The 71,261-nt window shown below is 50.0% G+C and overlaps 2 protein-coding genes across 7 annotated transcripts in view; one reads left to right on the top strand and one right to left on the bottom strand.

Annotated features, from left to right (window-relative positions):
- ADRA1D (adrenoceptor alpha 1D) overlaps positions 1-15,166 on the top strand; it is a 17,786-nt gene extending 2,620 nt beyond the window's left edge. Inside the window, exon 2 of the mRNA XM_080686220.1 lies at positions 13,531-15,166. Within this exon, the coding sequence (XP_080542346.1) occupies positions 13,531-14,129 (599 nt within the window). The 3' untranslated portion in view covers positions 14,130-15,166. The remainder of the gene's footprint in view (positions 1-13,530) is intronic.
- A 16,322-nt stretch (positions 15,167-31,488) lies between these two features.
- Positions 31,489-69,420, bottom strand: SMOX (spermine oxidase). 6 transcript variants are annotated; one of them, XM_080683394.1, is made up of 9 exons: positions 69,199-69,378; positions 42,561-42,794; positions 40,055-40,281; positions 39,178-39,217; positions 36,080-36,253; positions 35,160-35,919; positions 34,305-34,465; positions 32,405-32,494; positions 31,489-31,964 (listed from the first exon to the last, which is right to left on the bottom strand). In XM_080683394.1, the coding sequence occupies exons 3-9, from the start codon at positions 40,201-40,203 to the stop codon at positions 31,827-31,829; spliced, it is 1,512 nt and encodes a 503-aa protein (XP_080539520.1). In that variant the 5' UTR covers positions 40,204-40,281; positions 42,561-42,794; positions 69,199-69,378; the 3' UTR covers positions 31,489-31,826. The 6 variants fall into 6 exon arrangements, with proteins under 6 accessions (XP_080539520.1, XP_080539521.1, XP_080539516.1 ...); XM_080683395.1 differs by lacking the exon at positions 32,405-32,494 and having other exon boundaries at positions 69,199-69,397; XM_080683390.1 differs by lacking the exon at positions 39,178-39,217 and having other exon boundaries at positions 69,199-69,380.
- Between the last annotated feature and the right edge of the window lie 1,841 nt (positions 69,421-71,261).

Below are 71,261 nucleotides of genomic sequence, written 5' to 3'. Positions count from 1 at the left end.
GAACCAGGACAGTAGGGACAAACCCGGACATGTGGTCCCCTTCCTGTAAGGAGAGCCCCACATGATGGGCTGCCTGCCCTCTGCCTCATGGCTTGGCTGCCCTGCCTTTTGCTCACTGCCCTTCTGGCCCCTCTGGCCCCTCTGACCCTCTTCTGGTTCCTTGCCCACATCCCTCATGCTCTTGCATTTGCTCTTCCCTCTGTCTGGCCTGCCCTGCCCAACCCCTCCTGGCTAACTCCCCATCCTTTAGGTCTCTGCGTAAATGTCCCCTCTTCAGAGAGGCCTTCCCAGATGCCTCAGTCTCAGTGTGTCTTTCTCTGCATTTTCTCCCTCGTGGCACAGGCTCTCCTCCTTTACTAGCTCCTTAGCTATAATCACGTCTGGGTATTGCTTGGTTTGGTGTCTGACTTCCTCAATTGGCCCACGAGCTCTGCAAGGGCAGGACTGTGCTGGTGGGGGAAGTCAGACACAGCACCCAGCACAGTGCCTGGCATATGAAGAGCAATAGAGCACAGCAGCAAGGACCATAGGATCTGGTACCAGAGATCCTGGGTTCGAATCCCAGCTCTGCTTCTTACTAGCTGGGTAACTTCCGGCAAATTCCAGAACCTCTCTTTCCTCATCTATAAAATAAGGATGATGGTGATGGTTATAATGACGACCTACATGGGTGTTAATAAGACTTCAGTGAGATATTATGTGTGACTGTAACATGGTGAGTGCCATGTGAGCTGTTGTTTTGGTAGTGGATGCTCAGTATAAGATAAGAAATGAATAAATCACCAACTTGAAAGTCACTCAGCCAGAGGCTGTGGTGGTGATAAGGAGAGGGATGGAGGGGGAAGGGAGAGGCAAATAGACAGAAAGAGAAAGTCTGTGTGCCCCCCTTTAGGAACCCACCCACCCAGTATTTAGAACCACCCCACAAGCCATCACCGAGGCTTCTTGCCCTACCAACCAACCCCTGCTCCAGCTGTGCCCTGTCATCCCAGGTGCCCTCATCCTCCCCTGCCCCTTGGTTCATACCAGTCCCCTGTAGGAAATAATCAACCTGTGTGTAGACTGCCATCTCCCCTAATGGTCTTTTAACTTCTTTTCAAATTTCTAGTTACAGAATAATGCACATAAGAAGAAAATAATATAGCAAGTGCCCATGTACCCATAATCACCCATATTGAATAGATGTTCACATTTTGCCATATTTGCCTCTGATCCCTTTTTCTCTCTTTTTTCAAAGAAATAGAACACAGCCACAGCTAAGTTCCCTTCTCCTGTCCTTTTTTGTTCCCTCCCTCCCCAAAGGCAAATCTGGAATTTATCACTCCCACACATTTGTACTCTTCCCACAAATATCTGTATCCATAATAATAGAGAATATTGTTTTGTGTGCCTTTAGGGTTTATGTAAATCGTACCGTGCCTTGCGCATCAATCTTCAGTTTGCCTTTTTCACCCAACATGGTGTCGTTGAGATTTATCCATGTCCATGCTGGCTCATTTCAGCAACAGCGTGGTGCCCTGCTTGAGAGTGTTCCGTGGTGTGTTGATGCAGTCTCCTGCTGAGTGCTCTATGCTTCCAGTTTCTCACTGATACAATCAACACGGAAAGCGGCTACTGTTTTCTGAGGTCTAGATCACGTGTCCCCCTCTTCCAGGAAATCATCCCCAAATTTCCATGGCCTTTGCCCCTGGCTAGTACACACTGCTCTTTCTTAATCCCTCCATCTCTGCTGCTCCTCACATCTGGCGTGGTGACCCTGGGTGGGGACTCTCCTTGCCTTCACCTTCCTACTGGCACATTCCCAGCCTCCCAGGGCACCTCACTGAGCCCCAGAGCAGAGCCCACGGCCGCTGGTGGAGCTGAATTGAGTGGAATGTGGCAATAGCAAACAAACAGGACAGAGGCCAAGCAGGGACACAGAATATTCCAATCGCCACGATGTGGCTCTGAGGGTAAATCAACAGAGAGAACAGGAGGATGGAGCGAGAGGTGGAGAAAGGGTGGCCTGAGGGTTATGCAGGAGGGCCAGGGGGTCAGGAGGTCCTGACACTCCCCAGCACTGGCCCAGGCCTGGAGCAGGAAGGCACCATTGGAGGAACAGGGAATATTCTGAGCAGCAACTTGTGTGTGTGTGTGGGGGGGGGGGGGGGGATAGAATGTAGCATCCAGGGGGTTGGTAGGAGGTGCCAGAATGTGGTGGGGTGTGTGAAAAACATTGGAAACTTAGATAAGAGGGTCAAGAATGGGGTGGTTGCAGAAGCAGAGAGAGGATGGAGAGACAAAGAAAAGAGAGGGGCTGGGGACAGAGCCTGGGGAGCGCCCACTGAAGAAATCAGGAGGAGGCCAAGAAGGGGGACTGACACTTTTCAGCTCCCTCAAGCCCTGGTCCCACACTAGATGTGAGGAGCAGCAGGGAAGGAGAGGTTGAAAAAGCAGTCGGTGCCAGAAAGGCCCATAGGCCATGGCAACAAAGGCACCCAGTAGAGCCACAGCCTGGGGGTGTCAAGTAGACCCAGGATGCTCTATACCCACAGCCTCCGGACACAAAGTCAAGTGGAAGCTGCAGCTACAGCACAGCAGTGACATAGCCAGGGAGTGGCCCTGACAGCCCAGAGGGCACTGAGAGCCTTAAGAAGGGAACCCAGGGTCCCAGAGGGACCTTGGCACAGGGAGCGAGTGACTGCCATTTATAAACTGAAATGCTTTGGGTCAGGCTGGAGCAGGAGTGGAGAGAGATACAGATTGGGTGTCCTGAACCATAGGGACTCTGGGGGCCCAGGTCAATGGCCAGGAGAGATTGGGACACAGACACCAGGCACCTAAAATCCTGAGTGGCCTGAAGAAGGGCTAGGGGTCACCCCCTACACCTCCAGCTGCCCCCTTTCCCAATGAGGAGCAACTGCAGAGCATGTGCCAGCAGGCAGAGTCAGCTCAATGAACTTGAGACATCACCTGTCGGACCCTGCGATTTAAGGCAGCAATTCCAGGGAAGGCAGCACCTGCCCTTCCAGGACACCTGGGGAGCTGTGTAAGGAATGAGAAATACCACTCACCCCCATGAGAGGGCACTCACCTGCCTGGTGGTTCATACTGATGCCCAGCTGTGCTGTCGGCCCCGTGAAGAATGACCACACATCCAGGTTTGGCCAAGGCAGCCCTGGTTATACCTATTGACCTACATGATTACTAATAGTGCCCCCTTTCACTCTCAGAGATGTTCCAGTCTGGACGATAGAGTATATGGTCCCCAGTCCTTGGAGGAGGGGCTCTTGGCAGCCCTGCCAATGAGAGATATGTGCCTCCTGCCCTCACCCCAGCAAGCTGGTGCAGGACTAGGTGCCTGAGAAAATCACAGGACATTATGTAAAGGTTCCTTCTTACAAGATTATTTAGCCAGATGTCTAGAGGAGCCCAGACTTGTAGCATGCTTATGGGAAAGGGCATCAGTTACAGGGGTGGGCAAACTTTTTGACTCGAGGGCCACAATGGGTTCTTAAACTGGACCGGAGGGCTGGAACAAAAGCATGGATGGAGTGTTTGTGTGAACTAATATAAATTCAAAGTAAAGGAGCGGAGGGGAGAGCAAGAGAACCGGATAGAACAGCCGGATCCGGCCCGCGGGCCGTAGTTTGCCCAAGGCTGAGTTAGGACCTGCTACCTGCAGACTTCCATGGAAGACCCCAAAAAAGGGGGCCATGACAAGGATGGGGCCAGCTAGAAATACACCTGAAAGCCTCTGCCCTGGACCCTTAGTGCAAGGGCTCCCTCAACCACAGCCTTTGGGCGTAGAAATGCCAGTCACCTTCCCTTCAGGCAACGGGGGGACAGAGGGACTGGAGGAGCACTGTCCCGGGCAGGCAAGCACCCATCTGCAGAGAATGCCCTTCCTCTCCCAGGCGGCTCCAGAGGTCCCATCTCTCCTGATGTTCTCATGGCAGTAGCATCCCACTGAGTCTGGCTTCAGCCTGCCAGCCATACCCGAGGTAGAGGTGGACCTGTCCACTGAGACCTAGACACACACACACACACACACACAGTCCGCCCCCTGTCATTCCTAATGGCCACAGGCAGATGCCCCGCTTGCACTCTTAGCTCTCTTTTGTTGGGCAGTCACCATGCCTCACTGGCCTCCTACTCAGCCTCTGAATGTGTAGAATATGTCAGTCACACAAAGCAGTCCCAGAGGCCCAGAGCCCACAGGCCCCTCCCAGATATACCTTCAGGTGAATAAGCTTCCAGGAGGCTCTGATATTGGCAGTCCCAGGACACACTGGGACTCCAGCCATGTGGGAGCCAGACTTGGAACTCCCTCATGTACTGTCAACCTAAGTCCCCTGACCACCTACGGATTTAATTAGGTGCTCCCTCATGCTCCAAGCATTCTGCACACCTTTATCACAGTGCACTGTCAATATTCTTACACATACCACCAGTGAGAGGGCAGAGGAAACTGTACATATGTAGGCACAGAGGAGCGGAGGTCTTTGTGGGTCATCCTGTGGTTTGGGAAAACCTGAAATATACAATCTATGAGAAAACAGGTCATGAGATGAGGCCAGATGTCATCAACTAAATAGATAAATAAATTGTGATGTATTCATTGACTGGACTACTATACAGCTAGGAAAATAATGAACCTGATTACAATAGCAACATAGATGAGCTTCATAGACACTATGCTGAGCAAAATAAGCCGGATCCTAAATGAAAAGCTAACATATTATATGATTCTGTGTATATGACATTCAAAAACAGGTGAAACTAATCAGGATGGTGGTTATGTGTGTGTGTGTGAGAGAGAGAGATGGGGGTGGGGGGGGGGGTGGCGGCGCGGGGGACGTAAGTAACTGAAAGAGAGTACAAAGAAACTTGCCCATTTCCATGGTGTAACTATTCCCACTGTGATCAATTTCAAGCTACCAAAGAGACATCAGCCAGCTTGCAAAGTTCTTTGGAAATTTAACCATCAGCTCTTGTGAGCCAGTGAATCCAGTGTCTAGCTGAGCACTTGCCAAAGAGAAATCACACTTTTCATAGGCAGGCTTCCTCCTCAGGGCAGCCTCAGAGTGTCTCCAGAAGTCCTGCATGTCCCCTGTTGGCTCTGAATTTCTCTCAACCCCTTTCTGCCTAAGGGGTCTCACTCTCTCTGTTGCTGCTCAGCCCTCCTGTCTTCCACCTCTCCTCTGCATACACACAGCATGTGGATGTGTCCTGAACTTCCCCCAAAAAATGATTTGCCCTCAATCCTGTGGCTCCTTCACCCTTACCCCCATCTTCTCACTATAATCTTTCTTGCTTTTTACCTACTTGCAAGAATATCCTGTGCTACTTACTTCTTTTAAAAATATTTTTATATTAATCTTAATCCTAAGTGTCAGAGCTGGGCCCTGGTCAGTGTGGCTCAGCTGGTTGGGCGTCATCCTGTGCACTGAAGGGTTGCTGGTTCCATTCCGGTCAGTTTACATGCTGGGGTTGTGAGCTCAATCCCTGGCAGGGGGCATGCAGGAGGCAGCCAATCAATATTTCACTCTCACACTGATGTTTCTATCTCTCTCTCCCTCTCCTTTCCTCTCTCTCTAAAAATCAATAAAATCTTAAAAAACAAAATAAGTGTCAGAGCTGGAACTGGAATTCAAGCACTCTGGCTCCAGAGTCCTTGTTACTTCCTGGCAGGGTCAGAGGTCAGGCTAGGGCCATGGTTCAGGTCAGTTGGCAACCATGATTTAAGCTTTAAATCTCACTGACCCCCTTGGCCCTGCACTCATCCCCCAGGCTCAGTTTCATGTTCCCTTATGCCCCAGATCCTGGCCACAATGGTGTCCTGAGCGTTGCCATGGGACGAGGCCACTTCCTGTGTGACTTAATCCTCTCATAGACCCCAGAAGACCCCAAGAATCCTTAAACCCACCCCTCAAGAGAAAGTTTCTGAGGCCCTGTCTGAGCCCTGCCTCACCCTGCTTCATGAGCTTTATGCCCACCAAAAGGTCTGCGAATGCTGGAGGATTTGTCTGCCCTTGTTGACCCACCTAACAGGGTTCTGGGCCCCTAAGAGCTGGTATTAGGGCCTCATGGGCAATGCCTAGCAGCTCAGTGCTGGGACTCCTGGACAGAGTGACCACTACCTGGGGATCTTATCTCCTCTGGCATAAGCACTGATCTGCTCAGATCCATGAGCTGAGAGGCTCACGCTCTGATCAGGGTCCACTTCAGCTGAGCACAAGAGCCATTTGGCAGGACTTCAACCTTGGGCACCCAGAGCTTGGGATTTGGCTACTCCAAGGCCACAGATCAGGAAATAATGAGTTAAGAAGAGACAACAAAGAGTAGAAAGAACGGGGAGAAATAGGGAAGGTGGAAAGGGAGAAAAGGAGAGGTAAGAATTGAAGGGAAATGGGTGGGGTCCAGTGTAGGTCTCAGGACAGGTCTGTGACTCATCTTCTTCCCTTGGACCCCACCAGGCGGCCACCGTGGCTCTAGGGGTTGCCCCCACCCCCACTAAGGTATAGGGGAAGGGAAGACTGGTGCAGCCTGATATTTCATAGTTGGCTGCAAGTTATGAGCAAGGCTGGCTGTGAATTCTGACATTGTGCCAAGAAAGAACGAGTTCCCCCTGGTGAGGCCAAAACAATGCTGTTAATCACACAGTCTGCCCCTTGGCTTCAGAGCTGTCATTCCTCAATGAGGCTTGGCCACATTGGTCACCACCAGCCTTAACTGGCATCTCAGCCTCAACTCCTGGGCCTGGCCATTCCTGTTCATCGGGAGAGGGAACTAGACTGTGATGATCCAGGCTGCAAACACACACCCCTAACCTCACAAGCTGCTCATTCTGGCCTACACTTTTTTTTCCCCCAAAAGAGTGTAGTCCAGAATGGCCCAGCCATCATGCCAGAGAGTGAGCTCACCTGCTGACACAGAAGAGGCCCTGCCACTTCTGACCAGCGATGTCTGCCTGCCTTGCTCCAGACTGTCTGTTGAGTAGGGAGAAGTGGACACAGATGTGCGTATTTGTGCCCTGCCTTTCCCAGCAGTCGGCAGAAGAATTGGTCCAGTGACAAAGACATATTCCCACCATTGTAGGTTAGGAAGCAAGCAAAATAGCTTGAAGACATGTCCTTGGGCATCTTAGGTCCGGTCCCTAGATGCAGAGCCTGAGAAGGGGGTTATTTTGCAAGTGATGGACTGAGGAAGGATCTCAGGGAGGGAAGTAGGCTAGGGCAGGAAAGAGCTAACCCAGGATATGGTCTCAAAGTCTGGCATCAGCCTGGTCCTACCTGAGCCCTGGAGCAAGATCGGCAGCACAGAACTGCACCACCTGGAGGCAAGGAGCTGGCTTTTCCTATCCCATATCAGTATGTCCCTGGCTGTGAGCTGCCCCTTGGTAGGGCGGTGTCATCTCCCAGTTGAAGCAGCTCCCATTAGCCGAGGACAGTTCTCCAGAGAAGGGACTAACTACTATGGGCTTTAGCAGCCACCACTCAGCATCTGAGGGCTGATGCACACGGGCGAGGCACCAACAGCATCTACTTCAAACCTTAGACTTTTGAGCAAAGACTTGAAGGAGGGGAAGAAGATGGCCAAGCAACTCTGTGGCTCCTGAGGGTGGGGTCTGTTTGGTACTCTTCTTGAGAAGTAGCTCCCACGAGCAGGCAACAGCCCAGCCCTTGTGAGTGTCCTACATGGCAGGCCCCACAGGGCACCCTAGATGCCACACAGAAGGCCAACAAATGCCACCTAGCGTACAGGAGGCAGAATTAAGAGGTGCTCAAGGAATACACAGTCCAGAAACTACTATCCCAGGGCAGTGGGGTTAATCACAGAAACAATCCTAGAGAAGGTGGTCCGAGGCCCAAGTCGAAGAAGGCGAGTACTCACTATGGAAACAGAAGGAGGGCCATCCTGGCCAGGCCAACATGCGAAAGCCCAGAGGTGGGGATGAGGCAGCTAGTGTTTGTGGCTCTTCCAGAATCCCTGGAAGAACAAGAGACGTTCTGTTTCTATCTTTACAAGATGCTACAGGAAGACCAAGTGCTTTAGGGCTAGATTGATTCAAGTTCAGAACTTGACCCTATTCCTTGCCCTCTGGAGATAACTAGAATCTTTCTGCAAGGTGGATGCCAGTGCCATGAGAGTTAAATGAGAAGTACAGCCTGGCCAGTGTGGCTCAGTGGTTGAACATCAGCCTATAAACCAAGAGGTCATAGTTCGGTTCCCGGTCAGGGCACATGGCTGAGTTGGGTGTCGATCCCCAGTGTGGGGTGTGCAGAGGCAGCCAATTAATAATTCTCTTTCATCATTGATGTTTCTCTCTCCCTCGCCCTTCCTCTCTGAACTGTGAACTGTGGGGACAAAGCTGATGGACACAGTGAAGAGTAACTCAAATAGTACAGGAGAAGGTGATGAGTGCTGTGAAAAACAACAGAGCCAGTTGAGGAGGTGGAGAGCACAGGGCTGCCGGGAGGACATTGTAATTTTAAATGGAAAGTCAGAGAGACCTCACTGCCTTTACAAGACTCTTCTAAGGGAACTCTTACATTTAGCAGTGGGGACATAAGGAAGAAGCAGCAAAGGAAATTGACACGGAGTCAAAAATCTAAGAGAGTGGCACCTGGAAGCCATGTGAGATGACAAGTGTCCAGGATGTACAAGAGATGTGTCTTCAGGGTGGAGACCTGTGTGGGTTGGGGCTGTGGGGCAAGGTGGTGGAGTAAAAAGCAGGTAGGGAAGAGGAGACAGGTGTGTATGGAAAGGGTGGAGAGAATGAGGGTGCAGCTGTGACAGAGACAAGCTCACAGATGACTGGTGGCTCAAGAGCAGCACAGCACAAGTAGGTGATGAGCCTTGAGTGAGAGGAGTGATTTCTTTCTTACCAAGGTGGGAGAGAGAGGAGGAAGGTTTGAGCGCTTCCCCAACTTCTTTAGCTTCTGTTTTCTCCATGAAACGGGAAGTGAGGTCAGTGCTCTGGAAATGGTGAAGGGGTGGCCACAAGGCTTGTAGGGAAGAGTCAGGGCTCAAAGGAGCTAGTGCAGGAATAGGGGAGAGCTACCTGAGGATGGTGGCGAGACTGCTGGAAACAAAGGACATTAAACTGAGGTCGAGACCTTAAGTGTGTTTAGAGTGAATCACTCCAGAGTTAGGATCTGGCTGGAGAAGTGCAACCTAAATCCAGAAAGACATGGATGTGGGAGCATTGCAAGAGAGTTGGAGTCTCAGCCACACCAAGAAGGAAGCAAACAGAGCTGATGGGAGAAACCAAGGGGCTGGCAGCTCAAAGTACAGATGAGAGCGGGGAGAGGGAGGCTGTAGTCAGCAGTGGAAGTGGGTTCTAAGTGAAGAAATAAAATGCTCAGACATGTTTTAAGAGCATCCCCCAGCTGCTGTGGAGAACAGGGTTCTGGGGCAGGAGCCCACTTGAAAGGGCACTGCACGTGGTAGCTGGGACTGATGGTGCTGGGACTAGGGTGATAACAGGATGGTGCATAGTGGGGGGACTCTGGGACTGATAGGAGTTGGCAATGATGGGATGTAGGGTGCAATAGGGAGAGGTCAGAATGTATTGAGCATCTATGATATGCCAAGCATGGTGTGGGGAGCTTACCATTTAAGGTTAAGATAGACAGGAAACTGCTAGTTACTTGCAGTGTTCTTGGCACTTAGAAGTGAGGAGATATGCTGGGGTGGGGGGAGTGGTGAGGAGGAGGGAGTACAGCTAAACTCTGCTGGCTTGGGAGGGGGGTGCAAGGGAAGGCTTCTAGGAGGAGGTGCCATTGGAACTGGCACTACCAGGTGGTGGAAAGAGGAAGGGCATCCAGAATGACCATGTGCAAAAGTCCAAAGGCAAGACTGAGGAGCCCACTATGGCCAGAGGGCAGTGAGAAGTCAGTGTGGCCACTTATCTAATGCACATAAAGACAGAAGTAAGATTGCAGGGAGGAGCAGGAACCACAAGAGAAAAGGGAGTGAGGGGGCAATGCTGGGCTCCTGGATGGAGAGGTGGGAAGGTGAGGGAGGGCATGCCATGTGAGCCTCTGGCTCCAATGACCGCTGCCAAGATAAGTTAGCACAGCTGGGCTTCATGCTTGCAAGAAAGGCTGTGGGCAAAGTGGGGAGTGGGAGAGAGAGCCAGAAAAGGGGGCTGCCAGGCACTGAGCGAGTGGCCTTGTCTCAGAGTCCCCAGCTGTCCATTGAGGCTTTCCTGTATCTGAGCTACAGGTGCTGGCAAAGGTGTGTGCTGGGCAGCTGGAGAGGAGTGAGGAGGCAAGACAGGGGAGTTAGCTGGTCAACCTGAGTAGCCATAACTCAAGAGTAGCTGGGGGAGGAGAAAGCTGGGAGTGGCTGAGAAGCACTTGTCCGCTGATGTCCCCACAGCAGGGCAGCAGTGCAGGGACAATGCTGACAATGCCTGTGGGCAGAGGTGGGTGTGAGACTCAGAACTGCCATCTATGAAGGAAACAGGAAATGTCTCTTGGGAGCTACTGCTTGTGGAAGCTGGAGCCCAGGGCACAGATGTCTATTTTCCAGGCAAGATGTCTGCACACAGTGGGCAGAGAGCAAATAAACAAACTTGTGGCAGATACTGTTGGTGCCTCACCCATCTCCCTAGACCTTCAGTGCACTAGTGGGCTAACTTCCACCCCAGCACCTGCCTTCGTCTCTCTGCCTGGGGGCTTTCTCTGCCCACCAGAATCCTCCTTGCCCACCCACACAGTAGGCAAGAAGTATGGAGTAACTATGGGAGTGGTTGTATAGATACCTCACCTCCCTCACCCCAGAAGGGGGTGGCGGGTAACTCTGAGGTTCCTATTCTCCACTGTCTCCCAAAGCTCCCAAGCTTTTATTGGCTTTCTTGTCTTTTCTATCTCTTATTTCCCACTCCACTACCCGGGATTCACTTACCTCCCAAATTAACAACTTGCCTCGGGGCCTGCTCCTGGGGGAGCCTAAAGTAAGATGTCAGCAGGACACAGTAGGAAAAATGGGGGCTGCAAGGCTGTTTGAATCCCAGCTTCTTTTGTGAAAGGAATCCCCAGCTGGCGGCAGGCTTCTGTACAGGTTGGTTGAGAATAAATTAGCATGTTAATGTTTACAACAAGGCCCAGGCTATACAGTATGCCATGTCGCCTACTAATCTGAATCAAAACCACACTGATAACAATGCCCTTTGGCCAGCTTCAGACTCGTTGCTGAAAGCATAGTCCACCGATTTGTCATCCTGGGCTAAATATAAAAAATTGTGGCCTGAGTCAGAACGTTATTTTCAGCACTCTTGTCTTACTTTCAGCCATTGAGGAATGCTGTTCTGAGGGCTGCTTTCGTGGAGGATGAGGGCAACCCTGGTGGACCCCATATTCCAAAGACAACTATCCAAATCCTCTCCCAGGGGATAGGGTCTCCTCAACACACCCTGACCCATATCCCAGCCTCCCCCAAATCTACCAGGTCGAGGCTTCTGTTTCTGGCCACTCTCCAGAGCTGGGAAGTGGGTCCCTTCCAGGTCTGAGGTCTCCTCTCTCAAAAGCCACAGAAATAGGGAAAGGGGGCGTGAGTAACAGAAGTATTTATTAAGAACTTGTTAATTTATGAATCTTCACAAAATCCCTGCCAGACAAATATTATTTTTAAAAAATATATTTTTATTTACTTCAGAGAGGAAGGAAGAGGGAGAAAGAGATAGAAACATCAATGATGAGAGAGAATCATTGATTGGCTCTCTCCTGCATGCCCCCCCACTGGGGATTGTGCCCACAACCCAAGCATGTGCCCTGACCAGGAATCAAACCATGACCTGCTGGTTCATAGGTCGACGCTCAACCACTGAGCCATGCCGGCCGAGCCAGAGAAATATTATTGACTGTATTTCACAGAAAGGGAAAGTGAGACTTAGCCAAATAACTGGCTCAGGGCTACTTGACCCAGGTTTGAATGGCTGACGCCACACAATGCTTCGTGCCCTTCCTCTTCCTCCACGGTGTCTCTTAGCACCAGCAATTCTCTAAATGGTGGGGTGTAGGTGATATGCAAGTGCTCCACATTCAAGAGGGGGACATGGTGCCCTGCCCCAGTAGGGGACGCTGCTCTTATTTCTTTTGGGGGAAGGGGAAGATCGAGCAGGTCTCCCAATTTGTCAAGGCCCCCTATTCTGGCTGCTCAGCCACTTAGGCACCTGCAGCTACTGCCCAGAATGGGACACTCCTGCCACCTACCCTCTGCCCCTGCTGCTACTGAGGATGAGTGAGGCTGAGAGAGTGGCCTTCGCTTCCTGGATCATGCCTTCACGTTTTGTTGGGTGCTTTTCAGAGACATGATGGAGATGCCAGGTGAGAGGTTTATGGGAAGGTCTTCCTGGCACAGCTCAGACCCCAGTGCCCCACCCCCTTTTGCCTGGCACTGCTCCCTGAAAGCCATCCCAGAAGCCTTCCCTGACCATGCCCACTGGGACAGCCCACTGTCCTGCATTCCGACAGCCATGGACATTGTTTATTGAGGTTTGATTCTAGGCCCTGTCTCTCACCTGCTTAAAAATATCCATGGCTCCTAACTGCCCACAGAATAAAAGCCGAACTTCCCAGAATTTAAGGCCCTTCTGTCCCAAGTTTTCTGAGTGCATCCTATACAACACTCCCAGGCCCCAGACTTGTTATCCTCTTGCCCATCTGGCCTCTCTACTCCCACATCCTCTGCCCTTCCTATCCTGGCTGGCTCCTGCCCATTCTCTGAGATCCCACCTGCGTTCCCATGATATTGGATCCACATTGCTAACAAGGGAGCAGGGCTGTGTTTGAAGGGAGCCCAGCACAGTGCCTGGCATGGGGCAAGCTTTGCTCAACGTTGGTCAGGAGTTCGTACCCTTTTTGTGCTAGGGACTATTTAAGAGCCCTTCTCAGAGATACGCTTTCAAATGCACTAAATAAAATACAAAGGTCTGCCAGTGAGATAGATTTCATTGAACTCTTTGTCAAAATATTTTTAAGTGAAATTATGCTACAGTAATAAATGTGCTTCTATGTTAAGGCATGAAATGAGATCTAGAGGTGTGTGCCAATGATCATCATCTCCAATAGTCAGGCGCATAGACAGTATTTCAAAACATCTGCAACAACTGAACATGATAGAAAAATATCTAGAGGACCTGGTAACATTAGGTTGAGCCTTAGGAAACTGCCAATGTTGGACCAGTTTCAAGCTACAAAAACTGTAATTTCATATGGTTTTGCCCCATTCTACTCCAGTTTGTTGCCTACCCTCATCATTAAGGAAAATGCTCAATTTCCGGTATTGTGAGTAAAACTAAGGATGACTCTTTTTCCCCATTTAAGTTCATGGACCTCCCCTGGAGTTATATCAGGGCCCCCCCCCCCCCCACGAAGTTGTATCAGGGACCCCTTGGGGAGAAGTAGTTTGAGAGCCCCTAGTTGATGACTCAGCAAGGGCCCCTGCAGGTCGGGGAGGGTCGCTCCTTATCGTCCAGGGGCTGCCTGGGCCTCCCTCCTCCTGGAGCATCTAACCCTCGTGGGTCTCTGCTCCCCGCAGGTTCCCTGTTCCCGGAGATGAAGCCCTCGGAGAGCGTCTTCAAGGTCATCTTCTGGCTCGGCTACTTCAACAGCTGCGTGAACCCGCTCATCTACCCCTGCTCCAGCCGCGAGTTCAAGCGCGCCTTCCTCCGCCTCCTGCGCTGCCAGTGCCGGCGTCGCCGGCGCCGCCGCCCCCTCTGGCGGGTCTACGGCCACCACTGGCAGGTCTCAACTGGCGGACCGCGCCCCGATTGCGCCCCCAGCCCGGGTGCTGCGCTCCCCGGGGCCCCCCTGACCCTCACCGAGCTCGCGGCCCCAGGCTCCCCAGGCACAGCCGAGGTGCAGGCTACCGTCGCCGGCCGCGCAAAGCCGTGCGCTTTCCGCGAGTGGAGGCTGCCCGGACCGTTCCGGAGACCCACCACCCAGCTGCGGGCCAAGGTCTCCAGCCTGTCGCACAAGATCCGCGCCGGGAGCGCACAGCGCACAGAGGCCGCCTGCGCCCTGCGCTCGGAGGTGGAGGCTGTGTCCCTTGGCGTCCCCCACAACGTCGTGGAGGGCGCCACCTGTCAGGCCTACGAACTGGCGGACTGCGGCGACCTCCGGGAGACTGATATTTAAGGACCCCCAGAGCTAGGCCTGGGTGGGGGCGGGGGTGCTAGGGGAGGTGGATAAGGTGGGGAGAGGGCGAGGACGTGAGGAGAGGCTAGCTTTGTTCAAGAGGCCCATGAGGATCAGGGATTCGAAACTGATCAGGGCAGCTGCTCTCCAGCATCCAGGAGGAAGGGAGGCGGAGCGCTGCCCTGGAGGGGTGGAAGGTCATGGGCCCCCACCAGACACAAATGCCCGAGCTCCTCCTTTCGGAGGGAGGGGGTGCGGACTCGGGCGGGGGGCATTTGCTCCCAATCCTTATTTGAGAAACACTGCCCCATCCATGCCTTGAACCCTGGGTAGACAGCCCCAAGTCTGGCCAGACAGGCCTGTCCCTCCTCTTGGGGAGAAAGGGGCAGGGAGGCCCTGCATGGCTGCCCCACTGCCTCCCTAGGAAAACATCACTGGGACCAGGGCTTCTCAGTGAACAGTTTCTCCTTACTGCCGACTGGAGGAACCTTGAGACCTGTCACCGCCACCCACAAGCTTTGGTGGCAGATGGGATGACTGATTTTACAAGCCTGTTGTATTTACCCGTGGACCCTGGGGTACTCCTCCTTGCACACCGCATAACCTGACCCTGGCCCCCAATACCCCCCCCCCAAGGGCCTTACTGTTTACACTCTGTACATAGCTCCTTGTGCCTGTGCCCATCACCTCCCACTGGGATCCAGAGCTGTCAAATGGGGAGAGCTTTATTTGTCATTTTGAGACATATTTATTGGCAAGAGTACTTCTATTTTGTCCAGACTGTGCAAACTGTCCCTCTTTAGCTTATAACCTATAAAGAACTTTTTTTTTTCTAAAATTCTTCAAGTACTAAAGGCCCACAACAGGACAGATTGGGTATTTGTGCACCTTTCTAGTTTCAACTTAACTGGCTCTTTAACTGTCCCTTTGGGACTTGTAGCATGACCAAAGGACTCTGGAAGAGGAGGTTTTAAATTCACATGACTAGTCTTGGGAAACAAACAGTAATCATAAACACAAATTTTCGCTTTGTCAGTCTCCCCAGATGTACCTGTGATGCAGTCATCAGTTAAATAGGTGGAACATTACAAGAAAAAATATACAAGCCCAAGTAGACAGGTGTGCATGGTGAGTGAGAGAACACCTACCCAGGAACCATGCTTGACACCCCAAGAGGGCCGCACTTTGCAGCACTTTGGCCACCCTAGAGCTGGGGACACTGGGGGACAGCCCTTATGGTCTCACAGGGGTGGGGGCTGTTGGTCAAATCAGGGGTCCAGTATCAGAGGATTGAACACTGGGCTCCTGGGCAGGGGTCGGTAGCAGGGGAGGGCCCCTGAGCAGGGTGAACATTGGTTCCCACATGTTAGGGCAGGTAAGCCACCAGAGGTCAATAGTGGGGACAAGGGAGAAGGTGGGAAGGGAGTCTTCATCAGGAGGATTTTTAGTGTGGGAGGGAGCCTCCTTGTCCCCATAACAGTGGACATGGAGGCAGGCACTGTGGGCAGCTTGGCCAGTACTTTCTGTCGGCACGATGATCAATCAGCAAAACATGTCCAATGTTCAAGCCTCAGCCATCTCCTGGGCACAGCAGTGCTCTGTATCAGCTGCCTCCTGTACCCCCCATACCAAGTACCCAGCCTTCAGGAGATGGGGGAGTGCTGCAGAGGCCCCAGAGAGGCTGTGCTTCAACAGGGGCATCCAGGGACCCAGTTCTTATCATCAATAAAGCACTGAGCCACTGACCTTGCTCTCAGGACATGCCAGAAAGTTGTAAAGTGGCCAAGAGGAATGGAGGGAGTAGCAACAGCCCTTCTGGAGGAGGGAGCTTCTTGCCAGTGATTTTGGAGCATTTGGAAGAAGTGCATTCACTGCACCATTTCCTGAGACCTCAGGTGCCCCAGCTCCCCCTTCCCCCAGCCTGGCCCACACAACTCTTTAAAGACTGTCCCTGAAGTGCATATAAAAAGGGGCCATTGTCCCTTTTGTTATCACCTTGAAATGCCAAGGTGATTGGGGAAATAGGGAAGACTCAGTACCCATCAAAATGGGAGTAAGAGTTCCTTTGCACAATCCTCAAGAAATGAGGGAGTTTATTAGTGAGAAGGGCATGGTCCTATGAGATGTGACAGGAAAAAAAGCAAGTCTCCAAAGACACTGGCATTTGTCCAGTGACCTACCCCCACCCCCTTAGAAAGCCTCACTCCTGTTCCCACCCAAAACCTCTAGCTCCAGTCCACCCTCCCTCTCAAACTGGGCTCTTGCCACCCATCTTGCCTTGCTTCCCACACTCTTCAGGGCCTCTGTCCCCAGCATTCCACAGGACCACTTTTGCAAGTCACCTGGGACCTTTCATTTCCCTAACCTCCTCCCATCATCTGTCTGTGCTGCAGTTCACACTAGTGGCCACTCCTGCTTCCTGAAATGTTCCTCCGCTGCTGAGCCACGCCCCTGGGATCTCTTCTGGTCCCCTGACCACACTCTCTCTCCTGCGCAGGCGCCTCTCTCTGTCCTTAAATGTCCCCCAGGATTTTCTTCTTCCTTTTCTCAACTCTCCACACAATCTCATCCATTCAAAATCACCTCAGTCACATACATAAATGTCTCCCAAGGGTCTATCTCTAGCTCCAGAGGTGTGTGTTTATTCTCCCCCGGATGGCCCCCAGACACTCCAGATTCAAGCCCACTCACCTTCTGCAAAGCATCTCATTTGCTCCGTGCAGGCATGACAAGGCCACTGGTGCTGAGGCTTCAGGCTCCCTAAGGCCCTGAGCCTGCCTGTCCTCTCCACACCTCATCATCTTCCCAAGACCTCCTTCCCAGATACCTTACCTGGAACTAATCTCTGAGCATTCCTCAGTCTTCCTGTTAGCTCACATCAAGATCACCCTGGCTTAGAGTCCACTGATAGAATCCATATCTGTGTCCATCAGGGAGAGAGCTGTCTGTTCCCAGGGCTGCTCAGGACTGGGTAAGAGTTTTTATTAAATACTAGAAGCCCAGTGCATGAAATTCGTGCACAGGTCGGGTCCCTAGGCCTGGCTGGCGATCAGGGCCGATCGGGGCCTTCCGGCTGCCAGCCAGGGCCTCCCTTCCCTGGCTGCTGGCTGCTGGCTGGGTCCTTCCTTCGTTCCACACTGCCCCCTGGTGGTCATCGCATGTCATAGTGAGCGATCAGTCTCCTGGTCAAACTCCCGCAGGGACAATTTGCATATTCGGCTTTTATATATATAGATTGGATTTATGGGTCCACTGACCCTTCCCTGGGACACTGCACCATTGTCCACCTGGTAGCTGGATCAACATCACCATTTTTGTAAGACTCTCACCCCATCTGGTCCCATCAATACTCAGGAGCTAAAGCTTAGTCCTCTCCCAGCTGGAGAGCCAGCTGCACCCTGAACCTCTGCAGGACCACCTGCCCCACGTGCCCTCCAGGCCACCCAACCCTCCCACCTGGAGCCCCACCTCTCCAAAAGGCCCCCTCCACCACCACTTCTCCAGGTGGTGGCAGGCACTGGCGAAAGGTTGGGACCTTGGTGGCCCTCCCCTCAGTGACCTGTCATAACTCCGACTCCTCAGTGCCCCCCTGACCCTGTTTCTATTCCCATCCTGTTACACCCCAGGGGGTTACATGTTCACCATCTACTTGGGAAAAAAAATTTTTTTTTTCCCTTCCCGTGGCTTCAGCAAAGCACAAAACCAGATGCTCGTAAAGGCTAAACCAGTCCCTCAGGCTTTCTGCTCAGAATAGCTCTCTAGGGAGCCTGGTGGGCCCAGGTACTGGAAGTGGGACTTCGGGGAAACGGGTGAGGCACTCACTCTCCTGCTAGGCTGGGCTGACATTTCTTCCCTTTCCCAACCCACCTCTTGGCAGAAAAAGGGAAACAAAGGGAATATTGAATAGGGCCCAGCCTACTAGTATATTCTTAAATTGCTCTGGTCTGGGTGAGAATGAAGTGGAAATTGCGGAAGAATTTGGAATCAAGAAGAAATCCAGAAACTGGGGCCACAAAAGTCTGAGCCTTCAGAGCCAGGAGCCAGAATGAGAGATGCATTGGAGGCAGCTCCAGGGACCTCAACACTGATATTTGTGGAAGTCCTGTTACTGGTGGAGTTAGATGTTAGACCTCAGTCCTTGCATTCAGCTAAGAAAGAACTCAGAGCCAAAAACTCAAATACAAGTGAAAGTTTATTTAGAAAGTCACAGAAGTAGAAGAAGTGAGAGGTAGAAGAAACTGGCTCAGCAAACAAGTTACAGAGGCAAAAGAGGGGCCTTAATGCTTAGGAGAAGGAATGCAAAGATAACACTCCTGAGAGAAGAGGGGAAAGGCTAGGGCCTATGAGAGAGAGAGAGAGAGAGAGAGAGAGAGAGAGAGAGAGAGAGAGAGAGAGAGAGAGGGAGAACACACTGGGTCCCTTGCCTTAAGATCGATCTCAATAGAATATTCATCAGCTTTCCAGTTGCATCCTTTCAGGGTCATGGTCTCTACTGATGGATTGGTCAGCACTAAGGTAGGGGGTCATTAATCCTTGCCTCTGGTCCTGATGTCAGCCATGGCATTGCTTCATCTGCTTTTGCTTCTGGGCCTGAAGCTGAAACACAACTGAGGCCTAACTGTCATCTCTAGTTTGACTAAAACTCTGTCTCTGCGGTCAACAGACCTGAGGCTTTGGTCCTAAGATTTTTTAACGGGGGTCAGAACCTCATTGTCCTGAGGGCTTACTCCTTAAGGGACTGGTCGTGCAATGGCTTGCACAGGAGTCTATTCTCTGGCCCCTTTGTTCCTCCTCTAAGGGGATCGAAACCTCATGACTAGCGATATAAAAGGACAGGGGTCTAAACAGCATGAATTCACATGCCAGGGAGGAAAGGTCACCCTGAGGGTAAGGTCCTACCCTACAATACTATTTTCCAAGTTTTGCCCATTACTAGGCACGCAGGACTTTCTGCCCTGGTGACATTCCGTATGTGGCCTATCATTCCTGCTCTTCTCATGCCTGTCTTAACACCTCAGGAAAGTTTTTTTTTTTTTCCTGCCCCTCTTTCATCTCCCCCTAAATTTAAGCATTTCCTAAAGTTCTACTTTTTTCTTTCTCTTTTTCTTTTCTTTCCTCCATTGCCATCCATAGGAGCATCCATGTCCCAAATCCACATTTCCAGCTCCAACGCTGTCTTCACTACCTAATACTTACTTTGGTAAAACATATAGGGTTGACTCTGATTGTCCATACACAAATTTCCTCCTGACTGCAATACTGAAGGTCATACACACTGTTGGTATAGTCAAGGTTTGTTTTAAGTCACTATCTTAAGGTGGCATCCTACCAAGCCATTTATAAGACCCCTCCCCTTAAAACACCAACAAAGAATTAAAAAGAAGATAGAAATTCAAAACAGTCAGAAAAGTAAGGATACCAGTCAACCATTTGCAAAGAGTGGGGAGTCCAGTGCTGAGGAAGCTGCATTAAAGGACAGATTCAGGGGCCCGGCCAGAATTTTGCCTCTACATTAAAGGCTCTACCCTTTCCACTGCATATCTCCCACCTCCCACCCCACCCCTAACTCCAAGAAGGGCCTGCCCAGTCATCTAATCTCCAGCCACGTCCTACTGCCCAAAAATTGCTTTCTGAGTAGCTGAGGACACAATTCCCTGCAGGAACTTTCTACCTGCTCACTGGACTGTCCCGTCTTGTAGGTCTGAGGTCAGAAGGGACCTTGAGAGCAGAGTAGAACAGTATCATTTCTCGGGTGCTCTATTTGACAGAAAAGGAATAGTCAGCATCTCTGAATTTTTATGTAAAGTTTTTCCTCATTTGCTGAAAACTGGGCAGTGGGGAGTAGAAGATTTCCCTCAGTCTGGTAGAGCAGAACTAAAAGAATGCCCACTGGCTTCTGTCTCCTCCAGCTCCTTGAGCCAGAGTCAATCCATGAAGTGCATCTTCCAGGGACCTGAATCCCTTGGCCCATTCTTACAAGGCCTCATTACTGTGACTGAGCCACCTCTGTATTCTGGGTGGCTTCCTTGTCTGTGGGTCCATTGATCTAGTGCTTAGAAATATCCCTTTTGGGCTGGATAACTCCCCTAAGCAGAGGTGTATCCATCAGCTATTGCTGTGATAATGCTGCAAAACAAGCCACCCCAAAATTTACAGGTTACAAGAACAACCATTTGTTCTCTTGCTTATGTTTCTGTCTGAAAGTCCTAGGTTTGGTTTCAGGCTTCTGTGGGCTCAGTCAGATATATTCCCCTTTTCTCTATATTCTCCTTGAAACATCAGCTATCAGGGGCATATTATTCTCATGACAAATGATGAGTACACGAGATGCCAAACCCAACTATGCAACATGCTTTTGCTCATATTGCATCATGGCTGTTTACATTCTTTGGCCAAAACTAGTGAGATGGCCAAGCCCAAAGTCAATGGAGCAGGAAAATATACTCTGTTCCACAGGGATAGGAAAGTGACTGAATATTTGCTAAATAATCTTCCAGTCTAGCTCAAAAGGCTTGGTTAGGACTTCCACATACGAATTGGGGGAGCGGGGAAATAACAGCCTCTTTAGTGGGAGGAGATGCAAGGTCACATGGCAAAATATGCAGTCACAGGGAGGAGGGGAGAACTGAGGTCACTTCTGCCATCACCTACCATATGTAGCAACACCAATCTAGCTCTTGCCCTGAGCTAGCACTGGTCTAGACTGGACTACCCACTCCGGTAGCATGGAACAAGGACCTCACCCTGCCCAGCCCCAGGTTTCCTCCTCTATCATTAGGGCCCGGCTCACACTTACTTTGTAAGAATCAAATGAGATCCTGTTGGTGATGTTTTTTTAAAGAGTAAAGGGAGCTCTGAGAAGAAACTGTAGTTTCCTAAGCTAAGTAGGGTGTCATTTATACATAAAGTGGCAAAAGACAGATGTTCCCAAACATGCATGAACTCTTCTTTGAGAAAAGGACCCTCCAACAAAGCCAAGTCAATGCAAATACAATGAAAACAACAAATCTGAAACAAACAGGGATATAACTAGTCACAAGAGAGAATACATACTTGAACAACTTTAGACCACTAAATGTTAAAACAACATTAAAAGGCCAACTTTCTAGTAAAATTTCAATTGCCAAAATTGCATCTCACCCCCAAAGTAGGAAATCATAAGAGAACATTAACCATGAAAGAAATTAAAACATAGTCAAAGATCTACTTCCAAAAAAAAAAAAAAAAATGCACCAAGTACAGCCAGTTTGGCAAGTAAGTTCTTTAAGTCTCCAGGAAATGGATAATTAACATTTTATACATACTTTCTCAATGTACATAGTAAAAAGATGTAAAACTACCCAAATTGTTTTAAAAGCCCAAGAGGGAGGGGAGAAAGCCCTAGAAAGGCCAAGAAAAAAAAAATCTTAGGTCACTTGTGAACATAGGTACAAAAGCCCAAATAAATATAAGCACATGAAATCCAGCAAGGCCAGTGTATCAGACTGTATTATTGACAAAACATTTGCTGCCCCAAACTTGCTGGATACTTTTCTGGAAAAGAATTATATGCCTATTCACAGACATCAAACTCAAGCACTGACTTCATTTGACCAATGAAATGTGGGTAGAAGTAACACATGCTACTTCTGATCAGAAACATTAAGATGTTCCATTATCTTCTCTTTTCTATCAACCATACCAGTAAGATGCTCCATCGCGGTGGATCCTAGAATTAAGAGGATGTAAAATCAACCCTCTGGGCTCATGGTGAACAAGAAATGATCTTATATTGTAATTCACTAAGATTTGGGGGGTGTTTGTTACCAGAACCGAACTTAGCCTAAACTGACTGATACAACAAGGCAAAGACTGTCCCCAAAATACAAGAAAAACATTAGAAATTTTATCAATGTAAATAGCACATTAACAGGTAATAGGAGAAAAACCCTATGATCATCTCAGTAGATGTATAAGACATTTGATAATATTCAATATTCATTCATAATAAAACATTCATAAACTAATATAGAAAGGAATTTCTTTAACCTGATAAAAAAAAAAGTATCCAGAAACAGAGCAAACAGCATACTTATTAGAAACATTATCCACATTCCCATTAAATCAGGAATAAGTCTACAACCTCCATATCACTCTTTTACTCAACATTGTACCAATAGTTATACTTTATGCAATAACAACAACAACAACAGGCATATTGACAGTAAAGAAACTTGACTATCAAACTTTGCAGGTAATGTGATCTTTCTAGAAAACCCAAGAAAAGTAACTGATAAAAAAAATCCAAACTAATAAAAGAGTTTATAATTTAGCCAAGTCTAACTCAATATTCAAAAACTAAATTCTTCCTATTCCCCAGCAATTATCACTAGGTGCCATTTTAAATCAGTGGGGAAAGGGTGGATTATCCAACAAGGAGCACTGGGATGACCAGCCAACAATGAGGAATAAAAATAAACCTGGATCCCTACCACAAGTCCACTAAAGTTTAAGAATTCTTTTTAAACATAAAATACCATCTTTATTACTTGGAATAAAAAACAAGGAGAGCCTGAGAAAATGTCACGACCAAGAGAGAACAACCCGAAGGAAACATGATAACTAAATGCAACGTGGAATCCTGGATGGAATTCTGGAACAGAACAACGACATTAAGTAAAAGCTAAGGAAATATGAATAAACTATGGACTTTAGTTAATAATAATGTTCCAGTATTGGTTCATTAGTTGTAACAAACGTACCAGATTAATATAAGATGTTAATAATAGGGAAAAGGTATATACTTACATTTTCCATAAGTCTAAAGTTATAAAAAAAATTATTGATACCAAAATAATTGATAGAACTGATAAAACTAAATAAACAAATACACAAGTATAGTTGGACACTTCAACACTATTCTTTCAGCAGTTGATACAACTAGACAGAAAATCAGCCTGGATATAGAAGAGGACAACAACACCATCAACCAACAGGATCTAATTAACAGCTATAGCACACTCCACCCAACAATAGCAGAATACCCTTTGCAAGTACCATAGATCAGATACCAAAATCAACCACATCCTCGGCCATAAAACAAACATCAACAAATGTAAAAATTAAAATCATACAATCCAGCTTCACTTGGGGAACAAAATAAGTTCACATTTGTTATTTACTTAGTAAACTTATTCATTGAAGCATAATTAAACTTTTTTAGCACAGAGGATTGCATACAAAAGGAAATCACTAAAAGTCTGGTGAATGAACAAATGAATAAATGAATGAATGAATGAACGAGCTGTCTCGTCTTGGGGACCAAGACCTGTTTCTACTGTTAAGAATAAAAAATAATACTCTAAAATAAGTTAAAATCTTATTTAATTCCTTTATTCAATATTAATTAAAAGTACTTTCTGTGATTTATATATTTTTTAATTCAGAAAATCTCACATAAAATCCAAAAATAGTTCTCCCTGCAGCAAGAGGGCTGTAGTCCAATATGGCCAGAAGATGGCGCCAAAGGACATAGTTCAACCGATGAGGCTGTTCTTGCTTCCAGAGACCCTGGAGTCAAGGGCAGCTCTTCCCCACCTCTCCCAGCCATGGTGAGAAGGGGAGCCAGCCCAGCCCTTCCTGTGTCTCCCGCAGCAACCTGAGACTCCCCACCAACAACACCGAGGATGAGGAAAGTGAGGATGCAGAGAGAGCATGTGTAGAAAATGCCAGTGTGAATTTTGACTATGAAGGAGAGGCAAGGGAAGGTGGTAGCAAGAGGAGGGGGGTGATGGGAAAGACATGAACATGTTGAAATGTGGATGGAAGGATGTCCTAGAGAGAAGGGGGAGAGGAACGGATAAGACAAGTTCCTGAGACATGGGATGCGGGGGGAGGGGGAGGATGAGGGAAGTCTAAAAGGACTGGGGTAAAGGCTGGCTATTCGTAGATTTGATGAGCAAGTTGCCTCCAGTTGGCTTCTACTTTGCCTATGACACAGGAGACCATGTTGCCTGCTGACACTGAAGAGGCAGGAGAGTCAGAGGTCGGCATGGAAAACCCAGGCAGGTTGCCAGCCAACACCAAGAGTGGGTCCAGAAGTTGGCACCATTCAGTTTGACTTCTTTCTCCACTTGTTCATTCATTCTGCAAATATTTGATAACCTACTATTACACCCGGTACTATTTTGGACACTGTAACTTACATTTGGGGGCGGGGGGGAAGAAGGGGGGTGGGGAGAGGATGGGGGAATACAGACAAATAAATAAACAAATACAAAATGACAGAGGGAAAGAGAAGGGCTAAGAAATGGATAAGGGAATGAAACAGTGTACCGGAAGTGCTGTGAAAATGGGGTGCTTAAAGAAGTCTTCCCAGAGAAGTGATAGCTGAGTAGATATCTGAACACAGTGAGGAAAAAAGACTTGCCAATACCTGGGACAAGCATTCCAGATAAAGGGGACAACCAGGGCCAAGCGGGGGGGGGGGGGGGGGGGGGCAGGAAATGAGAGCCAGGGTACAGATCACATACGGCGTTGGAAATCACCTTCTAGGCTTAGTGTGGTAGGATGCCGGAAGCCAATTCCAGCATGTCAGCAGGGCTGAATCATCTGGAATGGCTGAGGGCATTTCCCCAAACCTGAAAAGGATGCATAAATGATTGCTTGCTGCCAGACAGCTGAGGGCATTTCAATCTACATGTTATTGCCTCGGGCCAAACACCTGAACAGCCAGAGATAGTTCCTCAAATCTGACAATGGATTCTATATACCAAACCCTGGCCCTTGATGTGTGTATCTACCTTGCCTTAGGACAATTTGGGTTAATAAAAAGTAAGGGGTCCTGAGACAAGGAAGAACTTAGTTCCTTTAGCTAAGTCTTCTCTGGCTCCCCATAATGCCTTCCAAAATTATGTTTCATCTCTAGACTCTTGCTTAATTTACACACAGCGCCTTCTCCAGATTCCTGAACCCCTTCTAGATGCTGGATAAAGACCATCCAGCAGTAGGAGTCATTGGAAACCAGGGAAGCACTGGATTCCTATTATAAAAGGGTCACACTGGCTGCTGTGTGGAGAGCAGGCTAAGGGCGAGTGTGGAAGAAGGAACACCACACAGGAGGCTACAGCAGGCATCGATGGCAGAGATGAGAGGGACAGGGCAGAAAGTTTCAAGTGATCAGATTCAGGATGTGTTGTAGGTAAAGCCAACATTTGGTGATGGCAAATCTGATGATCAGGTGTGGAATGGAAACGAAAAAAAGTCAATGACTAAGGTGTTTGCCTTACTCAAATCAAGTACAGCAGATTTGGGAAGGAGCAGATCAAGAGGTCTGCTTTGGGCATGTTGAGTCTGTGGAAAGCTCCTGTAGGCAGTGTTGTGTTGCGTGCTTTGCTTTGCTGTGTTTGGGGCCAGCAGGTGTGGCTTCATGTTTTTCTCCAGCTGTACCTACTGGCGACACAGTCACAACTGTGGAGAAAGCAGACAGTGGACCCACAACCGGGCTCTAACAGAACAAATGGCGAGAGAGTTGAGGATATCGGAAAGAGATCTAGTGAAATGATAGATAATTGAAAACCCCACTCCTGGAACCAATTTTAATTAATCAGGACTAATTAAATTAGTTTAACACTAGTTACAAAAGCCTAACCCTAGCTAATTAAGCAAAAGGGGAACCAATAGCTGGTGTTGTGGGGAAGGGCACTGAAGTGGCTCAGAAATGGGAAGGAAAAGCTATGAAACATCCGGTCTTGATAATGGCCTTGAACTAAGCATGGACAGATGACTGTGTGACCCCATATGCCCCAGATGAGAGGAGGAAGATCACAGATCCAAGACAAAAAGTAGTAATGGGCTCTGCAGTAAAATGGAGTGGGAAAACCCAATCCAACAGATCAAAACCACTCACATACACAGCTCATACTGAAATAAAATATGCCTGGCATTATCCCCTAACAGAGATCCAAATCTTGAACACGCTTGCAAAATCGGTGTTCAACAATCACCACTAGAAATGGGAGGCGAGAACAGCTTTTGTATCCATCATCTCCAGTTATATAATACTAGAGGCCCAGTGCATGAAAATTCATGCACTCAAGGGGGCGTCCCTCAGCCTGGCCTGCCCCCTCTCACAGTCAGGGAGCCCTCAGGGGCAGGAGGCGACCCGGTGATCAGGGGAAGGCAATGCCCTCATCACACCTCTGCTGCAGCCACTGCCAGCAGCGCAAGCCTCGGCCGGCCCTGGTTACCTGAGCCTTGGGAGGCCCTGGACAGCTGGACAGCCGCCATCCGAGGCTTGCCTGTGCCTCCGGCCAGCCCTGTGAGGCTGGGGGACTGAGAGGACGGGGGAACTTCGGAGGCAGGCGCGCGAAGTGGCAGGGCTGAGGGGACTGAGCACCGCCATCATGTGGCTGTGGGCGCCACCATCTTTGAGGGCGTGGCAGTCAATTAGCATATTCCCTCCTTATTAGCTGTGGGTGCCGCCCTCTTTGTGAGGGTGTGATGGTCAATTAGCATATTCACTCTTTATTAGATAGGATGAAGCAGGGCTGTGACCAACCCTTTCCTTTTTTAAAATGTTTTTATTTATTTTAGAAAGAGAGAGGAAGGGAGGGAGAGAGATAGAAACATCAATGAGAGAGAAACATAGATTGGCTGCCTCCTGCACACCCCCTACTGGGGATGGATCCCACAACCCAGGCATGTGTGCTGACTGGGAATGGAACCAGCAACCTCTCGGTGCATGGAATGACCCTCAACCAACTAAGCCACACTGGCCAAGGCTAACCCTTTCTCTGTTATATGAAATACCTAACATGAGCTTAGATGTCCTCGATGCCACCTTGGTAGGGCCACAAATCCTTCTGTTTGATTTTCCTGCACAAATCACGAGTAGCCTCCACAAGCAGCCCAGCCAGTCATTATGATAAAGCACTGCCTCTTACAAACACCACCATTATGTTCGGCAGACCATTCATCAGACAGGCAGCTCTGGAGAACGGCACAAGCAGCCCACCTCACTCTGCGCCTTAGGGTTACCCTTGGGCTCATCCTCACAGGCCCCCGTGAATGCAGGGTGACTCAAACCAGAGACGCTTCACTCCTACATTTGTGGGCAGGGCAGACATTCCAAATGGTTCTCATGAAGTGGGAGCTAACATACTGCTCACCTGTCTGTCCAGTAGCAGCAAAGATAGTATCTGCCAAGTGCCCCAGGCCCCTTGAAGGAACATTTCTGAGGCTTCCACAAAACCACAACTGAACACCTTGCCCATGGATTTACTGATGCTGATAGCACAAGAAACAATGCAAACAATTCTACATAGAATCCAGTGCCAGGAAAGAACTTTCCTTTCAACTGACCTTCCACAGGTGATAGGAATTGGAGAGCAGGTGTTGGCATTGGTGTTGGCCTGAGCATGCCACATTTTCCACCCCTGATCGAAGCCTTTGGGTTTCAATCAAGGTCTAAGCGACTTCAGAAATAGTCCCAGCGAGGAACTCATGCTGTGTTGCTCCTGGTGCATCTAATCTCGCCTCCCTTTTCAAAGACTCTTGCTTTTCTTTATCTGCTTTGAATCTGCTTTTTTTAAAAAATTGATTTCAGAGAGGAAGGGAGAGGGAGAGAGATAGAAACATCAATTATGAGAGAGAATCATTGATTGGCTGCCTCCTGCACACCCCACACTGGGGATCGAGCCTGCAACCCGGGCATGTACCCTGACCGGGAATCAAACCGTGACTTCCTGGTTCAGAGGTCGATGCTCAACCACTGAGTCATGTTGGCCGGGATGAATCTGCTTTTAAAGTTGCAACTCATAAGTGCTACCCACATTACACAAGTATTTTCTATGGAGGCTGCTTTGGCAAACTCTCCAGGGCCACCCCTCCCGCACCGGTACCTACCTGTGTCCCCAAGGCACCCCCACTTTCCTCCCAGGGTCACTTCCTTCCCCTTGAGATGACACAACCCCACACAAGTCCTTCTGGGAACCTGGATGTCCTCTGCTGGTAAACAATCCCCGCCTCCCTCATGAGGCCTCAGATGCCCAGAGGAGGGGATGCAGGCAAGGGGTCTGGTAAACGTTTCATCCTATGTAAATGCAAGGCCAGTCCCTATCAGCAGACAGCAGGGCATCAGTAGGTCCTTCCTCCCTTATCTGCTCTCACAATGCATCATCTCTGTTGCAAGGAAGAAATTCTCTGGGCCAACACAACACTATGTTTTGGGACGGGAGGAGCCAGAGAAGAGTATCCTCAGATTCTTTTTTAAACTTTTTAAATTGAGTTATATCATGCACACAGAAAAGTACATAAATCTTCAGTATATAACCATCTAGATCAAGATATGGAACATTTCTCTAACCCATAAAGCACCCCCACACTCCCTCCCAGGCATTACCCATCCCCTCATTTCTAACATCACAGGTTAGTTTTGCACATTCTTAAACTTCATATAAAAGAAAATATATGGCCCTAACCGGTTTGGCTCAGTGGATAGAGCGTTGGCCTGCGGACTCAAGGGTCCCAGGTTTGATTCTGGTCAGGGGCATATACCTTGCTTGCGGGCACATCCCCAGTAGGGGGTGTGCAGGAGGCAGCTGATGGATGTTTCTCTCGCATCGCGATGTTTCTAACTCTCTATCCCTCTCCCTTCCTCTCTGTGAAAAATCAATAAAATATATATTTTTAAAAAGAAAATATATGGTATATACAAGCATACCTTCTAAGAGATACTGTGGTTTGGTCCCAGAGCACCACAATAAAGTGAGTGTCTCAATAAAGCAAGTCATAATCTTTTTGCTGGTGGAGGGCTTGCCTTCAATTGGTAAAAACTTACCATCTACAAAGCACAATAAAGTGAAGTGCAATAAAACAAGGTATGCCTGTAGCCTTGTGTCTGGCTTCTTTCACACAACCTATTTTTGAGATCAATACATGTCACAAATAGCAACTCATTTTATTCTATTGGTATGCTAGCATTCCACTGGATGAATGTACTGCAGTTGATCCGTTCTGCTATTGATGGACATCTGAGCTGTTTCCAGTTTTTAGCTATTACAAACTGCTTTGTTATTAACATTTAGTGCGTGTTTTGGGTAGACGCATGCATGCACTCATCATTTCTCAGGAGTGGGAAGGCTGGTGGGTATGTACCAGCTTTAGTAGAATCTGCCACACGGTCTCTGTGTGGCTGTACCCATTTCCACTCTCTGCAGCAATGACCTAGGAGGGGGGTTGGCGTTTCTGTTTTGTTCCATTTTCTTTTGGATGGCACAAGCCTGTTCTTTTCATTGTGCAATAGAATGAGCCTGCACTATGGAACCAGGCAGACTGCGGTTCAAGTCTCAGCATCACCACCGCCCTGAGTGACACCTCCCTGAGTGACATTACTAACTCTGGGAGGTTTTGCTTCCCCATGGGGATGTATCACCCTCCCCAGCCTGAGATGTCCAGCATTTACAACTGACATCTTGCCTGGCAGGTGGTTAGCACTGAGCAAATATTCTCTCCCTCCCTCTTGCCCACACCAATGCCCCACGTGCAGTCACCAAATACAATGTTTCAGGCCTCTTCATCCTCAAGGAGTCCTTTAAAATCCCTACCCCTGTGATCCTGAGAATCTACTTGTGACTTTCTTCCCCATTACTTATGTGATGGGCCACTTCTGTCCATCCCATCACAGCCAGCAGGGGAAACCCAGGACGGGGGGAGGGTCCACGCGGGGGTCAGTGTCTCCCGAGGTGAAATTAATAGAAGGTGCTTCCCACAAAGTAACCTGAGACCAGGTAAGGTCCAAATTTATATCATCTGTTTAAATCCTAATTATAGAAAGAGCACCAAGATACATTATCTTAACTAAAAGGAGCAAAATTTAGACACGATGACTACTTTGTCACTTTTTTTTTTTAATATATTTTATTGATTTTTTACAGAGAGGAAGGAAGAGGGATAGAGAGTTAGAAACATCGATGAGAGAGAAACATCGATCAGCTGCCTCCTGCACACCTCCTACTGGGGATGTGCCCACAACCAAGTTACGTGCCCTTGACCGGAATTGAACCTGGGACCTTTCAGTCCGCAGGCCGACGCTCTATCCACTGAGCCAAACCGGTTTTGGCTACTTTGTCACTTTTGTATAAAAAGGACAGAGAAGGTTATATATCTCTACTGACATACCTAGAAATGGATACACAAGACTACTGGCAATCGTACTGCGGGCAGGTCTGTGGGGAGATGTTTCAGTGTAGCCTTTTATAACTTTTGAGCTTTGAGAACCACATCAATAGCCCCTCTATTCAAAATACTTTTCATGTCTATACTTAGATATTTTTAAGTCGGTGCATCCAGTGAATATAAATCCCTGACATAAATCCATGAAGATCAACCCTGGCAGAGCAAGATACCTGTTAGACATGTGCGTGCAGGTGAGTGTGCATGTAGGTGGGTGCAGGCGGGCATGTGCACAGGTGTGTCTGCACATTGTAGTCCCATCATAACCTGCGGTGATGGGGGAGAGGATGTAGAGTCATGTCAAGGGCAGTGCCCTAAACGTCCAAGAATGAGACCCAATCTAAGCTCATACAGAGTTAAACCAGGGGACCCACTTCACTTTTCACAACTTCCCCCACCACCCAACCCCTCAATTCTATAACATTCAAACTCTATCAATAGAAATCTGGAGTAAAAATATGACTAAATGTTCTTTCGGATTCAATGCATATGTGTGTAGAGGCAGCTGTGTGTAGGTGGAAGGGTGTGAGATAGTGTATTTGTGTGGGGTGGGGGAGTAAGTATGTAAGGGGTGTGTTTGTCTATGTGTGTGTTTTTACTCAGCAAAAAGAGCAGAAAAGACTACCCCCCCAATAAGGGGTAGGCCCTTTGAACACAATAGGTGGGAAACACTTAGGGATACCCTCTTGCCCCCAAAAATGGCCAGACTATCACCTTCCCAGAAGTCAACAGAGGCCACCCGAGGGCCTGACCCAGGGCCCCAGAGCCAGGTGATACTGATTAATAATTCACATAGCTGAGCTTGGCATGGGGCCACAACAGGTGTCCTCTCCCACGCAACGCACCTTCATCCATGTGGCCATGTCATCCAATTAAGCCCTGAGAAGCCTAGTAAAGGGCCAGAGGCAGTTCCAGGCCTATCCTGAAGGAGCTGGGGCTGGGCAGTGAGGGGCCCTTATCCCCGAGGGGTCTCTCCAGTACGAAGGCAAACCACCACAAAGGAGTGAGAGGATATCCCTTCCAGTCAAGGCAGGCACAGCCAGGCCACAGCTCCCCGCACCATCCTCTCACTCAAAGGAAGTGTAATAAACCACACACACACACACACACACACACACACACACGTCTGAGAAAAAACAGGAGGAGCTGAGGAGCACAGGAAGGACAAGCCTCTTTTATTATCCCAAAATGCAAAGTATTGAAGGCACTTACAATAATAAGGTAGGAGGGGAGGGGTGGCATGGTAGGTCGGAGGTCAGAGCACAGAGGTAAATCAACAGGCCCCGCCCTAGTCACCACCCGGCATGGAGAAAAGGAAAAGCTACAGGACCAGGTCTGAAGCCAGTCAGGGTGCCTAGCTCTACAAAAGATACAAATCATTCTACAGAGGATTAGGAAATTAGGGGCACATGGCATCAAGAGGCAGGACTGGCAGTCACGAGTTAGTGGTTCTTTAAGGAACACACTCAGCAGTAACAAGGGACCTCAGGTCCCCTGCTGGAAGAGGTCTCTGTACATCTCGATGAGACGAGCAGCTTCACGCTGTCCAGAGAGCAGAGCACCATGGGTGGTAGAGTAGTACTTGCGGTGGGTGGCCTCACCTGAGAACAGCACCTGCATGGGCTGGGAGGGGGATAGGGAAATGAGGGTGGAGGAGCAAGAGAGGCCAAGAGTCTACCTATCTGGCCCAGAAATCCCCATCCATACTCTAAGTCAGAGGTATGAGTAAGCAGGTATTGCTGCTTCCACAGGATGAGGAGTTGCCCACCCCACCTGGCCACCTTCCCCTGCTTCTGCCCCAAATAGCAGGCCTCAGTTCTGTCTGCTCTGAGGCTTTTAGAAATTCTGGCTCTGCAGTCTCAGAGGTTCACTGTACCTCTTTACCAGTGAACTCAGGGAAAGCAGTTTAACCTCCCTAAGTCTTGGTGTTCTCATTTGTAAAATGGGTTCATACCACTGCTTCTGAGGGTGGTTGGAAGGATTAAGTGAAATAATGTATCTAAAGCACTTAGAACCTGGAAGAACATTAGCACTCGATAAAGTTAGGTGGTAATTTAACAAACCTTTATGGAGCCCCTGTTAGGATCCAGGGACTGTTCTGGGCACTTGGAAGATAAAAGGTGACCAGGCTGCTGCTTTGAGGAGCTTCCTTGCTGGTGGGGAAGCCAGACACGAAACCCAATTATTAACGGTGTCATATGTGACGTGATGGGTGTTTGAGTGAGGCGCTGAGAGCCTAGAAAAGAGGCTCATGGTTGGGGGGGACACACAAAGCTTCCCAGATGACAGGACCTTTGGACTGCTTCTTGGAAACGCTGGGTAAATAAACAGGCAAAGGATGGCAGGAAGAAGGCAAGGGGGACAAAAATGCACCAAAGCAGACCTTGTTCAGGGGACAGGGACAATTTTGGTACAGCCAGGCCTCAACCTCGAGAAACCAGGCTGTTTAGCTGGGCTCCAGGCAAAGCACAAGTGCTCACATCTTACGCTTGAATTTGGACTTTCCCAGGGCTTCTCAAACTGAATGTGCAAAAGCACCAACTGGGGACCCTGGCGGAGTAAAGTTTTTAATCAGCAGGTCTGGAGTGGACTGAGAGTCTGCATTTCTAACACATTCCCACGTGATGCTGGGGCTGCTGGTCCACAGACCACCCACTTCGAGTAGCGAAGCTTTAGCCCACCAACAAGGAGCACACAGAGTGGGTGAAACTGAAAGGGGCGGACTCATATTATGGCAGAGGACAAGCTGCCTACTCCCACATCCATTCTCCTTTCTCTTCAGTAACAAAGCCCTGATTTTTAATGGGGTCCACTGCCATCCAGAATAAAAATGATGTATCCTAGCCTCTCTTGCAGCTGGTATAGTCATGTGGCTAAGTTCTGGCCAATCAGCTTCAGTGTACTGTTGCTTAAGACACTGATTCAGCCCCAAGTGTTCCCCCAGCCCCCCCGCCCCACCTTGCAACCTGAAATGCAGATGAGAGAAGCAGCCTCTTGGACCACTAAGAGGCCTTGAAGATGAAGCAGGTTGCTAATGGTTTGAGGTCCTGACACCTACTTTGGATTTCCTTTTGTGTGATGGAAGTAAACTTCTGTCTTGTTTAAGCCACAGCTATTTTTGTTTTGTTTTGCTTCTTAGGAGGATGGTTGCAGCAGCAGTGAGGGCCTTGTCCTTTCTCCCCCGGAGCACAGCCAGGGCAGGCATAACGCACGTTGCTGGCTGGTTGACTCCACATTGGCGGATGGAGAGAGGCCAGTGGAAGCACCAATTCCACCAAAAAAAATTGTTTTACATGTAATTCTGTCGGGGTTTTAGCATTTATTGTGTGTGCAGAGAGGGACTCAAAAATACTTTATGGGAACAGAAATAGATATAATTATTTCTCTCCTACTTATTATCTTTCTCTATGTATTATTTATTATATAGTTGATATAATTTGGGGGAGGAGAAGTATTCTCAGTTTTGTATCCTAAAACCTCTTGGCAGGTGGAGTGAAAACATACTGGGGAAACTTACTTTCATTGAATCAGTGCTCTCCAACAGAGATTCCCATGATGATAGAAATATTCTATAGCTACATAACCTAACATGGTAGCCACCAGCCACAAGTGGCTACTGAACCTGAAATGTAGATAGTGCAACTGGAGACCTAAAATTTTAGTTTATTAATTTAAATTTTAATTAATCAAATGAAGTGTGACTAATGCCTACCATATTGGACAGCGCAGCATTAAACAGCTATTTTTATAATCTCAAGAAAGCGTTTGATTCCATCTTTTCTTCCAGATGTTAAGTGCACAATTTCTTGTTTTCTCTTCCATTATAAGAGGTATTCCACCCCTGTCTCACCTGGCACTCCTTTGTGAATACACTTCCCCCCTCCTCTGCCTGGACAAACACACAAGCAGAATATGTACAACCAGCCCTCCCAGACCCCTCCTCAGCCTGCCCCCCACACTCACCGCGGTCTTGGAGCTCTCCGTGTATGGCAGGGGCTTGGCCAGCTTCTCCACGTCGGTCCCAGTTGAGCCCACCTGCGTGTACGAATAGGAGCCTCGGAAGTAAGGGTTGCTGCCCCAGGCTGAGCGCAGGATTCGCCGAGGCTTGGGAATGTTGGGGTTCCCTGTTGGAGAGTCAGAAGAGCAGAGAGGAAGGAGGATAAGAAATGGCCACACAAAGACACCCTGAGTAGAGCACTCCCGTCCACCTCCGGGGTTCCAGGAGGGCCAGGCTGCTGTGGAGAGGCTTGGGGGATGGAGGAGGGAGGCTGAGTTCAAGCTGTGTACCCTTTGCCTCCTTGTGACCCCGGCAAAACACCTCATCTCCCCGGGCCTTAATTTTCCTACCCGAGAAACAATTCCTTCCAACTTCAGGGGTTCTTGTGGGGCTTTCCCAGGATAGTGGCTGAAAGATGTTCTACTAAAAGAATCCGACAGTAAAACACAAATCCACCTCTTAGCAAGGCAATGGATAGGATGCGGGCAATCTGAGGTTTTGCGGTGGCATCCCAGTTTTTACCATCAGCCCTTAGAAGAACACAGAGCCTATGGTTTTGAGTGTCTCAGGCTCCAGACTGGGGGAGAGAGCCCACAATTTAGGAGCCCAAGGCTGAGACGTGGCAGCTGGTGGCAGCTCTCCCAGTGGCCGTGCCACCTCAGTTTCGCAATCTGTGGAGAGGAGAGCGGCCACACGGTTCATGGGATTCAGAGGGTCTGGCAGGGGATGGCGGGTGGGTGGCTGGGGAGAGGCAGATGGCTGGGGCGGGGCGGGTGGCTGGAGGGGCGGGCACAAGCAGGCAGCGGGGCGCAGGGCCGCACCTGTGAACTGCCGCAGCATCTCTGTGCAGATCTCGGCCACCGCCTCGTCGTCGAACTTCTCCATGACGAGGGCCTCCTCCCCACAGATCCAGCCGCTCAGCACGTGGCCGTAGCGCTCGGGCGGGTAGAGGACGTCGAAGCCGCAGATCTTGCGGTACCAGAGCTCGGGCGGGTAGGTGAGGGTGCGGCTCTCCGCCTCGTCCTCCCACACAAACTGTAAGCTGTTGCACTCGGGGCCCCAGAAGGGCTCCTCGAACTCCAGGAAGATCTTGTCGGTGGTGCCGATGCCCAGGCGGTGGATGGCAGCCACCTTCTCGGCGGGCAGGCCTGGGCAGAAGAAGCTGGCGTGCTGCTTCTTGAGCACGCCCAGCGACACGGTCACGATCACGTGGTCCGCCGGGATCACCTCGCAGTCCTCGCACTCTACCAACACCGGCCACAGCTCGTCCTCGTCCGGCCCGTGCCCGTGCGGCTCCCCCTCTCCCTGGCCGCCCTCGCCGGTGTCATGATTGTGGTCACCCTCACCACGGGGCTCAATCTCGGGACCCCGGGGGCGGCCAGACGCCTGGTCCCAGTGCACACAGCGGACGGCTTTCCCCAGCTGGATGACGTGGGCCGGGATGCCCTCGGCCAGCAGCTCCACAACCCGCATGAAACCCGAGGGTATGATGTGGTGGGCGCCGGGGATCTCCGTCCACTCCCCGAAGGCGCTCAGGGACACCTCGTCCATGCTGTGCGAGCTACTCTCGCAGCTCTCCACCTGCGGGAAGAGCCAGAGAGAAGCCAGGTGACTCACAGGGCTGGGCAGGGGTCGGCGCTGGACCTCCGGGCAGCGTGCCCTCCTCGGACCCAGATTCCCCAGAATGGTCTTCCTCGCTCTGGCACCTACACTCAACTGAGCTCCCACCGGGCAAAGATACCTTCAGGTACTGCTGGATCATGGCGAGCTTCAGGCGCTTGGTGGCCTCCGTGTCCTCAGGGTCATTCCTGATGCGGTTGCGCACCTCCTCCCGGGTGAACACCCCCACGCTGTTCTGACTCTCAGCATTGACTGGTTTACCATGCCGGAAGAACTCCTGGGTCAAGTTATAGACCTGCCGGAGAGACCCCAGGGGGCTGAAAATACACTCCCTCATCTCCCCTCCATCTCAGACCGAAGGGCCCCAACACTTCCCAGATGTCCCCAGATAGGCCACACCCACAACCCCTCTTCCCTTGGTGCCTCAAGGTGGTGCTTAATACTGCACTGAGACTCAACAGGGTCCTGGTTCAGGGATGGCAAGCTCCCGTGGGCAGCCAGCCTCCTCCAGACGCTGCCCTCTAAGGCCACCTGGGCTTGTGAGGGAGCTGGGGTGGGCCCTGGAGGCTCTGTTGCTGGGCCCCTGCTTAGAAAGTGATATGTTTGGTGCCTGTACAGTTTGTGGGAAAGGACCCATCCCTCATGGGTTCTACGTGGCCAAGCCGACAACCCACTTTAGAACCTAGATCTGCACACTTAATCCCTTTTCAAGAACCAAATGCACAAAGCACTTCCCTTCCACCTCTGCCCTAGCGTGTCTGCTTCACTCTCTCCGAAGAGGCAGTCTGGGTGGTGGCCTGGCTAGTGTTTTGAGGAAGACAGAGAAGAAGGGGCCCTGAAGTCTGATCTCCCAGGAGACGCTGCCTGGCTCTGCTCAGATCCACACAAGGTGCTCCCTTTACTGTGGGACTCAGACTCAGGTAAGGAAGATGCCATGTTGGGGCAGGGTATGTGGAGGGCAGGGAGGTCCCAGTGTGCCAAGGAATGGAAATGCATTTCACGGGCATATTTTGTCAAGAACTTCAACCCACATCTCATCAACAGAAAGAAATGAACAACCCCTGGCCTACTGCCTTCCTGCCTGTGTGGTATATCACCCCCATCAAACACTGGGCAGGTCTCCCTGAGGAAAGGAAGCCAGTCCTGGATCAGGCATGGGACTCCCCAAAGGGCAAGGCTTCAGCCCCAACATTCATCAGCAAACGTTCACTGGGCTCTTTGCCAGACACAGGTTGTAAAAGTGAACTAGACAGCCATAGTCCTAAACCCCTGCCCTAAAGTTGGGGAGACATCATAAAATGTGCTGTGACAGCAAAGAGCCCGGGATTTGTGAGATCAACCCAGATAACCATGGACAGTCCGGATAGAGTCAAGTTGGCAGTGGGAGGGAAAGGAAAGGTATTTCGGACAAAAGGAACAGCATATTCAAAGATGAAAGAGAGGAAGAAGGGAGAGAGAACGTAAGATGCATGGTGCTAAAAGTGGTTCAATGTTGCTGAAGTGAACAGCACGGAAAGAGATAACTTTGGAAAGGCAGGCAGGAGCTCAGCATGAGGGACTAAGGGGCTTGTCAAGGACTCTGGACTTTATCCAAGGCCTTGGCATCACTGACGGGTTGTGAGCATAACCACACACCCACTCTCCCTCCCGGAACACTGGAAATGCAGGATCCCTGGCCAAACATCTGGGGCTGGTGCCTATTAATGGTGTGCTTCCCTTCCTAAAGTGAGTCTCAATGTGGTCAAACACACATTCATGGGAATGAGTCTGCCCTTTAACCCAGCCCTGGCACAGACTTTCGGGCAGCAGGGTGGAGGAAGGAAAGTGGCAATGCCCACTCCCAACCATATATCTCCACATGAGATATAAACATGAATTAAACGTCTCTGAAGTATAAAATATAAAGAATGAGTTGAATTGTTTATTTTTCCTCCCTTCAGTCACAAGATGCTGGGTGTTTGGCCTTAACTAGAGTTCTCAGCAAATTCCTCACCCAGTACTACTGCCAAGGAGTCAGGCTTTCAACTTGCCTCCTCCTCCATGTGTTTTTCCTTTGGGTGATAACCAACATGGTACCCACCCAGTCCTTACCTTATGTTGACTAGAGGCCAAAATGCCAGCTGAGTAACAAATTCAGTCTCTCTACGTGACTCTTCACCAGCAAGGACAGCCTTAACTGAATATGGGTTTTTCATATGGGTACAGTCTCCTGACCTGGGTCAAATGACACCTTTCTAATGTCACCCAAGGGAAATGAGACAAGCCTATAACAGCTAATACTCACCCCGATTCTCATTAAGCACTTTTCATCAGGATCTCATTTAGTCCTCATGACACTATAAAGTAAGTATAACTATGTCCATTTTACAGATGAGGAAAGTAAGGCTCAGAGAGCCTCAATAACTTGCCCGAGATTATACAACTAATAAAGGGTTGAACTGGTATTTGAACCAAGGTAGTCTCGCTCCAGAGAGTGAGCTCTATACTACTGCAACTCATTTATTTGTTAACAAATATAATGCATTCAAATGAGAAGCCCTTCAAAGTCATCACCTTTGGAGGGAGGCTGCCTATCTGCTAGGGACCCACCCTCAGGCAGGGCTTCACGTGCTTAGAGCACACCACTTTAGAACAGCCTCCAGCACTGGTTAACAGCCACACAGGGAAATCTATCTCTGGACCTCATGGTTAACACCCTTTCCTTCTCACATAAAGCAGCACCACTCAGACTAATAACCCACCTTATCCATCTTACTTTCTACAACATACACTCTTGATTTTCAAAAATCAAGCCCACAGCAGAAATTGATGGTGATCTATTTTTAAGGGTTTAAAAGAACAAGTCAGTCATGGACCCTGAAGGTCATTTTCAAAAGGCATCCATGTTTAAAATACTCACAATCAGAGCATGACTGATTCCCAGTAGACCAGGAAGTTCCATTTTGAAGAATACTAGTTCTTATCTACTCATTAATAATTCAGTCCTTCGCACGAGTGAAAACACATAATACCATGGGATTGCACATAACATTCCTTGTGGGTGCACACACACTGAGCCAGCCTCCCTGAGCAGGAACTACCCCAAAACAAAGGTCATATCTCCTTTCCCATGCCCACAGAAAATGTACAATAGGTGTTTGTTGGCCAATTTATGGACCTAGAGTGAAGGGTTGTTATACTATAAACACAAGGTATCAGAAAACAGGGCCTACATGTTACCTTGCTTGTCCAGTGCAGTTCACAGCACCACTGAAAGATACTAAAAATATTGACATATTTTTAAAAACCTGATAAGACAAGGATGTGTGCCACTTCTATCCAACACTATACTGGAGATACTGGCCAGTGCAATAAGCAAGAAAAATAAATAGTCTTAGGCTGTGCTGTTCAATACAGTAGCCACTAGACACTTGTAGCAATTTAAAATTAAATAATTAAATATTTACTTACTCAGTTTTACTACTACATTGCAAGAGCTCAAGAGCCACATATGGCTAGTGACTACAATACTGGATAGTACAGGTATAAAACATCTCCATTATTGTAGAAAGTTCTATTAGACAATGCGGGTCTGAGGATTAGAAAGGAAAAAATAAAATTCTCATCTATTTTTGTATAGAATTATATACATAAAATTCCAAAAACATTATTAGAATATAAATTAATATAACATATTAACAGATATAGCATTAGAATTAAAATAATAATTTACCAAGGTAGTTGAAATCAATATGTAAAATCAGTTATATGCCAGAAACAACTAGAAAATAAAATTGTTTTTAAATTACCATTTACAAGAGTATCCAAAAGCAATAACAATAATCACTGCCTAAGTACCTAGTAATAAATCTAATAAAAGATGTTTAAGGCCTTTCTGGGGAAATATTTAATCATGTGTACCAATAATCTCTTAACTAGTAGTTCTCCACTCATCATCTTCATTCTATCCACAAATTGTCCTGATATTCCAAATGCAGGGCTGACAGAGTGGCAGCTGTTGCAAAGACATGACCAGGATCTTAAAAGACTTCCTGCACACTGCCAAGGGATTCCCTGCCCCCATACTCTATGCCTAGCTGGCCTGTTAACACCTCACCTCGTTGTATAAATCGCTGAATTCCTCAACCACGTCCTTGGGGATCCTGCGGCCACGGTTGGTAAGGTAGCAGGCCACGCCATTCTTGGAGTAGAGGCTGATGCGGCCCACGCTGCGCTCCCCATCAGTTGTCTCTTCCAGAAGGCCATTGGCTTCTGCTAGATGATAGATGGGATTCCCCTGGGAGCCATGGATCCAGGTGGCTCCCAGCTCAAAGGTCGCGTGTCCTGATGGTGACAACAATAAGACCTTAGAGGGGTAGGGATTTCTTCAGAGAGGGCTAGAACACTGCCTCACCCTCCTTCCTCCAGAAGAATCATTCCACCCCCACAAAAGGCAAGATGGGGATTAGGGTCCCCCTCTGGCAACCAACCAAAGTTTTCAGTGAAAATATCCCAGTGAAACTGTATGTGGCACAAAATGGATTCCACTTTATAGCTGAGATAACTGCTACCTGAATGACTCAGTGATTTGCCCCAGAGTCACCACACTGGACTAATTAGAAGTGGGTAGACCAGAGGGCACCAAAAGCTGAAAACCCAGTGCCCTGCTTCTAGTGGGTTCCTGGTGGGCACTGAGGGCATTTTTTACTAATCAATCTTTAGAGCCTCAGGCTTGAGGCTCCCTAAGAATCTTGCCTGGTATTAGCTCCCAATAGGGACAGAATGGGGCCAACATCCTGGATACCCTACTAAGTCTGGGGACCCTCCTCAGGGCAGAGCAGGGAGCTCCAAGTCACACAGCCACTGGGAGGTGATGTCCAGGAATATGGTACCCTTCCTGGCTCCAGACACTCAGCAAAAACAGGAACAAGGGGAGTAGCTTGAGGTCAGCTGCAAGGTCAGTGCCACAGCCCTATCCACCAGGCTCTGCCAGGAGATGGGGCAGCCCAAAGCAGGTCCCAGTCTGAGGATATTTCCTATCCTCTCCCACATGCTTCTCTGCCTGTGTCATCCTTGCTACACCACTGCATCCAAAGAGTTCCAGTTACTATCTCCAGGTCTACACACAGTGTCCCTGGAGCCTCTCGTCCTTGACCCCTGCTCTTATCACTGAGATTCACAGCTACAATCTCACACTGCAGCTAGCCCAACTGCAGCCTGGGCTTTCAGCCCTGAGTGTCAGCACACACAACACATGCACATATGCCCTTGCCTGGACACGCTCTCCCCTCTCCTGGCAGGTCTGCCTTGGTGTTCCTCACATATATCATTCCATAAGTATCACCTCATCCTTCTCACTACTATCCAACTTCCCCCAACACTTGAGACCCACCCAAACTCCCTCTCCCAGGGAAGCTTCCTGCCCAATTGTGCACCCCCTCAGGCTCCTGAAGCCCCATCTCTCCCTCCTCACTACTTGTACCATCATTTCACTGCACAGCATGTCTTAGCTGTCAGCTACCACTGAGACTGGGCTGTTTGTCTTCCCTTCTTCTGCTTCCATCTCAGACTCTGCATGTCTTATCAAGACTCAAGAACCACAAATGCAGCAGCCCCTTCTCTAAGACTCCAGGCCAGCCAATCAGGTGTTAAGCAAAGAGTCCCGCCCTTCCCTGCTGGCTGTCCCCGCATTTACAAGTGCCTTGGATGCACTTTCATCCTTACGGCTAACATACTCTCCTGTGTGTGCCAGGGGACAACAGATGCAACTTCATGTATGCTATCCAGTAAATGCTATAGGGGAAGACTCCTAATGTGGTCAAAGTCTCCGAAAGAAGAAAGTACCCAGGTGTCTTCAACCTCTGCTTATTCTAAGCCTGACCACCTACATTTCTCGCCCATCCATCAAAAGTGGACACACAGAATCTTCTTGGCCTTGCTGCCCGTGAGGGAACAAAAATCCTATGGTCAATACAGCCCACAGTGCATGGTCCCTACCTGCTCAATCTCTCCATGGCCAGACCCCCTGGCTGGGAAGCCCTGGCCTCCAGTGGCATTTCAGGCAAGTCCCCATCTTCTAGAATCCATGGTGTAATCTGCCCACCGCTGTGGTAAGTCTCTTACCTGGCTGCTTTCTCCAGAGTCTTCATTACTCTGCAACCTGGACAGACCCTTTTCCCAGAGACCTGCCATAACCCACAAGGAGGCCCAAAACCCCCTTGCACCTCCACTGCCCTGAGTTCCTATTGTGCCAGCTAACTCTTGGTCATGATACACTAATTCACACTCAAAAGTTAATGACTAATAGAAGCTCACAGAATTCCCCTTTTAGTGAAATAGAAACTGGTCCATCCACTGCTAAGAGAACTTGGTTCTGGGCATCCCCTCTCTCCTAAACACTGAATCCTAGGTCATGTTCCAAAAACGGAGGCCAGAACCCTATCCTGTCTACCTCAGAGGGCTACGGAGAGGACAAAGGAAGCTTTTGGAAAACATCCAGGAAGCATGCGTGATGGAATAACTACCCCCAGAGAAGCTGCTAAAGTAATGAGATTTCAGGCAAGGCCAAGGCATTGGGGAAAAGAAGTGACTTTGGGAGGTAGCTGGGCCGAGGTGGCACTCACCGAGTTTCACACTCTCCACACGGCCTCCAATGCGACTAGAAGCCTCAAGCACAGTGACATCCGTGAAGCCCTGCTCCAGAAGTGCTTTGGTTGCAGCCAGGCCAGCCAAACCAGCACCGATCACTACCACACGAGGCTGTCCCCTTCTCCGTAGGCCACGACTGAGAGGGTCATCCGCACTGTCGCCACTGGATTCACAACTTTGCATACCGTCCGCACTCGCCTCCTAGGAACCTGCAGGAAACAGGAAGGTCATAGCTCATCTACTATACCTTCACTTCCCACCTGCCCCAAGGGGCATTCACGGGCTCTGCTCTCAAAGGGAGCCCTCGAGCCCTCCCTGTCCTCCTCAAGGACCTGGAAATAAAAGCCATCTCCAAAGGATGTGGGGTGGGAAGAAGAGACACAGAAAGGGAGAGAAGAAGGAAGGGGTGGATTGTGGGCCCTCACCAGCAAGCAGGAGAGCTGGGGGCCCACCTGTAGCCCCTGAAAGCCATCAATCCACCCAAAACCTGTTAGGCACTACCTCTTGCCCAAGACTGAGAAACAAGAGCCAGTCAGGGAGAGAATGACCAAGAAGGTCAAAGTCAAGAGAAACTGCCTGGCACTGGACCAGCTGGGCCAGCACTGCCACTGTGGTTCAGCCCCCACCAAACTGAGGATGCTCACACTGACCCCAGGATGCTTGCATGGACTTCAGGATGCTCACACCAACCCCAGATACTCTCCCTCTACTCTCCCTCCCTTCCTAGTTCTTCCCTCACACTCTCTCTTTCTTGCCCCTTCTCTTCTCCTCTGGATTTCTGTTGCTCTTTCACAGCCTCAGTGAGGTGGCAATTTGGTGGGCAGGACCTAGTCCCGCCCTCCCCCCAAAAATGCCACGAGGCCGGTATTGGATGAGCCCCTGCTATTCCGGGTAGACCTCTGGTTGTTTTCCCCAGCCATCCAGCCCCTCAGTCACCACAAAGCAGCAAGGAGCCCAGGAAACAGTGAACCGTGAGGACCCGTGGCACCAGAGGCCAGACATCAAATTGACAGTTACACTAAGCCAGCTTGCTCAGAGACGCCAGGCGAGGGAGCTGATGGCTAGGAGGCGAAGGGGTCCCTGAATCTGGCCCAAGGGCTGGGAGAGGCTACCTCTCTATTCCCAGAGTGACCACAAAGGTCTGAAGGTGTTCATGGGTTGCTTCCCTGGCCCAAGCAACTTAGATTCCAGTTGCCTTTGCTGAGGTTTCAGTGGCAGGAGTTACAGACTCCAATAGCATCCAGGACCGAACAACAGGGAGCAAATATGGGTGGAAGGTGGTTGCTGGACAGCAGACAGGGGGCATCTAAAAAGCTGTCACCTGTACCTGATACGGCATATTCCACCAAATAGATATGCTAAAGAATGTTCATAGCAGCTTTATTTAAAATAGTCAGAAGCAACCCAAAGGTCCAGCCACAGGAGAAAGAATAAATCTATCATGCTATATACAGCATAGCCACGCAAGGAAATAGTTCTCAGCAATCATCTCAACAACACTGCATTGAGCAAAAGATGCCAGAGATACAAGAGTTCATACTGTATGACTCCATTCATGTAAAGTTCACAAAGAGGTCAAATCAATCTGTGATGACAGAGACAAGATGGGAACTGAACAGGGCCAGGAGGGAACTCTCTGGGGTGGAAGAATATGTACCTTGGTGTGGATGGTAGTTACAATGTACATATAAGAATCCACAGCGTTGGATATTTAGGATTTGTGCCATTCAGTGTATGTGTGTGCATACCTCAGTAACCATTCAGATATCCATTCCTGGCTCCCTATAAAAAAAAAAAAATAACACCAGCACACTGACTTCCTTCTCCACACATGTCAAGGTGTAGCAAAGTGGTCTTTTTCTCAATATACTCAGGCTAAGAAACTGCTCCTCACCCCTCCTCCACCCACTCCACCTGCCCACACCACACCTGGGCATGGACTGCCTCCAAATGCCATCCAAACTCCCCAGGCCCAGCCAGCTCAGTGCAGAAATGATTCCTCAGGGGGCCGGAAGGTGGTGCCATGGCCCAGAGCTCCTGGGAGGGGACTCCCCAGCTCAGAATGTATCCGGGTTTTCCCATTCCTCCTCCCTCCTCCTTCTTCTGTCCCTCTACACTCCCTCCCCCACCCCCTCCTGATGTTCTATCCAGCCACATGGGGGGTCAGGGCTGCCTGGAGTCCTTTCCTCCCCTTCTCCTTCCCCGCTACAGGTTCTAACAGGGAAGTAAATGTAGATAGAAGTGAGGGTATGGCTGCCTGCACCCCCTGCCAGGGCAGCCAGCAGGGAGAAAGGGTCAGAGATTCAGTGCAGACAAGGAACCTGCTCTGCAGCAGGTTTGTAAACATACCGGGTGCTCCTAGCTGCCAGCTGCCACTGACGTCACCACTGCTGGGCACCCAATGACGCCATGCGAAGTGGCTCTGCTGCCCTCCCTGCTCCCACGCCTGTTCCCCAGGGCTGGGGGCACTCTGCCTACATGCTTTTTTCTTGGCCTCCATCCCCACCCCCAGCCCTAGGCCACCCCCCAAAAAAACACAAAAAACAAACAAAAAAAACACTTTTATACAATAAAGGGATGGGATCAATGCAGTGATTCTCAAATCTAACTGGTGGAACCCCTTCTCAAAAAGCTCCTGTGGAGTTCAGAGTGTGGCTGGGATGAAACTGGTCTCATCACAGAACCCCCCACTACACTGTTGTGACAGTCAAATAAGGCCCTATGTGGATGTCACAAGATTCTCAAGAGCCTCATGTGTGAAAATTATTTGTAAAGTTCCGTAGCTAAATTATGAGCAGACTGTCTTTGTGACTGGGTTCAGTAATGGATTGTGGGAAGTACAGGCCAGCAGCTTGCCTTCAAGATGAACACAGAAAGAATCCTGAGTTCCCAAGTATCAGAGACCTTGAACTCAGACATCACACCTGGGGTGCCACAGTAGAAACAGGTAAGTGGGCCATATAGGTCACCTGCACCCCTGACCTTCACAGCTAATCCCGTCAACCCCTAGCACCCTCAAGAAGCCAGAGAGGCCACTCACACAGCCCACTGACGGCAGATAGATAAGGAGTCAGTGGCCCATGGCCCCGTATCGGCCTTTGGAGCCAACACACCTCGGGGTCCAAACTGAAAGGGAGAGAGAAAATTATGTCCAGGGACACCTACTGTGTGCTGGGCCCCAGTTAAACGCTGAACTGGACTTTTAGGTGCTCTGTTATCTGACTGGGGGTGGGGAAAGCAATTTATTTTCCATTGGTTTATGTCATCTTTCCCTTTCAAATTTTTTTTTAATTTTAAGAGAAAATGCCTTATTGAGGAAGAATACTTAATGCTCCTCAGTGCCCACCTGCCTTTCTCTAGATTTGGGGAAATAAATAAATAAATAACATCCGCTCCTTCATCTGTATGCACAGGAGAAACAGAACACCCTGTACTTTTCAAGCAGATAAAGGAGAGAAGAAAAAAAGTGCTGGCTCAGCCAGGCAGGGAAGAGGAGGGGGAGGAGTAGGAGGAGGGAGGGGGGAGGAGGAGGAGAGGGTTGGAAGGAGGAGGAGGGATGGGGAGGAGATGGGCAGGGGCACAGGACAATAGCACTTGCCTTCTTGTTCCTATTCACATGCCAAAATGGGGGTGGGAGCCTGCGTCCCCAAGTCCTCAAGCAGGCCAAGACTGGCAGCTTCAAGGAATCAGGCCAGACACTGCATGAGTGTCTCACCACCATTCAAGATGCCCTGCTGCCCACCCCCATCCTCCATCCCATTCCAGCCTGCAGGCCACCACCTCCCCCTGCTGCCCAGAGCCCATACTGCCCTGAATGACCTGCCCAAGAAACCAAACTGGAAAGAAGAGGGCAGCAGGGGGAGGAGAGAGGACACAGGGAACAAAAACCCTGTCCCCTGGCAGGGTCACCAAACAAGGATGAATGAACACCAGGAGGCCACCCAACGGGAACGGGCACTAGCAGACAAGCATGTGTCAACTTCCCCACCCACCTTTTCTCAATATCCTCACCAGTTTCATGTCACCCTGAGATTTACCCTCCAAGAACTGCCTCCCAATCACCAAATACCAGAGACATCTTTTAGTCCTGGCCTCCCACATATGACCCTGCCCAGCCCCTCTTGGAAATGCCCAGAACTGAGCTGGGGTCACCACACATCGCCTTACACTTTCCCCATGGCAGTTAAAGTTTCTGGAGTGCCAAGCACTCCCGGGCTCAAAACTGAAGGCATCCTTCATGGAAGACCCGCCCTTATCCATCAGGTCAAACCATGCCAACTCCGCAGTCCAAATAACTTTGCCTCTACACTCAACTCCCCCAGACAGGGCCTGCCTCCTCCACCTGAACCAGGCATAAGGAAGGCCTTACTTAGTACTTGACCCTCTGGACCTAGCTGACCTTTGTGGCTTCAGTTTGCACTCCACCCCCTCAAACATACACACATACCCCAACTTCACTAAAGTTGAACATCCACAGTGCAGCCCAGCTGAAGGCCTGTGGGAAACGTCCCTCCTGCACACATCAGAGAATCTGGCTCTCGGTTCTCTTATATGCACACCCTTGTGGGGAGCGCTGTGGTTGTGCAGCTGTGTAGCTGCACAGTTGTCTATTGCTTGAACCACCAGCAAGGCCTGCTCCACTGATGTTTCCTAAAGCAACAGAAACCCTGGAAATGGGAGTTTCTTATATGGGTTCTGCTCTGCAATCACCACTACCCTCCCCCTGCCTATTCTCAAAGCATGGGTGTCTCACCCCCAGGAAATGCTGTTGCCTGTTATTCTAGAGTGAGGCTAAGCCCCATGATCACTGAGCAGGGCCACGACCACTGAGCAGGGCCACAGTCCTAGAAGTGAACTGCAAGGAGGTTCCACGGTCCAGCTCAGCACAAGGTGCCCCTTCTCCTTAGTGTTGGAGTCCACTTCCCTCCCCAACAGTGGCTACTACAACACGGGCTATTCCTAAATGTGTCTGCCTCCTGTCCTTTTCTCAAGGTCACCCAAGTGCAAGACTCATTTCCCAGAGGAGAAGAGCATGGCCACGGCAGTTAGCCCACCTGGCTCCTCACCCCTCAGGGTCCAGCTTCCACCAGCTGAAGCACTCCAAACAGGCCCACCCCTTCCAACCAGCAGGCTCCTCCCCTCTTTTGAGCCCCATAGCTCCTGTGAGCCCTCCCAGGGCTCTGGGGGCCACCTGCACCCTCCCCAACCAACCTTGGGGAATTCCAAGTCTCTCCTCTCAATGGATACTCCTAGTGCTCAGTGCTCGAGGGCAGCAGCCCTACCTCAGTTTCCCTGGAGGGAACCCTTTGCCTCAGCTTCCAACAAGAGGGGAGGGGGGCTTTTAAGGGAATCTCTTTGGACTGCCTGGCAGGTCTGGGAGGGATTTGGATTCTCGAGGGGCCCCCAGACAATGCAATTATTCTTCAGATGTAAAAACACCCAGAAATCCCAGACCAGCTGCTTTGCACAGAGGCCCAGACAAAGGGGCTCTGTGTCTGCCTGCAAGGCTCCTCCTACCCCTCAACCCCAGGAAGGGGCTGGGCCTGAGCTCCTCCTAGCCAGACCCTCCCCAGTCCTCCTCACCCTGCCCAGCCAGCCAGGAAGTGAAAGAGGCAGGATAGCTGAGCCAGGTTTGGCCAGTGACTGATGGGGGGTGGGAGGGGCAGACACAGGACAAGGACAGCCTATGAGCGCAGGAGACACAAGGAGAGGGAGAGAACACGGGCCTGGGAGCCCAGAGACCCAGGCCCCAGCTCAGTCTCTCCCTTGCCAGGTGACACCTTCTCTGGGAAATACCTGGCCAACACATCTGAACTCACCCCAGAGACACAGCATCTGTACCCCGCCTCCTGGACATGTCTAAGTCCCATCAGATGTTTACCTACCTCCTTTAGTCTTCAAGCTTTCTCATCTATAAAATGGGACTCAGAGAGAGAACGAAAGGAAAAAGCTCCCAAAGAGACTAGTACAGAGGTGGGAGCCACCTCTCCTAGGACCCAGAGCTCCATTTCAGTTAAGGAACCCCAGCCTTCACCTGAACTCAGACCCCTGCCTCAACCTTGGCCCCAACTCTTGATCTGACATCAATCAGACTACCCTCAACACTGTCTCAACCTACCCAGTTCTGGGGGTAGGGACAGGTATCAGAGATGGGATCATAAAAGGAACAAGGCATGGGTGCCTCATTCCGTAGAGCCCTCTCACCAGCTAAGCCCCCTCAAGACCAAGATGAGGAAGAGGCTCTGGGGAGGGCCCATCATCCTTCTTGGCACTCACACTTCTCTCCAAGCACAGCGTCTTTGTTAGCCACATCTCTTCCCCACAGCCAGATGTGTAAAGTCCCTAAAAGAACAACTTTGAAAGTCTTTGTAAGCCTTTTCTGAAGTGGGAAGCCTGTACTACATGGAGAGAGGCAGCCTTTGACTATATATTTGGGGGGGCGGCCGGGGGGACAAAGCCAACAGCATGGCCCTCATAAGCACTAGTGTCATTCTTGAAGAGGTGAGCACTCTGGGCCAGTCTCTATTTCCCATGATGCTCTGCAAGGCCAGAGAGACCCAGGTGGATTGTTCCAAGACCTCAGCTTATCGCTGCCTTTCAGGGACAGACCCTGAAGATCACCAGCCTCTGGCTAGAAGCCTACTTGGGGACAGAGGAGGGGAAGCAAACATGGAAAAAAGCCAGAGAAAGGGTAAGGTCTCTGACGGGCATAAAGTTCAGCTGGCAGTCTTGATGGCTGGAAAGAGAAACAGAGGTGGGGATGGGCCAGGACAGAGCCTAAGACTGAATTCCTGCTCCCATACCAACCCCAAACAACTTTACCCCAAACTCCACCCTAGAGATCCTGCCTTCAGCGAAAGCATGTGAATGGATCACGCTCTGACAATAGAGCAGATCAAGTGCTGGTCTTGATGGCTCCTAAACATCTCCTATGAACTTTCAAAATCTGGAAATGTGAGCTCAGCTTCCATCTCCAACCCCAACTCCTCACACTTCATGCCCTAGTTTCCCATCTTTGTGTGTATCTACCCATAGATGTCCTATCTGGCAGGGTTGGCAGTCACCTGTCTGCCAGCAGGGACCACATTCTTCCACTAAGATCCCAGATCTCACAGAGGCAGGCAAATCCCATTCCCCCTCAGCCCAGAGACAGGTCAGGGTTTTATATGATGACTAAGCCACCTCTGGACACGCCTGGAGGAGACAAAATTGTCCAGACAGTAACTTCTGCCCCTAACCAGTGTGGCCTTTGGAGAGTCCATTGGCTTAAGCCTTGGTTTCCCCATCTGTAAAATGGGAATAATCACTCCTACCCTTAACAAGGCTGGCCCTGACCCCAGACTCTATTAGCCAGCCTCATGTGTCTCTGAGAAAAGTCATAAAGGCACAGGTTTCACTGTGGTCCCCTTAAGCAAACTTTAGGATGAGACACCCATGGCCTAGGTTCCCTCCTTCTAAGCCAGGGGTGGGCAAACTTTTTGACTCGAGGGCCACAGTGGGTTCTTAAACTGGACCGGAGGGCCGGAACAAAAGCATGGATGGAGTGTTTGTGTGAACTAATATAAATTCAAAGTAAAGGAACGGAGGGGAGAGCAAGAGAACCGGATAGAACAGCCGGATCCGGCCCGCGGGCCGTAGTTTGCCCACGGCTGTTCTAAGCAGTACCTGACACCCCAACTTGGGATCCCCCCTCCAGGAAGTCAGCACCCACAGGATTGTAAGGAACCACAAAGTTGGTCACTATCCTGGCTAACTACATTGGTGCCAGACTGCCCTTGGGGACAGCACACCAGGCTGTGGGCACAAGAGGACGGATATGAAATGGTACTCACAGTCACTCACTTCCCTGGGAGGAAGTTCTCCTAGAAGGGTTGATCCTGGAGAGAAAACCAGCCTCAAAACCATGGCACCACCCAAATAGCCCCAGCAATCTTGAGAAAGAAGAACAAAGTTGAAGGGATCATAATATCAAACTATACTACAAAGCCACTATAATCAAAACAGCCTGATTATTGGCACAAGAACAGGCATATAGACCAATGGAACAGAACAGAGACCCCAGAAATCAATCCACACCATTAGCCTATTCATATTTGATAAAGGAGGCAAGTATATGCAATGGAGCAAAGGCAGTCTCTTCAACAAATGTTGCTGGGAAAATTGGACAGGAAGATGCAAAAAGATGAAACTAGACCACCAACTCACACCATACACAAGAATAAACTCAAAATGGATGAAAGACTTAAATGTAAGTAAAGAAACTATAAAAATCCTAAAAGAAAACATAGGCAACAAAATCTCAGACAGCTCATGTAGTAGAATCTTCACCAATACATCTCCTAGGGCAAGAGAAACAAAGGAAAAAAGAAATACCAGTAACTGGGACTATATCAAACTAAAAGGCTTCTGCACAACAAAAGAAACCAACATCAAAATGAAAAGGGAACCCACTTATGGAAGAACATAATTGCCAGTGATATATCTGATAATGGGTTAATTTCCAAAATACATAAAGAACTCATACAACTCAACAAAAGGAAGAGAGAAACCCAATTAAAAAATGGGCCAAGGAACTGAATAGACATTTCTTCAAAAAGAACATACAGATGGCCAATAGACTTATGAAAAAATGCTCAAGGTCATTATCATTAGAGAGATGCAAATAAAAACGATAATGAGGTTATCACCTCACACCTGTCAGAATAGCTACTATCAATAAATCAACAAACAGCAAGGGCTGATGAGGATGTGGAGAAAAGGGAACCCTCATGTACTGTTAGTGGGAATGCAGACTGGTGTAGTCACTGTGAAAAATAGTATGGAGTTTCCTCAAAAAATTAAATATGGAACTGCCATTTGACCCAGTGATCCCACTTCTAGGAATATATCCTAAGAAACAATCAGAAAGAATATATGCACCCCTATGTTCATAGCAGCACAATTTATAATAACTAAGATCTGGAAACAGCCCAAATGCCCATCAACAGATGAGTGGATAAAAAAATTGTGGTACATTTACACAATGGAATACTGTGGGACTATAAAAAGGAAGGATCTCTTACCCTTTGAGATAGCATGGATGAATCTGGAGATTATTGTGCTAAGTGAAATAAGCCAATCAGAAAAGGACAAAGATCACAGTATCTCACTTATTTGTGGAATCTAATGCACAAAATAAATTGACCAACAAAATAAGTCCCAAGGCATGGAACAACATATCTCAGAGGGGATGGGGAGAGATAATCCAAAAAACTTATATACTTACTAGAGGCCCAGTGCACGAAATTCATGCACGGGGGGCCCGCAGCCCACCCTGCACCCTCTCTAATCCAGGACCCCTCGGGGGACGCCCAACTGCCGGTTTAGGCCCAATCCCCAGGCCTAAACCAGCAGTCGGACATCCCTCTCACAATCCGGGGTTGCTGGCTCCTAAATGCTCACCTACCTGCCTGCCTGATCACCCCTAACCGCCTCTGCTTGTTGGCCTGGTTGCCCCCAACTGCCCCCCCTCCACTGCCAGCCTGGTCATCCTCAACTGCCCCCCCCCCACCGGCCTGGTTGCCCCAACTGCCCCCTCTGCTGGCCTGGTCACCCCCAACTGCCCCTGCTTGCCGGCCTGGTCGCCCCACGCAGTCTGCTCTTCAGTCGTTTGGTCGTCCTTCACTAACCCCCCTGCCAGCCTGGTCGCCCCACGCAGCCTGCTGTTCGGTATTCCGTCGGGTTGTTTTGATCGTGACGGCCCCTGGCTTTTTATATATTAGGATATGCATAGCCTATGGACACAGAAAATAGAGTGGTAGCAGGTAGGGACTGGACCAAGGAGGCACAGGGGAGGAAAATGGGAGACATCTGGATACTGTTAACAATAAAAATATATATATTTAAAGTTTAAAAAAAAAGACACCAACCCTATTCTGAAGCCCCCAAGTCACCATGGCCCTGGAGGAATCTCAGATACACACAAACACAATCACAAAAAACATACTTTACTGTGTTTCACTTAATGATGTAACTTGATAAATAGTCCCCTTCTTAGGGGACACCTTATAGCACCATGGTTTCCATACAGGTCTGGGATCAGATCACTTGTTCTTTAATACATATTTTTTCTTGATTTCAGAAAGGATGGGAGAGGGAGAGAGAGAGAGAAACATCCATGATTAGAGAGAATCATTGATCGGCTGCCTCCTGCATGCCCCACACTGGGGATCAAGCTGACAACCCAGGCATGTGTCCCAACTGGGAATCAAATAGTGATCTCCTGGTTCATATGTCAATGCTCAACCACTGAGCCACATCGGCCGGGCCAGATCACTTGTTTTTTAATACCAGTGGTTTGAATTTCTACCACTTATTAGACGAATGACCTGAGCTTCAGTTTCCTCATCAGTAGAATGGGTATAAAGAATACCTGCCTCACAGGGCTGAGTGTGACAATGCAGAGTGCTTAGCCCACAACCAGGCATGAAACAGCAATGGTATATTTATATTCCTCCAGGCCCGAGTCTGCACACTAGTGGGGTGACCACTGGGAGGGCTGGGTCAGGACACCAAATGTGCTAAGAGCAGGGGGAAGTCCAGCCAATAGAGAAGTCAAAGACCCTACTGTACGATGATTCATGATCTCCAGGCCTCAGAGAAACCACCTCACTCTGCAGTAACACTGCTGTGATCTGATGACAGGGGAGAAATAGAGGATTAGGAGAGAAGGGCACCCCCCACACACACTTACTCGGGATGCTTGGCCCTCTGGGACAAGGTCTATGAGGCTGCAAGTGTAATGACAGGACAATCTGTGTGGTCACCAGCCTCCAAGATGGCCCTCAATGATCCTTGCCTCCTAGTACTTGTGCCCTAACATAGTCTCCTCCCAAACTGACCTATGTAACCAATAGGATACTGTAGAAATGATGAGTGTAACTTCTGAAACTAGGACATAAAACACATTGTGCAAGTACCATATGATTTCACTCATGTGTGGAATCTAATGAATAAAATAAGCAAACAAATTAGAAACAGACTCATAAATAGAGAACAGATTGACAGCTGTCAGAGGAGAAGGAGGATGAGGGGCTGGGTGGAAAAGGTGAAGGGAGTAAATAAAAAAAAGACAGCTCAGACACAGACAACAGTATAGTGATTACCAGAGGGAATGGGGGTGAGGGGGAGGAGGAAGGTAGAAGGTATAGGGGAGATAAATGGTGATGGAAGGAGACTTGACTTGGGGTGATGAACACACAATACAATATATACAGGTGATGTATATAGATTGTACACCTGAAACCCATATAATTTTATTAACCAATGTCACCCTGATAAGTTCAACAAATTAAATAAATAAGTAAAAATTAAAAAACACATTGTGGCTTCCACCTTGCTCTCTTGGACTGCTTCCTCAAGGGGAAGCCAGTCATCACATCACAAGGCCACTAAAGCAACCCTATGGAGAGGCCCATGAGGCAAGGAACTGAGTCCTCCTACCAACAGCCAAACCATGCTGCCAAGCATGTGAGTGAACCACCCAGAAGCAAACCCTCCAGCCCCAGTCAAACCTTCAGATGACTGCAGCCCAGCCACCATCTTGCCTGCAACCTCCTAAGAGGCCTTGAGCCAGAAACACCCAATAAAATCGCTCCCAAGTTTCTGACCCACAGAAACTGTGAGGATACTAAATGTTTGGATAATAAATGTTTACTGCTGTTTTAAGCTAGTAAGTTTTAGGGTTGTTTGTTACACAGCACTAGGTAACTAATAGAGTCATCAAATCTCTCTCCCTGGGGAACACCCCCAGGGTGGGGACCCTAGGCAAATTCCCCATTTCACTCAGGGCCCCAGCTCCCTCATTTCTGAAATTCAAGTCTGGGGTAGAGTGAGCAGAGAGCCTGGCCCAGCCCCTACCACTTACAAGGCTCAGGAGACAGAAATTCCTTCACAGCCAGTGTATTAGACTCACCTAGAGATTTTTATAAAAGACTGATTGATAGCCACCCACCCCTCCAGCCCCACACACACACACACACACACACACACACACACACACACACTAGATCATCTAAATCAGACTGTTTGGGGTTGGGGTCCTGGCATGGTTATTTTTTTAAAGGTCCTACATGAAGCTAATGTATAGCAGCCTCCAAATGCAGACTCCAGGCCCACCCAGAGATATCGTGTCTGCCTATGCAAGACAGGAGGAGGCAGAGAGAATAGCAAGCCAGACAGTGTCCAAGCTCCACTTCTCTACCCGCCCCCAGCTTAAATTGAGGGTCTCCCTCTACCCCCCGCCCCCCAAACACACACAGTTGCCCAGCTCCCTAAGCCCTGTGCATTCCTAGTCTATAATGCATCTCAAGCTAGACAGGGCCAACCTCTGCCCTCGGGGATGGTTCCCTTTGAGAGGACCGGGGTGCAGGATGAGATCTAGCTCTGCGTGATCTTGGGGAAGACTTTGTTTCTTCATCTGAAAAAAATGGGAATTACATCACCCCTGCTCTGCTCTCTAAAGGGTCCTAGGCTCCCAGCCCTGGGAAGAACACAGCAATGGGTTAAACAGACAGGTGCACAGCCAGTTAACTCACAGGTATAACATGTAGTGATAAGGATTTGATAAGGACTAATGAACAATGTGGGAGAAGATGAGAAACGGTGCCTAATGGGGCAGGGAGAGGAGTCAGAGAAGATTTCTAGGAAAGAAATTAGAAATGAGCTCCAGGCAGGGGGAACTGTATGTGCAAAGACTCAGAGGTGCTGCTTTTAAGATCAACTCTCAATACCGCTTTTCCTTCCCTCCATGAATCACCCTACAAGCCCCACATGGCCACTCACCTGGCCTTCCTCCGAAGCTGCAGCAGCCACTACCCAAGTCACGATGCAGGCCTGGAGGGCTTGCCCTGAGCTTCCCCAAGCCAGTCAGCCACACATATAAGCACACCCACCATGGGGGCACACAAGAGAAAGGGCAGAATGGCCCCAGCTCCCCAGATTGCACAGGTAGTGGATGTGGAGAATGACCCCTCCACTTTATCAGGCATCACCTGCAGTCCCAACCATCCAGAGAAAATGGGAGGTGGGCAGGATGGTCACTCAGCAACAGTACAGGCACTGCAGAGCCAATGCATGATGCAGCGAGAAGTCTGGGTTGGGCACAGGACATCCTGGGGGTCCCCCTTATCCACAGTTTTACTTTCCCAGGTTTCAATTACCCACGTTCAACTGCAATCCAAAAATATTTAATGAAAAATTCCAGAAATGAACTATTTATAAGTTTTAAGTTGTGTACCCTTCTGAGTAGCATGGTAAATCTCACACCGTTCCAGTCCATCCTGCCTGGGATGTGAAACATCCCTTTGTCCAGTGTATCCACACTGTACATACAGTACAATAAGATATTTGACAGGGAGAAAGACCCCATTCACATAACTTTTATTATAGTATATTGTTATAATTATTCTATTTCATTGTAAGTTATTGTTGTTAATCTTACTGTGTCTACTTTATAATCTTTATCATAGGTTTGTATGTATACTAAAAATCATAATGTATATATAGTGTATTCACAGTTTCAGGCAAACACTGGGGGTCTTGGCACATATCCCCTGTGGATAAGGAGGGACTACTTAAAAATGGTTAAAATGGTAAATTTTATGTCATGTATATTTTACCACAATAAAAATAAGAACAACAAAAAGCTTAGCAAGCCCTACTCTGTGCCAGGCACTCGGACACAACAACAGCCTCCCCTTCAACGATCTAACCAATCAGAGGTGACAGGTGCCCCAAGAAAAGCAAAGTAGGGTGAGGGGAAACGCAGCTGCTCTGTGTGGGGAGGTCAGGGAAGCCTCTCTGAAGAGGTGACCCCAGAACTGTGTGGCTGCGGCTCCTGGAGCAGAGGAAGTGACCATAGGGGATCAGAGGGAGAAGTGCTATGGTGACCGTCTGGGAACTTGCTGAATGACAGGATGTGGGGATGAGGGCAAGGATGACTTGGGCAACCAGTCATGACACCGCAGAAACAAACCTTGATAAGTTCTATGTCAACTGGTCATCCCTCTCCCCTTGACAACAAGCCTGTGGGGTAAGACAGACAAGAAACTGAGGCCAAACAACTTAGTGCAGGACCTGCAGGTGGGAGGGAAGCCCAGATGGTCTCAGTTCTCTTCTCAAGGCTACACTGGGAACACTTCCCCAAGCCACCTCCCATTGCAGGGCCCAGCACATCCCAAAACACACAACCTCGGGTCCCTCCGCCAACCCCACTTCATCAGGCATCACCTGCAGGTACTGTCCTGACCAGCTCCTGACCAGGGTCAGTGTCTCCACACAGAGACCCACCCATTCTGCACCTGGGGCACTCGAAGCCTGGGAGGTATGGGCTGGCAGATGAAGAGGTGGCTTCCCTTGCCAGGTTTCTACCCTCTCCCTGCCAGGAGCCGCAGCCCCACAGTTCTGGGGTGAAGGAGGACTGCCCCGTCAGCACTTTCCACTGACTCTTTCAAAACCACTGACAAGAACTGAGGCTTGTGAGACAAGCCCAAGCCCGGGCACAGTTCCCCCCTGCCGGCCCCTCGTGACTCTGCACAAAGCCTGACTGTGCTTCAGCTCCAGCTCCCGGGAGGAGGGGGTCTCCTGCAAGCCTATCCTCTCTCCAGAGTCACCGGGTCCCCCCTCTGCCAGCTCGCTGCCCCCAAAGAGACACTGCAGCCCACATGGCAGAGCTAAGTGTCCAAGGCTTGCTGGGTTCACGCAGCATTTGGGGGGAGGAGGTCCCCCTTCACTGTGAACTCTTTTCCCACAAAGCTCCCTCTCCTATGGCCCCCACTCAGCACAGATCACAGAGTGAAGGTGGCATGCAAGATCACAAAAGGAAAAAAGGAAAACATCCCCCAAAAATCCAGCCACCAGATGAACCACACAGTAAACCCTATTTATTGAATCCTTCATTATGAGGCCCTGAGCTGGGCACTCTCCATTCATGGCATCATTTAATACTTCCAAACACCCGGGTGCCCACTTTACAGATGAGGGAACAGGCTCAGAGAGGTTCACAGATGTGATGGAGGCCACCCAGATAAAGTGAGGGCAGAGCAGGGCTTGGCAACACTGAGCTCATCTCTTTCTGCCAACACTTGCTCAGTTCACAGGCCCCCAATGGCCTCCGGGGGCAGCAGGCCTAAGGACAGCCCTTTGCTTGGCACTTCCCCTGTCTCACCCCTCCCCACAGATTGACACTGCACACACTGTGCCAGGCACTCGGAGCTGCCTGGCAGGAGGCATTCCCAAGCCTAGAGGCTCAACCTGGCTGCACTGCCAAAAACAAGGGCTGCCCTGGGGAGGCCATCTGCTTCCTGCCCAGGGTGACGGTGGAGTGGTCACCGGGCTACCTGAGACTCCCTGTCCCATAGGGGCTGGCTCAAGGTTTGCCAGGCACTACACTAGGCCACAACGCTTTGGCCCTTGGTTTTATCCTCCAAAAACAGGGACAGGGATGCTGGTCTAATTGCTGTGCCTACACACACACAAAATTCTAAGAGCAACTAACTCCTGATACCCTCTAGACCAGGGGTGGGGAACCTTTTTTCTGCCAAGGGCCAATTGGATATTTATAACATCATTTGCAGGCCATACAAAACTATCAACTTAAAAATTAGCCTGCTATCGTGGGCGAAACTTTTAATTAACTCGCCCCTAATGCAGTGGCGGGGCCAGACCAAATGATTTACGGGCCTTATACAGCCCGCAGGCCGAATGGCCCCCACCCCTGCTTTAGACAGTCCCCTCTCTCAATGGCCCAAGATTTTCCTTGCATGGTAACTACAGGGTGGTGTAACTTGGTCTTCTAACAAGTCCTAACTCAGGATCATCAATAAAGGGCTCTCCATTAAGTTCAACAATGAAGCAGGATCCCAGCAAGAGCTGGAACCAGGTCTGAAAAGACAATGGTGTTCATTTCAAAATGCTCACGTTGGCCCTTAACCCATGATTCCATCCATAAAACACCTATGGAGTTAAGACACTGAGCTTGGATACTAAACATATTCTTCAGGTCCTTTTCTTGAATTCACAGAGAGACTTAATAACTCAACAGCTTTTGAAATCAAGAAATGCTGGCCCTGGCCTGTGTGGCTCAGTTGGTTGAACGTCATCCCGTGCACCAAAGGTCACCAGTTTGATTCCCGGTCAGGGCACATGCTCAGGTAGAGGGCTTAATCCTCGGGAGTGGGGGTTTCGTGGGAGGTAACTGATCCATGTTTCTCTCTCACATTGATGTTTCTCCCTCTCCCTTCCTCTCTCTCTCTAAAAAAAAAAAAAAAAATCCATGTCTCACTCTCCCTCTCTCTCTCTAAAAAATCAATAAAAACATTTAAAAAAAACCAGAAATACTTGTTCTTATACTAGTAATTCTACTAGAGGCCCGATGCATGAAATTCTTGCAAGGGGCTCAGCCCTCGCAGCCCCTGCTGCGTCTGGAAGGTCATCCAGACTGTCGTTCCACTGTTCGGCCGTTCGGTCAACTTGCATATTACACTTTTTTTATTATAGATCATCATCGTTATCGCTATTTTTCACTAAGCACATCTGAGGAACAGAGCGCAGCACTAAGCATTTCACATGGGATGTATAAGTGAAACCTCAATCAATATCCCCATTCTACAGAAGAGGAAAATGAGGTCCAGAGAAGTCCCACACCTGCCATCTAAAATAAGAAACTCCAGAATTCACTTAGTAAGATACTAAGGCTCAGGTTTTACTCTTTTTTAAAACCCAAAGAGTGAGTCAATTTCATTGTCTTGCATTACTTTTTCATATTAAATCAAAAATTTCCCATTAATTGTATATGACTTTTTAAATGTTTTCCAAAAAAAAGAGAGTAAAAGGGATCTGTATGTTTAACATTTAAAGGCCTCATTCAAAAAGCTTTCTCAACAATGTCTGTTCATTGATGGTCCTGAGTGTCTCTGCTTGAGTCATCTTAAAATCTAGCTGACTCAAGGTCTAGTTTTTTGCAGTTCCGAAAGCATCCAGCAGCCCCTCCTCCCTGGGGTCAGGAAGTCGGGGAGCTGGGTTAGCCTAGCTTCGGGTGGGGAGGTGAGGTCTGGTGTGGTGAGAAGGCATGGTTAAAGGTTTGTGGACAGCTCTGAGGGGTCTGAGATGAAGAATGGACATTGGATCGGATGTCCAAGAACCTGGGTTAGAGACCCAGACATATCATTTGCTGGTACTACCAGTGTGGCAGCGTGAGGAGAGGACAGGCACCCTGGGTCTGCCAGGGCCTGGCACAAAGTTGGCAGGGGATGGCTAGGTTCTTTGTTCTGTTTCTAATAAATTACAACTCATTTCCGAGTGCTTCTCCTCCTGGGCTAAATCACACCTTCCTTTACACCCTCCTCCAGGAAGTAGCTAGAGATATAGGAATCTGGACTGGGATATCAGGGGTGCTGCAATCCCCCCGCCAAGCCACCCTGCTCTGGCTGAATCCAAATGCTTTTCTTCCTCCTCCACCCTCCCAAGCATGTTTAGAGAGAGCCAGAAAAGCCCCGGACTCTGCTTGTTTGAAAAGAAAGAGAAGGGCAAAGCAGGACAGGAGAGTGTGGCTGGGCTGGGTGAGCAGGCTCACTGAGCATCCTCTGGCAGGGCCCTCTGGTCTGCCCGACTTTGTACCATTAAAGCAACTTCTCCTGGGTCACTGTTTGAAATGCCACACCCCATCAACCACCCCCCTCCCCTGAGCTTCTGCACAAAGAGTCCTCACACTTCAGAGGAAATGAGGTGTAGCAAGGAGCAAGGCAGGACGGTCTGCACCAGCCATAGGGGAGGAGAAGGGAGCAAGGGCCCCGGGACTCCCCCTCCCCCTTTCCTGTACTTGCAACACCCCTTCCAGGAAGGCAACAGGATGAGATTCCCAACCTTTTGGGGAAAATGACTCAGAGCTCTGAGAATCTGAGGATAAGGGTCATATAAGCAACCTTGACCCCTCCCCATGCTGAGTTGTAAAGGGGAACAGCTGTTCCGTGAGGAGGTCCAATGTTGGGGGGAGATGTCTTGTAGCTTCAACCCACCATCACACCTCTGTCATGTTTCTCACTGAAACACTACTCTGATCAAACCCCTGTTCTGCTCAAAAGCCTTCGATGGCAGGCCCTGGCCAGGGGGCTCAGCTGATTGGAGCGTCGTCATTTTGTACAACACAAAGGTTTCTGGTTCGATTCCCAGTGAGGGCACACACCTAGGTTGCAGGTTTGATTCCCCAGTCAGGGTACATATAGGAGCATATGGGAAGCAACCAAAACAACCGATCGCTGTTTCTCTCTCACATCGATGTTTTTCTCTCTCTCCATCCATTCCTCTCTCTCTAAAATCAATTACATATATATAATCCTCACACGCACACGCGCGCGCACGCAAACACACACACACTCCCTCAGGTGAGGATTGAAAAAAATAAACACAAACCTTCAATGGTTTCCCACAGTCTAATGTATGAAGGCAGGTCCCTGACATCTCCTCCCTGACCTCAGCTCCCCTGTCTCCTTTACCCACCCACCATTCCCACCAGGTCCTCTGACTCCCACACCCAGACTAGTTCCGTAGGGCCCAACATGGCCTGTGAAATCTTCTCATTCTGCCCAAATCTCCTTACCCTGCCAGACACTCCTCCAGAAAGTCAGTCCTGGCTGCCCTCACCCTCACTTTCTCCTCCTCTACAGAAGACCCCTCCTCTGGTCTAATCAGGACCCCACCCCAAGCCTCACCATGCTCTCTGCTGGCCTTTGTGCTTCTCACGTCCCTGACCACTGTCCCCTTTCCTAGGCCACATTAAGAGCAACCAATACATATTCAATGCTCACAACAACCCTACAAGGGAAATAATGTTAGTCCCACAGTACAAATGAGGAAACGGAGGCACCAAGAGGTTTAGCTTCTTGCCCAGAGGACACAACCCGCTCTCTGAGATGAACAGCTGGGAGAGAACTTGTAGAGCGAGAAGATGGCAGGAGCAGTAGGGTGGGAGGCACTCCCAGAATCCCAAAGACCCAGGCCTGGCAACTGTTGGGTCCTAGGCACCAGACAGGTCCTCCCAGATCTCTTCCTCACCCACCCAGGGAAGCAGAACTGTTGCCATGAGAACCCAGAGCTGGCCCCATGTCCCTCCACGCCATCCCTCCCTCTGCAGTGCCCTTTTCTTCCATTGACTGTTCAAATGGTACCCATCTCACCAAGTCCACCTCCCCTAGGAAGTTATCCAACCACCCTTCCTTCCCTCCCTGGCACTTCTGGACTTGGACACTACCCATGTTTGTAGTTGTTCATGGAGCAGCACATTTCCACATCAGCCCTTCCACTGGGTGTTTTCCAGGTTGGTGGGTTATTAGAAAGTTTAAAAAAAATAAAATAAAAGATTTCCGTGGTCAAATCATTTTGGGAAACACCAAATGGCTTCTTTTCTGCAGGACTTGTCAGAGCCTTTAATTCTCTTAAAGAGCATTGTGAATCTCCCACTGTGTGGTGGAGTGAATTTGCCAGTTTCTACCCTTATTTGAAGTTTCTCAGGGCAGTCTTTGAAAAATGCAGCCCCCTCCTACCCCCTCAGGAGAGCCTGGCACAGCAGGGGCACACAGGCAGACACTGAGTCCTACAGTCCTTTTAGGAAGTGTGTGAAATACTTGAGGAATTCAGCTTGGGAGCCCCTCTTGACATTGCCCAGGGCAGCAGAACCGTCCCACCTTCCTTTGGGTGAGGTGATTGACTACCCTCCTGCCAGGGTCTAAAGAGACCTCATCTGACCAGTGCCCTAAAATACCGAACCCCAGGCCATGCCAAGCCCAGAGAGCAAAGGGCCTTGGGAGACCCCCTCCAAAGCACATGGACAATTCTTTCATGCAAATTGCTCATTCTATGCCATCATTAGCATTCAAATTTTAATATTAAACCAAAATTAAAATGTATTCAGCTGCCATTCTAGGAAGAAGCCGTACCCCACCCAACAAATCCTGTGACCCTCTCCCCTGCTCCCCAGGAAGAGGATGGAATCCCTCAATTTACAGAAAACTGAAGCCTCAAAGAGGAGCAGATACTTGCCTTTAGTGGCCCAGCCAGGGTCGGAGCAGAAAGAAGCATCTAGGCCTCCCCACTTCCAGGTGCACTGGGGAGGGGGCCCAGTGGGAGAAGACCCCAACAGCGCAGTTCATGTAACCATTGGTAGTGGCTGCAAGAATGCAGGCCAGGATAAGGGACGCTGCACCTGCTGGAGGGAATGGCTCGAAAGCTGAGGAGACTCTGGGGGCTTCTAGGAGAAGATGCTATGTCTAGGGCTGAAGTCAGCTATTTCCCCAATCTCCTTGGGCCAAGCCTGGATAGAGGAAGAATGCTCACCCCAGATTGGCTACCCACAGGGCTGGGCTCAGCTGTGGGCAAAGATAAGATGCCTACATGTCGACTGCATGTCACCCTGCCCTGGGGCAGTCACCTAAGACACCTTATTGTAGTCTTGGGAACTCGTCACTGCCAGACACCCTGGAGATCAGTCCTGGTTCCTGGCCTGAGACTCAAGCCCCCAGACACCCCCTCTCACCCAGCCCCACTTCCCAGCACCCTGCATCCTGCACTCTCTACACTAACCCCTACCTCCACCTCGGCCCCCACAGAGGCAGTCCCCACACCTCCCCCAACACAATCCACAGGAGCCTTTACCTGTTTTAGGTCTCACTTGACCTGCACCCATCCCTGCAACTGCCTGGCCCAAGTCCATAATCTCAACCCTTATTACACAAAGATGGCCCATGGAATGCCCGCCCCCCCCCCCCCATTGGCTACTTCACACCACCCAGGAGCTTGTTAGAAATGCAGAGTTTCAGGCCCTACCCTAGACCTACTGAATCTGCATTTTTAACAAACTTCCCAGGTGATCCACTGTATGTTGAAGTTTGAGATGCACTTTTATCGAGCATTATTCTAATCAAGCCACTGCTCCTATAACCTTTAGTGGCCCCCAGGGGCCTAGTGAATCAAGTCCAGACTCAGCAGCTTGGCAGTCAAGGTCTTCCCCAACCTGCCTTCCACCCACTACTCCAGGCTTGGGCTCCCCCTCCACCTTGGGAATGCCAAATCCTCCTCTGTTGGCCAAAGTCACTCAGGACTTCAGCACCCTGTAAAAGCACCACCTCCTCGAGGAAGCTGGTCTGAACTGCACCTCATTATATCACACCTGGCATGGCTCACTCTTATTTCCTGGAGAGTGAGGATCCTGTCCTGTGTTCCCAGTGGTTGTGAACACTGGGCTGGGGCACAGATGTCAAATGATGCCTGAAGGTAACAAGGCCCCATGTCCAGTTGTCAAGAAGTCCACCCTCAGCTCCAGTCGGCCAGCCTCTGGCTATGCCACAGCTTTCACCTCAACCCAGGCAGACAAGGACTCGGGCAGTGTGGATAAGCATCCTGCATACTCCCTGCCAGAGAAGGGACTCTTCCCAAAACCATGGGCCTGATGAGCTCCCAGCAGCAGTGTGCTTGCTCTGTGCCTCAGTTTCCCAAAATACAGAAGAGAATGCCACCAACTTTGCCTCCCTCTTTTCCTGGTGGGCTGGCAGAATCTGCCAAGATAGATGAGCAGATCCCTTAAACTCTGGGGCTCAAAAATTGAAAAAAAAGGGACTCCATCCCTGTGTGGTCAGCAAACCTCTGCTCAGCCAGCCAGCCAGGCCCCTGGGAGGCCAAGTCACCAGTCCAGAGGCATCATTTTTTTTAAATATATAATTTTATTGATTTCAGAGAGGAAGGGAGAAGGTGAGAGAGAGAGATAGAAACATCAGTGAGTGAGAATCATTGATCGACTGCCTCCTGCATGCTCCCTACTGGGGATAGAGCCTGCAACCTGGGCACATGCCCTTGACCAGAATCGAACCCTGGACCCTTCAGTCTACAGGCCAACGCTCTATCCACTGAGCCAAACCAGCCAGGGCTAAAGGCATCTTTTCAAGACCAAACAGGAAAGCCTTGCAGGACAGGGCTGCCACACCCTCCTCCTGGCTCCCTCCTTCCTGGCCCAGTTCCTCAGGGCTGGTGTCCTATGGGAAGTCCTCCTTCATACTGGGCCTGCAAGAAGGCATTCAAACATGTAACCTTAAGGAGTTCCTGGCTTCCACAACCTCTGAGGAGCAAAGGAATAAAGCCTCTCTAATCCCATTTTATGGATAGACAAAAAGAGGTAAGGACAGACCCAACCACGAAGTAGATTAAGCTCTTTTCCATTCCTATTTCTCTGTTCCCCCAGCTCGGCTCCCACGTTTGACCCAGCCCTACTCTGACCCCCATCCAGGTTTCCGAGGCCAAGTCTGAAGCTCTACCTCACAACATTCCAGATGGGATCCAAAACAGGCCAGTTTATTGTTAGAGCCCCTACCTGGCCTCTCTGGGCTCTCCAGAGGCAGAGGAACAGGTCAATGCTAAACTCAGAGGGGTGGCATTCTAATGGTGGCATCTCAAGCAGGGAGCTGTTTTAGTGCCCGAAGAAGTTGATCTCCCCAGCACCCTAATATCACAGTGTGTATGATGGCCAACTACTCAGCCTGGGCCTGAGCCTCTCCTGGAAGAAAAGGTAGGACATGAAGCAGAGAAACTCGCTGAGCAAGGATCCCTTGTACCTTAGAGGTTATGATTTCTTTCCAGCCTCCCCAGTCTCCAAGAGATGCAGCCTGCATGTCATCCTGCACATCTGTAAGTCTGGAAAAAACATTTGCTTGTTAAGAAGCCTTCAGCTGGTGCCTATCTGAAAGGCATGAGAAAAGTGCTAGAGTGGGATGGTTTACAGCATGGATTCTGGAGCCAGGTTGCCTGGGTTTATATCCTTATTCTGTCACTATTGTGTTGTATGACTGCGCCTCAGTCCTCCCATCTGTTAAATGCAGTAAGACCTACCTTATATGCCCTAGCTGGTTTGGCTCAGTGGATAGAGCATCGGCCTGCAGACTAAAGGATCCCGGGTTCGATTCCGGTCAAGGGCAATGCCTGGGTGGCGGACTCGATCCCCAGTAGGGGGCGTGCAGGAGGCAGCCCATCAATGATTCTCTCTTATCATTGATGTTTCTATCTTTCTCTCCCGCTCCCTTCCTCTCTGAAATCAATAAAAATATATTTTTTTTAAAAAAAGACCTACCTTACAGAGCTAGTGAAAGGATTAAAGGAGTTAATATTTGCGAAGCCCTTAAAAATTGCGTGGCATCCCGGAGTATACTAGTACAGCAGGGCCCTGGCCCAGCCGCCTGCCCTCTGCCTGATTTCCCACCCAGGATACCCTCCTTGCTCCCAACTATCCCTGGTCAAGGCCTTTCTTAGACATGCTAGCCCAACTCTAGATCTGGACCTCTAGTCCCTATTTCCAGTGCTCATCTCACAGTGTTACTCTGGTTCCTCACCAGTCTGCCTGTCCAGGGCCCAGCTCCTCTCCCTCCTAGATCTGAGGTCCCCTGGCTCTTGGCCCTGCATTCTGGGAGCACCAGCCACACAATTCAATTCTCAGCTGGCTCCTCTGTGCAAAGAGGAGACAGTGAGTGGAAAGACAAAGGTCTAATAGTAAGACCCCCAGCCCATTTGTTCCACCCTTCCAACCCCCTGTCCTCCGAGGATGGGCACCCAGCAGCCAGCGAGCAGCCTGACGTAAATCCCCAGCTTCCCATCTCCTGAGTTAGAGAACACACACACACCCCTCTGTTAACCTAGCCTGTATGCCCACCAAAGAGAGCAAAGGAAGTCATTTATCCCTAACCCACAGCGACCCACACTGACTCCACATCCCCCAGACTCTCGAATCTCTCCCCTGGGCTTACAGGCCCATCTTCGAGACACTTGACCTTTTCCATTTCCCTTTTTCACACCCCTCAGATTGTTACAGCCATTTGCACACTGCTTTTATGGAAAGAAAGTAAAGTGTTAGGGGTCACTTGAGGTTTAAAGGGGGCTCCTACGCTGACTACAATACCCACCTCTTTCTGCCTAGCCCAACCCCAACCTTCCCACCTGACTCAAGATTTCCTGAGCAGCAGCTGTGTGCCAGACACTGTGTAGATGCTCCAGATACCGCAGTGGGCCATTCAGTCAAGGTTCCAGCCAGGCAAAGTAGAAAGATAATTGTAAACAACAGTTATGGACTGTGATAAACATAATGAAGAAAGTAAAACAGGAGTTTTGGTGAATTATGGGCTGGGGAGTGGCCCTCTACCAAGACTGGGAAGGCATCTGAGTTGAGACCTGAAAAATAAGGAGTCAAGCCAGCCCAGTAGAAAACCCTGGAAGAACATTACAGGCAGAGAACACAGCATAAGCAAAGGCACCAGGACAGAAAAAAGCTTAGGATGCTCCAGGGCAAAGTGATTCAGGTGTGGATGTCAGGAAGAATACATAGGGACAAGATAAGGCTGGAGGAAGTCAGAGATGGCCAGATCATAAACTTTGATAGGCCAGGGAAAACTTTGAAATTTTATTCTAAGTGCAACAGGGAGCTATTGAGGGTTTTAGAGAACAAGATTATCTTAATCAATATTTTCCTAAATACTTCTCTGTTAAGATAGATTAGAGCAGCATTCAGGTATGACATAAAAGTCCTGTGGCAGAAGCCTAGGATGGTAGCAGTGGAGTCAGAGCTTAAAGAACATGCCTGAGACAGAATTTGAAGAAAGGACTAAAAGGATATGCTGTTGGATTGGTTGTGGGGATGGAGGCAAAGGGAGAAGTTGATGCCACCAGGTTTCCTGTCTTTAAGCTGGGTTTACTGAGATGGGAAGGCCTGTGAAGGATCATGTTTGGGGAGTACAGTCAGGGTTCCGTCTCATCCATGTGAAGTTTTCATTACCTATGACACAATCAGGACATCATAAATCATCACATGGGTGGTTGGATGGAGAGGCTAGAGATAAAACTTGCTATTTAAAATCATGAGAATGAAAATTATGTACATTTAAGATCTTTGTTTGTAAATCAATGCTTGATTTAAAAGTCCTAAGAAAGAATGAGAGCTGGGGGTGGGGGATGTATGTCAATAGAAGGATATTGGGGAAGAGAAGGGGACTGAGGACAGAGCCCTGAGATCCTCCAACATTCAAAGCTGAGTGACGTTGCCCCCAAAAATGACTTAGGAAGGGCTAACCAGGGAAAGAGAAGAAAACCAAGAGAAGCCAAGAGAGATCATTGGTTCTAGAAGGAAAGAATGATCAATAAGACCAAGGGAGGTTAAGGAAAACCTGCTTGTGGGGGTATGGAAATCATTGGAGACATTGACTGGTGTAAGGGGAGGGGGTGCCAGGGCAGTTTCAGTGAATGGTGGGACAGAAGCTTCCCTGGAGAAGCTCTGCTGTGAAAGGTGGATCTGTAGCTGAGGGAGAATGAGGGATGAAGGCAAAAAGGGGACTATGAAATGTAGGGTGTGATGGAGGAGGGTGCCAAAGCTTGTCCTTACACTGTATGAATAACCCAGGAGGGGAGAAGCCACTTCTAACACTGTAGAGAGGGGAAGTAATTGAAGAATGGGGGACAGGAGCAGAGCACCTTCAAGCCCCAAGTGGAGGCATAGGCCTGTGGCAGGAATTGGGACGCTTCGTGCCCCTAAGAGAGAAGGGGAGGTGAGGGGTATGAAACGCAGCTGAATACAGATGTGGGACCTTCACTGTACTCACTTTCAGGTGCACGCCTACACACCCCTCCATTCGTGTTCACTTCAATGGCCCCAGGGGCACCTGCCTTGTTTCACTGCTAGGACAAGTGGCCCTCCCTTGGACTGGCACGTATGTGCCACCACCAGCAGGTCCTGCAAACAACCTGTGGACATATCTCATCATATGTGTCAGACACAGGGCTTATCATATCAAGCCGTACCCCTTCCAGGTGCAAGCTTGGAGGGGGTCAACGGGCCTGTCACCGGCTCCACCAAAGCCCAGCCCCCACCACAGGACAGAGCCGTCCCTCAGCCCCTCCCCCAAAGCGAGCCCTCCAACACACTCCCCTTTCCTGAGCCTGGCTGGCTCTCGCCAAGCCCGTCGCAGCCCGTGAGCTGCTAGTTGGCCCATAGGAGAGAGCTGCTCCCACCCTGTCTGGGTTCCCCCCTTCCCCGAGCAGACCACCCGGACGCCCGCAGGGAGGGCGGCCCGGCCTCTCCCCTAGTCCCGGCCGTCGCCCCAGAGCCTTCTCTTCTCTCCCCAGCGACCACCCTCTGGGCGGCCCCAGTCGTCGCGGAGCGTCGGCGCCCGGCTTTGTCTGCGCCCACAAAGCGCGCCCGCCAGGCGCCCCGGGCTCCCCGGCAGCATGCAGCCCGCGGGGTCCGGCCTGCCCTCCATCCCGGCGCGCTCGCCCGGCCCGCGCAGCCCCCTCTCGAAATCACCGACCCCGGGCCGCGACCACCGCCTCCCCCGACGCAGGCGAAGGGGGCGCGGCGCCCACCGCTCTCCGCGAGCCTTGGGGAATGCCGCGCACCCAGCCCTCCCGCCCGAGTGCGCTGGCCGCGGGAGCCCCGCACCGACCGCGTCTTCGGGGCCGCTCCGGGCCCTTCGCCCTCCCGCGGCGGCCGCAGCCCCTGCCCGCCCGGAGCGAGAACCGGGCGCCGGGGGCCAGGAGCGGAGAGCAGGCTCTCCATACCTTTCCCTGCTGAGCCGGGGAAGTGAGTCTGCGGCGAACGGCGCTCCAGCCTCGTCCTCCTCCACCTCCCCTCCTCTTCAACCGCCGGGCTTCCTCCTCCAGCCGCCACCGGGACCGTAGGGGCCCGAGCCAGCCGCCGCGGCCTGTGTGGGGCCCCGCTCCGCCTCGCGTCCCCGGCCCACCCCGCCCGGTCCGCTCCAGCCCGGCTCCCGCTCCGCCTCTGGGCGGGGACGCGCGCAGCTCCTCCCCGTCCCGCCCCGCCAGGGGCGGGGAAACTGGCGACCGCCGGGATGGGAAGCCGGGTGCCCCTACCTCCAATTCCGGGCCCAGCGCACCCCACCGGCCCCCCACGCCCCGTCCCCTGGCCAAGCTGAGCGCCAAAAGTCCCCACCCATCCCCGAAAGAAAAGTAGCCGGCCCAGCCCAGTGCTGGGCCGAACACAGGGCCCAGGCTGCCTGCTAGGCGACCAGCAGAGCCGGCACGCGGACCTCAGTTTACCCGCGGAGTTTACCTTTCGGAAAGAAAGGGCACCTCTGTCCTCCTGGAGCTGCCTTCACCCCCGCAGACACACCACTGGGGTGAGAGGGCTCGTCCCCAAGAGCCACCCCGAATCTCATTTTCTCCCCAACACCCTTGCTGCACCCTCCACCCCACTCCCCAGCCTCTGAGACTCGATCTCAAACCCGCAATAGCAGTGGGTGATGGGGCACTCAAAACGCCACAGCCTGCCCTTTCGCAGCCCACGACTGTGAGGGAAGTGGCCTCTTTAAGAAAATATCCTTTGCCCACTGCCTCATCCTTGATTTTATAAAAACCGAAGCTAATACAAATGTCAGGGTCACTTTTGTTTTTAAATCAAAATTCTTTGGAAATTATTTATTTGTTTTCTGTTTGAGATTCTGGTTCCTTGCAGATTTTCATTTGCTCAGTTGGAGGAGGGGGAAGCAGGGGCTCTGACAGTTTCATTCTATTTAGCCCTGTAAGCATTTTCAGGGCTGATAGAGACCCAGTCCAAGGGGTGCAAGCCTTCAGGGGGACTCTTTCAGAATGAGGAGTGTGCCTCACCTAACTCAGACCCCACAATGAACCCACCAGGCCCCAATGCAGAGCATGGGCCCCCCCTGGGTCCAGAGACCCGGAGGACAGAGGTTTCCCTGCAGTAAGGGGTTTTGATGCTCCTCTGCAGGAGGAACTGATTGGGTACAGGTGTTGGGGAAATTTCCCAGGTGAGAGTAAGGTAACTTACATGCCTGATTTCCGGGGTCGGCAAGAAGACATGGATATCTGCTCGCCACATGGCAGACCCTAAAGAATTATATAGGACCGGGCAGGAAGGGTAAGGATACTGGTTCCTGACTGACTCCAGATAGTGGGCAAATGCCTTACATGCTTGCTAAGGCTAGGGCCTATTCCATGAACCAGCACACCTGGGCTATTAGGAAGGGGTGGATTAAACAGTCTGGGGGGATTTGAGGAAGCAATCCCTGCTCTGGCCAGGATCTAGCTGGTGGGTCTGGCAGTGGTCACACCATAGAACAGTCTGTCCTCCATTACAGGCTGCAGGGCATGTACATGGTGAATTTCCGGTGAGGTTTCTTCTTCGCAGAAAAGGCCTTGTCATTGTCCAAGCTATCCCCTCCACCTAGAAGTCTTTCCCCCTTGCTCCTGACAAACCCCTATGTCCCCTTGGAGTTAAATGTTAGGTTAGATGTCACACATCGCTCTGTGAATCCTTTTCCATCACCAAGGAGAACAGAATGTTTATGAGTGGGCTCTCAGGATTAGATTTCCTGGGTTTGAATTCTGCCTTCATGTGGCCTCTGTGTGTGTGTCAGTTTCCTCATCTATAAAATGAGGTTAATAAATAATACCTAATCCAAAGACTTGTTATGAATATTCAGTAAGAAAATTAATATAACCCTAGCTGGTTTGGCTTGGTGGATAGAGCATGGGACTGAAGGGTCCCTGGTTTGATTCCAGTCCAGGGTACATGCCTGGGTTGCGGGCTTGATCCCCAGTAGGGATTGTGCAGGAGACAGCCGATCAGCCGATCAATGATTCGT

This window comes from Plecotus auritus (assembly GCF_963455305.1).
Source record: "Plecotus auritus genome assembly, chromosome: 8".
Lineage (NCBI taxonomy): Eukaryota > Metazoa > Chordata > Mammalia > Chiroptera > Vespertilionidae > Plecotus > Plecotus auritus.
Note: the sequence above shows the minus strand (reverse complement) of the source record. Positions and strands in the feature narration are given on the sequence as shown.

Coding starts and splice junctions, on each gene's coding strand:
- SMOX (XM_080683390.1), bottom strand. CDS start 42,768: ATGCAAAGTTGTGAATCCAGTGGCGACAGTGCGGATGACCCTCTCAGT. Junction 34,466..35,159: donor GATGCTGCGGCAGTTCACAG/GTGCGGCCCTGC, acceptor ACTCTCCAACAG/GGAACCCCAACATTCCCAAG. Junction 31,965..32,404: donor CTAACAGGGGCTCCATAAAG/GTTTGTTAAATT, acceptor TCCCCCTCCCAG/CCCATGCAGGTGCTGTTCTC.